The 72089-nt window shown below is 39.3% G+C and overlaps 3 protein-coding genes across 3 annotated transcripts; all 3 read right to left on the minus strand.

Annotated features, from left to right (window-relative positions):
* Positions 1 to 16880: 16880 nt before the first annotated feature.
* Positions 16881 to 25756, minus strand: tunar (TCL1 upstream neural differentiation-associated RNA). The gene is made up of 2 exons (XM_082143974.1): positions 24875 to 25756; positions 16881 to 18138 (listed from the first exon to the last, which is right to left on the minus strand). Exons 1-2 carry the CDS (start codon positions 24908 to 24910, stop codon positions 17953 to 17955), a joined length of 222 nt encoding a protein of 73 aa, XP_082000100.1. The 5' UTR covers positions 24911 to 25756; the 3' UTR covers positions 16881 to 17952.
* Positions 25757 to 55542: 29786 nt separating this feature from the next.
* LOC309479560 (POM121 and ZP3 fusion protein-like) lies at positions 55543 to 56145 on the minus strand. Its single transcript, XM_082143689.1, has 4 exons — positions 56043 to 56145; positions 55880 to 55962; positions 55707 to 55798; positions 55543 to 55634 (listed from the first exon to the last, which is right to left on the minus strand). The coding sequence occupies exons 1-4, from the start codon at positions 56115 to 56117 to the stop codon at positions 55564 to 55566; spliced, it is 321 nt and encodes a 106-aa protein (XP_081999815.1). The 5' UTR covers positions 56118 to 56145; the 3' UTR covers positions 55543 to 55563.
* Positions 56146 to 61911: 5766 nt separating this feature from the next.
* Positions 61912 to 64285, minus strand: LOC309478968 (zona pellucida sperm-binding protein 3-like; the record flags this gene model as incomplete). Its single annotated transcript, XM_082142814.1, has 8 exons — positions 63671 to 64285; positions 63088 to 63206; positions 62909 to 63012; positions 62650 to 62827; positions 62391 to 62508; positions 62228 to 62310; positions 62055 to 62146; positions 61912 to 61982 (listed from the first exon to the last, which is right to left on the minus strand). Exons 1-8 carry the CDS (start codon positions 64208 to 64210, stop codon positions 61912 to 61914), a joined length of 1305 nt encoding a protein of 434 aa, XP_081998940.1. The 5' UTR covers positions 64211 to 64285.
* Positions 64286 to 72089: the final 7804 nt, after the last annotated feature.

Genomic DNA, 72089 nt, shown 5'->3' on the forward strand with positions numbered 1-72089 from the left:
TCCTGCAGATGTCGGCGCTTTCTCCGTCCATGCAATAAATGCACATCCATGAATGAGCGCGGATTTTCTAGCGCATTTACTTGAACTTCATAGGCAATATATCTATGGTTTAACCCATTTGAGAGGCGGCCAAAATCAGAATTTAAAACGGACTGAATAAGCTCTCTACGAACTTGAGCGATGCCGCGCTGACGCACCATAGACTATAAAAAGAGAGTGACTGACATGTAACGTTAAGCACATAAATCACTGTCACACACACACTCTCAGAGTAATATTAAGTTACTGCATAATACATTTTCAACTAGCAGAATAGTACAGAATCATAGCAAGGCTCCTCAGCTCCACTCACGCCCCGCCTCTTTGCCTATTTTCTGTTATCCGGGAGTGACGCAAGGCCAAAATGGCGACGGCCGGCTCCGCCTACTTTAGGCTTCAAAAATGCTCTTCAGAAACCTACGGGTGACGTCACAGACACTACGTCCATATTTTTTTACAGTCTATGAATGAAACGCAAAGTCTCCGTGGAGATGGCAGATATAATGGCAGATTAACATCGACAAACAGAAAAGACATGATATCACACATTAGGATAGCGTATTTAGGTATTTACTTACCAACATGACACACGTGAACTGATGCCAAATATCGCGATGTGTTCGGAACGAGACTTCTTCAGCGCGATTTCCTACTGATAAAATATAATTTTAGAAAATCAATAAACAGCAAAGCAAACCAGCTTCCCTGGCAATAAGACCGAAATAATAACATTAAAAAAATACATAAAAATACAAAAGATCTCGTGAATAAATGTTGATTAAACAGCTTCTCTGCTGCAGCCGACAGCCAGGCAGAAAGAATCGTGCTGTTATTATCACGAAAGACGCTTCCCATTGAAAATACATTAGTTTAAAAAACGTGCTGGTATTACGAAAATAACGAAATAAACGTGTCCGTGGCACAAATCAATAGATTAAATTACGTGACCATATCACGAACTGCCGTGAGATCACGTGCGTTGTTAAACTCACCGCTGAATGATCACGTGCGTTGTTAAACTCACCGCTGAACGCGCTAAACCTTTGCGGGGACTTTGATATCAGATTGCGAGGGGTTTTAAACATCAAAAACCAGTTGGAGGGCCAGATAAAAATTATCTGTGTGCTGCCATTTGACTCGCCCTGGCATAGATAATATTTTGTAGCCCAATGAGAAAAAAGGGAGTAAATAATTAAAACAAAATGAACAGCATTAGCTGCTACGTGTGAAAAGAAACCTGCTTTGGATGTATTATGTTCAGGACAAACGTAATAGCACTGCAATAGATTGGCTATATTAGGTTAAGGGCCAACGTAATAGCACTGCTTATATTAGGTTAAGGACCAACGTAATAGCACTGCTTATATGTTGGCATGTAACGTATTTGCGATTTGCAAAATAGTTTCCTCAGAACGTATTTCATGTGATACAGGGTTGGTTTTTTTGGATTTGTGTGTAGAGTTCTGAGAATATGAGGCATGCTTTCAGAAAATGTGTGTAAAAAATCGAGAAAAACTGTAAGATGTGTGTGACCATCATATGACAGTAAAAGAGCACACACAAACCTTATTCTAATATGGAATTGTATTGGAATGGTAAAGAGTGTTGGTCGTGACAGGAGGGCCTCCACTCAAGGAGACAATATGATGAACACGTCTAAGAATGTTCCACATATGGTTGAAAATACCATCATTGGCCTAGAAAGATAACATTCTGGGAGTCAAGACTATAAAGGAGAAAGGATGCCCTCCCTTCACTGACACACTCTGTGTCGCTCTGTGTGACTGTACGACTGCTGGCCTTTTCTTGCAAGAAAATACACCTCATCAAAGACTATTGGAAATGTTTGTCTCTTATTCAGTGATAGAATTTTGTTAGCCACCACACCTCCCTGAAGGTTCTCGAGGCGACGGTAAAGCGACTCAAATTTGGCCTTACTCGTAGCCCAGCCTCCCTCATAGTCATACCATTGATAAAGACATGGGCAACTAGAGTGGCTTGAATTTCATCTGAGACTGCTTGTCTTCTTGCCCTTACATTCCTCCTCCTCCTTCTTATCCCTCCTCGATCTCTTCCTTCATGTCTTTCTGGATCCATTGTTCCAAAACTCAATAAACTGATTTGGGCCCTTTTATCTATCTATTGAAGGATCCGATTGATGTGTGTTAAATTTTGACTCTGGGTAACTGTGTGCTAACTGAGCTGAAGCTGTGCTGACTTGAGTGAACAATATTGAATGCTAGTGCTTTCTATATGACAACATGGTCTAGGCAATGAGAAACGAAGGGATTTGTGTGTAGAGTTTTGCAGTGACAGTTCAACAAATCTGACTCATGAGTCAAAACAGGGAATAGTGTTTATAGTTTAGGGAAATGGGTGTGATTTTTGATAAATGGCATTATGGTTTTGAAATTTTAGTTCAAAAGCCTGGTTATAGTGTTTAAGCAATCGAGAAAAACTGTATTGTATTTTGGAGTTTAGTTTACAATGTGTGATTTTGAGCATGAAATTAACTGTTTTGCCAACTGTGTGTTGTAGGAGTGTTGGTGTGTTAAGAGTTTAGGAAATTTGTTAAAAGTATTGAAAAAATTGTCATAGCGATTGTAAAAAACGGTATTACAGAGAAATTATGATTCTGCACAGTTGAACTGAAACTGCTGTCCTGATATCATGCACAATGTTTCGCTGTTCACATGCAAAAATGTTGTAACTTTCATTTAATCATTATTACTGTAAATAATGAAATATTTCCTCACATCTCAAGGTCAATGACACTTGACTAATGTTGATTCTCAATCATATAACAGTGATTTAATTGTTGACTCTTAATTAACAAGTTCTCATCATAATTCACAGGATTTTAAAGCACACTTTGAAAAATTACACCATAAAGAATTATAGGGTGTAGAATTCTGCGTTGCAATCTCTGTTTTGTTCACTAGATGTCATGAGTTCTTTATTTATCAGTAAAGGTGAATCACAAGAGCATGGAAATGAATTTAATTAAATAATTAAATGAAATATGAATTATTGTCATTCCCCTAATCATGGCAAATGCATGTTATATAGACCAATGAAAATAATAATAAAGCATTTCATTAATTAATAACTTATTGTACATTGATTGGCATTACTAAATTTGCTTACAAATTCATTCATTAATTAGTCTATAAATAAAGAAATTAACTTTTTTGATATTTTAATCTGCATTAAAAAGTGTATGTATGTATGTATGTGTGTGTGTATGTATATATATATATATATATATATATATATATATATATATATATATATATATATATAAGATATTTTTTATGAAAAAAATGAATTTTTTTAATGAAATAAAAATAAAATATGGAAAAAAATATATATAGTTGCAGTAAATGTGGGTTGCAAAGAGTGTAAAGTAGATATGCAAAAATATCAGTAATTTTAATGGAGTAAAGAATTATTATTTTATGCAGTGAAGAACAATATTGCTTTAGCAGTAAAGAAGTATAAATTACCCTTTACTGTCTCTATATCAATATCTTAAATGACATTGCATTGTCAGTAAGCCACAGCTGCCAGTTTTTATACTTAAAAAAACATTTCTACAGTGTGTAAACTGATGGAATGATTGTCTTTTCCTGCTCAAATGCATGAAACATGTTCATTTAGTTTGAGTTACAGTTTGTGAGCCTCAGTCTCGCTGATGTCTGGAAAGATGAAATATGATGAACAGCAAACAAACAGGTGGAGTGTGTTCTCCGTCAGTGTATAGCGCTCCAGCAGAGGGCAGTGTGTCACACACACACACACACACACACACACACACACACACACACACACACACACACACACACACACACACACGCACACTGACCAGACACACACCTCAGCATCTTCTGAAGACGCTCAGATCAAGTAAGACGTTCTCATCCTTAAACCGGACTCACTGTACAAACACAATCTGTTGATGAACACGTGTGCCATTCTAACGTCTCGTCTCGTTACAGCCAGAGCCAGTGTCACGATTATTCATTGCTTCATATCGCTAAATAATGCTGATTTTCCAGGTTGCATGCAGTTTCTGCACACGCATATATATCCTTTAGGATATATATATATATATATATATATGCATGTTTGGTTGTTGAAGATTACAGGGAAAATAAATCACCATTTCACTAAATTTCACTCTACTTCATCAGCAGTGATGTGTGTGTGAGCGTGTCAATTATATAATATAATGAACTTATTAAAATGAATCTCTTGGTGATTTTTGTGGCACAGTCTGTTGAGGTTTGTCTTGCATGACACAAATTGGTTTTTGACAATTAAATGCAACATTAAATCAAAATATTATTATGGTGGTATAAATAGCAAAATATTATTATGGTAATATACTGTATACCACAGCACTGAATGAGAACATGATAATCCAATGTATTGCAAAGATTACATTGGAATTACCATAGTATAATGACCAAAGACTATTAATACCATGGTATTGTTGATACTTTGTTTTGTCTGTGAAAGCACAAAAAGCCTTTAGATAAGTTTGATGATCTTTTCCCTGCTATTAACGTACAGAAGTGTCATATTAGATTTTTTTTCAATATTAATTTGATACCACAGACATATGTATTTAGTATTAGACAACAGCTCCTGCAAACAAACACATTAAATAAGTGGAACATTTAAATGGAGAAGATCTGATCAGATTATATATATATATATTAAGTTTTTAACTATATTGTAGTTAGTAACTTTGTAACTATATTACTCATCTTTTATATAAAGTTGTATATATGAGTATGTCTAACGTTATCCACATACAGTACACTCAACATAAAGCAAAATATACTTTTCTGTAAATGTGCTCTGAAACAATGTGTATTATGAAAAGCGCTTTATAAAAATATTTGAATAAAGAAATTTGAATTTGCCGAAAGTGACAGAACCCTCAAAAAAAAAAAAAGAAAAAAAAAAAAAAGAATCAAGCTCAAGTTCCTGTGCGTGAGTAAATATTGCCATAATTAATCACTGTCCACACGTCAGGCACAACACGAGCTCCTGTGAGATGATGCTTCAGGAGCGAGTCAAGGTCAGTGTGCGATCAGACCTGTCACATGTGTGATCACTAAAAGCTTTCAGCATCTGCTCTGCAAACCTCTTTCGTTTGCTTTGTGTGTTCAACATCTGTGCATCTTCTTTAAAGTTGATTAACACGCGTGTAAGACGTTACACATCACTGCAATCACAAATGACTCTACTAGAAAACCCTTTAATAAACAGTGTCTGTTTACACTAAGTGCCAATCGTCCGCCTCGCTGGCAGAGGCTATTTACACTGACTCCGCCCACTGACGTCTGATTGGGCCAGATAAAATATCAAAAAACTTGGGTAACACTTTTTAATAACTGCACGCTATTAATCATTAGTTAAGCATTAGTAAACAGTTAATTCATCATTTATAAAGCATTAATAGACATTAATAAGCAGTTTATAAATACAGCTATAAATGCTTTATTCTTGATTTATAAGCATATCTATAATGTGTTTAATAATTGTATTTTATACTTTATTAAAGGTATAGTGGAGGATTTTCCCGAATTTTAGAAAAGAACCGCCCTCTCCACTTTTTGAAAAAATGCACATGAGCAACACTCTCCCTGCTCCCGAGAGGGAACGCCTATTAAACGCTAGCATCGCTAATCATAGCTTACATTAACTTTTACTAGCAGTGATTTTAAATGGATTTCTCCAAATAGCATGCCAAACTTTACCTGTCGAGTAGAAACTTCGCGACTGAGGCATCAGTGGGAAGCCCAACCTGTGCTTTTAGCGCACGCCAGCGTGTGAAATATTCTCCCAAAAACACTCTGGTCTTGTTTCTTTCTTCAGAGGCCTTTCTCTTCTTGTCATACAATTCGTAGACCCTTTTTCTCTTGCGACCCTCAGACATTTTGAAAAAACCCGGTGAGAACGGCAAGCTTCAATGAATGGCTGCAGCTCGTCTTCTCTTCAACGAGCCCAAGAGGGCCCACGTCACTCCTCTGTTCATCTCTCTGCACTGGCTACCTCTCGCTGCTCGCATCAAGTTCAAGGCATTGACGCTTGCTTACAGATCTATCACAGGCTCAGCTCCCTCCTACTTTCACTCAATCCTACGAGTCTACATCCCTACCAGACACCTACGATCGGTCAACGAGCGACGTCTCGTGGTTCCATCACAGAAAGCCACAAAATCACTTTCCAGAACATTCTCATTCACAGTTCCATGCTGGTGGAACGCTCTCCCCACCCTCATCCGGAATGCAGAATCCCTGACAACATTCAAAAGACAGCTGAAAACCCATCTCTTCCGTGAGCACTTAACCTTGTAAAAAAAAAAAAAAAATTATTACAAAAAAAAAAAAATCCTTCCCCTTCCCTTTAAAACCTCACTTGTCGGGTTTATGCTACTCTGAATAATGCCTGAACTTTGTTTTTTGAGCACTACTTGCGTTGTTTTTGCCTCTTCATGATGACTCGCTTAATTTAGTCCTAATCTGTAAGTCGCTTTGGATAAAAGTGTCTGCTAAATGACTAAAACACTCAAGGCTTTTTATACTAACCGTGTTCTGGGCTCTTACTATGGGCTGTCGTTATAATACAGCTCATTCCCTTATAAGGTCAAACTTTGGACTTATCCTAGTCCTTTATTAACATAAGCTTGCAGAAGCACATATTCAAAATATCTATTTTCTTTTCACACCTAGTTTATGCAGCACACACACACAAAAGCTGTAGTTTGACTATCGCAGCCCTTTGACCTTTCTCTAGTTTCACACATTTTCTATGTCTGAGGCAAACGATGTTCACAGTTCCCTTTAAAAATACATGTGGTCCTAACAACCTAAACACACTGAGTCCACACACACACACACACACACACACACACACACACACACACACACACACACACACACACACACACACACACACACACACACACACACACACACACACACACACACACACACACACACACACACACACACACACAACACCTTAAGTTCAGGGGTCAAGCTCAAATTATGCTTTATGTAATTTGAGCTTGTCCTGGAAAATTCAACACATCCTCATTTGAGCAGTTTATTTCATTTTCAACCATAAAACTGTTTACAATGTGTATTATCTTCATATTTAATCGTTCAACTTGTCTGATAATTTGTATTAACTGGCGTGCACGATGAATCAGTCCATTCCTAGGGAAGATCTTTCTCTCCTTCTAATAGATTCCTCTTCTGGGTGTTCAACTATAAGATCGTCCATAAACATCTCAACCTTGTCCATTACATTAACATTTCTTATTTCTGGGTCATTTCCATCAGTTACATTCAAAGCATGCAGATTGGCTTTAAAGCGTAACTCTCACCAAAATGCAACCTAGGGTCTTTTTGTGAATCTACCCGAGGCAAACTTTTGTTTAAAAGCAAAATTAGGATGGAAACGTCACTTTTAAGATTGACCGTATTTTCATTTTCGGTCAAATTGCCTTGTGAATGGGAGTGCTTGGGGCTTGACTATGATAGCATCAAAAATCACTATTTTTAAAACACTAAGAAGGCTCGACACAACATGAAACTTTGCTGGAAGTCTCACCAGAGGCTCTACACATGAACTCCAGCATTGAGAACATTGTTTGTGGACACAGGGTTTACTAAAAAGAAAGATTTTGAACAACTCACTGTCTCTGTGTCCGCCGGCGTTTTGACAGACAAAAATAGTCGATCTCCGAATGCAACGTAACATGAGTAGAGTAAAGATGGAAAGCTCCTAAAGCTTAGTTCCATATAAATTCACGGATAATTTGTTGTTTTGTCGTTAGTGAAAATCAATATTGACCTTGTATTTGAAAAAGGATCCTCATATAAGAAACAATACTAAAATTCAGAGTCAGTTCATTCACATTCGGAGATCGACTATTTTTGTCTGTCAAAATGCCGGCGGACGCAGAGACAGTGAGTTGTTCAAAATCTTTCTTTTTAGTAAACTCTGTGTCCACAAACAATGTTCTCAATGCTGGAGTTCATGTGTAGAGCCTCTGGTGAGACTTCCAGCACAGTTTCATGTTGTGTTGAGCCTTTTTAGTGTTTTAAAAATAGTGATTTTTGATGCTATCATAGTCAAGCCCCAAGCACTCCCATTCACAAGGCAATCTGACCGAAAACGAAAATACGGTCAATCTTAAAAGTGGCGTTTCCATCCTAATTATGCTTTTAAATGAAAGTTTGCCTCGGGTAGATTCACAAAAAGAGCCTTGGTTGCATTTTGGCGAGAGTTACGCTTTAATATATAACATTTCTGGGGATTTATCCGAAGAATTTTTTTTTTTTTTTCAATATGTTTTAATAATTAATAATTATTCTACAAGCGTACACCGGTGGCCTCATTACATCAGTATTCCTGCGCCACTGCATCGGTGTTGCTGTGATTTCCATGTGTTATATATTTCAGCAAAACTAACTGTGTATTATTTATGTAATGACTTTTGTGTGTCCCCGTTATTCACACCATTCCCGTCAAAGAAAGTCTTCTCATACGTGAGATACGTTGATGTGTGCGTTGGCAGGGACTATTTTTCTAATGGAAGGTTGGCAATTAATGATTTAAAGTAACATATTTATCCAGATATTTTGCCTATTGTGTGATAACCCTTTATTACAAGCAATATGCCCCATGAAGCCGTGGCTTACAGTGAGTTTAGTCCAACTAAAGGGGTTTAGCTGTTCAAAATTCACTGTAAACCACGACTTCTTGGGGCTTGTTGCTTTAATATCTGTCAATGGGTCAGAAAAATAAACTTAAAGTGTTAGTTCACCCAAAAATGTAAATTCTGTCAGTGATTACTCTCCCTCATGTTGTTCCAACCCTGTAAGACCTTCGTTCATCTTCAGAACACAAATTAAGATATTTTTGAGTAAATCTGAGAGCTGTCTCACTCCTCCATAGGCTCTATGTAATTTAATTTGCCGGCCCAGAAAAGTTAGTAAAGACATCGTTAAAATAGTCCAAGTGACTACAGTGGCTCAACCTTAAGTTTATCAAGCGATGAGAATACTTTTTGTGTGCAAAAATAATGACTTTATTTTCTTATGTGTTTCTCTGAGTGAGTTCACGGAGTGTAACAGCGCAGCGCTTCTGGGTTGTACGTCAGAACGGAGGCTGACTATTGGCCAGCATCATACGCATCACACACATGACCAGCGTCGACCAATAGTGAGCCTCCGTTCTGACGTTCAACCCAGAAGTCTTTACTAACTTTCTGGGCCGGCAAGTTTCAATTAGAAGCCTATGAAGGAGTGAGACAGCTCTCAGATTTACTCAAAAATATGTTCTGAAGATGAACGAAGGTCTTACGGGGTTGGAAAAACATGAGGGAGAGTAATTATTGACAGAATTTTCAGTTTTGGGTGAACTAGCCCTTTAATTCACAGGGAAAACAAGTTTAGTTTTCTGACTCCACTGGCAGATATTTGTTCTTGTTTTAAGCATAAACTTCAGAAAACAAGACAAGTAAATCGATCTTGATTTGAGAATGTTTAGATGTTTGTACTGGAGAACAAGACAGAAATGGCCCATCAGTGTTTGCAGTGTGAGGGCTGATGTAACGGTGACCCGTGTTGTTTGTTTTCTCGACTTGTCCTGCAATAGGAGCCGATCAATGTCAGGGGTCGGAATGACAGGGATAAACACGAGGGAAAGAGGTGACAGAAACACACAGAGAGCAGACGGAAAACATGATGGGAAGAGGGTCAGCGCTTCTATTTTGGGGATCATAGAAAATACAATGAATGTACTTGGGATGTGTGATGTTTTCAGCTGTTAGTTCCAATATTTACTGTATATTTGCAGTAAGCAGCCGGTCATTTGTGTCACTTAGTCTCACAGTAAATCTTTCACAAACACATGCAGACACATCCGCATTTTTTTCTTAATAATTTAGTTTTTATGGCTTATTGTGAGAAATATTCCACAAGTGTATTGCCACAAACACTGCATTCTAGATGTTTTCATGGTGAATTCATGGCTAATGTTTATTTATTTATTTAACACATTTGGTGCATGAGTATGAGTACTTTTCAACACAGATTTTATAATTATGTATATATGAATATACACTACTGTTTATGGTCGGAAAGATTATTTACCGTTTTTGAAAGAGTCTCTTTTGCTTCGCTGCATTTATTTGATCAAAAATACAGTAAAAACAGTTAAATATTATTACAATTCAAAACATCTGTTTTCTATGTGAATATATTAATAAATGTAATTTATTCCTGTGATGCAAAGCTGAATTTTCAGCATCATTACTCCAGTCTTCAGTGTCACATGATCCTTCAGAAATCATTCTGATATGAGGATTTGATGCTCAAGAAACATTTATGATTATTATCGTTGTTGAAAATAGTTGTGATGCTTCATATATTTGATGCTTCATATTCATGTGCAACCAAACCCCTACAGATGATCCAGAATGCTGCAGCTCGTCTTGTCTTCAACGAGCCCAAGAGGGCCCACGTCACTCCTCTGTTCATCTCTCTGCACTGGCTACCTCTCGCTGCTCGCATCAAGTTCAAGGCACTGACGCTTGCTTACAGAACTATCACAGGCTCAGCTCCCTCCTACTTTCACTCACTCCTACGAGTCTACATCCCTACCAGACACCTACGATCGGTCAACGAGCGACGTCTCGTGGTTCCATCACAGAAAGCCACAAAATCACTTTCCAGAACATTCTCATTCACAGTTCCATGCTGGTGGAACACTCTCCCCACCCTCATCCGGAATGCAGAATCCCTGACAACATTCAAAAGACAGCTGAAAACCCATCTCTTCCGTGAGCACTTAACCTTATAGAAAAAAAATAAAAAAAATAAAAATAAATAAATCCTTTCCCTTTGAAACATCACTTATCAGGCTTATGCTACTCTGAATAATACCTGAACTTCGTATTTTGAGCACTTCCTGCGTTGTTGTTGCTTTTGACTCTTTATGATGACTCGCTGAATTTTGTCCTAATTTGTAAGTCGCTTTGGACAAAGGCGTCTGCTAAATGACTAAATGTAAATGTAAATGTAAAATATATTTGTGGAAACAGTGACACATTTTATTTTTCCGGATTCTTTGATGTTCAAAGTTCAAAAGAACAGCATTTATTTGGAATAGAATCTTTTGCAACATTATTAACTGTCACTTTCCATTCCATCCTTGCTTTCAAAATCGTACTGTCCCCAAACTTTTGAACAGTAGTGTGTATATATTGCATAATTGCAGGACTGACTGTTGCTAGGCAACACTACACCCCATGCATCCCATAATTAAATAGATTTTTTTTTAGGAGTTAAGTTGGTTACTCTACTTTCAATTACTTTCAATCTAACTTTCAGTTTTCTTCCAAAAACCTCAAAATACAACACTCCTTATTATTCATATTTCCCTGATCCTCTTTCGTCTTTTTTTCCCTGAGGTTTATGTTGGATTTGGGATTGGTCATGGGTATCAGCGTCTCTCTGGTTTAGATCAGGATTTTTTTTTTTTTCAATGCTTGAATAAGTTTTGAGAGGGACAGGGAAGATGAAATGTGTGCAAAGCCCATGAAATTTATGTAAGACATGCGGCTCACCGCGAAACCATTTCACTCCCTTAACTCGGCCAGAGCGATTCAATGGACAACCTGTAATGTCCTTCTGATGAAAACCAGAAGCTTCATCATCTCACAGGTGTGACACGACCGGCCCTGAGCCAGACATGAAGAGATGAGATGTTTTTCAATATAGTACAAAAGATTCCCAGTACAACTCCAAGAGATGAGCCCAGAATATCTCTGAGATACAGAAGCACGAGTTTCGTTTTCTTAATCACCTCGTGTTTATGTTTGTGCTGCCGGTTATCGTGTTTACCGAAAATGAACAAAGACTGCGTTCAAATACCTGGATGACCTGAAGTCAATTACGTTTCGCAAATGAGACTGGCACCAGTGAGAGTTACACAGAATACAGGATCAGCTCACTAACGTCTGGAACCTGAGACTTTGGATTATGTGTCTTTTTAGATCTCGGTCTCGAATGTTGTCATATGAATGAGGTTATTATTGTGTTTTATCACACCGCTTCTCATGTGTTTGGAAAGGAGTCTGTATATTTGAGAAGCGGCAAGATCGGCAGTAAAACTTTGGCACTTCAATTAATATACACACTTTGGGCCAGATTTACTTACAGATGTCAGGATTTACTAAAGACACACAGTGAAAAATTAGCGCTGGAAATGCATGGACAGGGTTATTTTTGTGGCTGATCTTATTGCATATGCATTTGTAGGAGTTTCCCTTTCCGGAGGAGAGTTTTTAAATTAAACATGCAAGGTGATTTACTAAGGTTTCCACGATTTAACCATTATTGAACACCCAAAAAAGCATGTCTGAAAACAGACGCTAATTTGCGTTCTCACACTAATTTGACCCGTTTAGTAAATCTGGCCCTTAATCTTAATACTTAGCTTTGAAGGTTTCCAATCCTATGGTTCCAGATTTTGACTAAAATCATCGCAAATGCAACTAAAAATGTGAGTTGTGCTAATTCATACAGGCATCATCATCACCATCTTGTTTTGTTTGAAAGTGACGATTCCTGCACACATGACAATGATGAATGTCCGATTCCCAATGAACCAGTTTTCTTTATTGAGTCAGTCAGAATGATTCATGAAACTCACTTGTGCTTTTGCGGTTTCAGTCAGTGAATCGTTCATAGCCACTGAGTTCACAACTGATTCCCTCGCCGAACCGCGAGTCATTTATCGGTTATGTCTGATTCAGTTTCCAGTGTTGTCTGATTCAGTGTAGTCCGGTGAACCGGTTCTTTTTAGTGAATCAAAAACATAAAGTGTGGCCAATGGAGTCCAATTCCCGAACGAATCACTCTAATGAGTCGCATCTTTTTAAAAGTGCCCCTTATATGCTTTTTCGAATATTACCTTTCATGTAGTGTGTAATAATAGCTGTTTGTGAATGTAAAAGGTCTACAAAGGTTTAAAGTTGAAAGTGCATGACAAATTTAGGTTTTATTTTCCTAAAAGAAAGAATCGATTCTGAACTGCTGAAACGAGTCGTCAGAAACACCAGTCTCACTTCCTGTTGCAAACCTATGTAACAATGTAACACATTTGCATAATGCCAGCCTCTGGTCTTCATTGGCTGAACAGCATCTCTTTGTCCCGCCCTCAAACACTGTAGTTGTATCTGAGACTGGAAGAGTTTGGTTCGTGTTGTTCATGTCGAGAAGACGCTGCAAATTCACTTTGATTCACTTCCACAGGATAAGGACTCAGGCTCAAATTGATACAGTAGAACCGACCAATCAGAGCAGAGCACCTCTCAGAAAGGCGGAGTTTGGAGAGACTGAATCTTCGAACAAACCATTTTCAGACTCTTTGAGAAATGAGTTGATGTGCAATGTATATCATGAGAAAATTAAAGTTTTTTTTTTCTTTTATTTTTTTACCTTAAACCTATTGTAGGAGACTCCAAAACAACCTTTAAAATAGCATAATAGGGCGACTTTAATGAACAGTTAAAAATGACTCGATCAGGGCTGTGTTTCCCAAAAGCATTGCAAACCTAAATAGATGAGAATCCATTGGCACCAACTGAAGAAAGTGAAGCATTTGCAGTTATAGCCTTGTATATCTATATTGTATTTCTATCCTAACTTTATAAAAAAATAAATAAAAAAATCTTTGTTGTAGGCCTACGTGTTTGACATATGAAAGTCTTACACAAACAGTATTTAATGCAGTTGTTTATTCCCAGTAATAATCAGTTGTTTATTGAGAAACGGGGGACGTTTGAAGGTTTTGTGTTTGTTTGGCATCTGGACGCTCTTTATCCAGGTAAAACAAAGCCTGAGAAAAAGGCTCCTGGGCTCATTTGAATTTCTGCAGCTGTGAATCTTCAAACGACTTTGTTTATTCGCTCGACTGCATCATTTCACACACTGAGAGACGATTAGCTGTTTTTAGATCTCTCGCCTCTGAAAATGTCTATTCCTGCCCGCCTTAAATCCAGAAAACCCTCTAATGAATTACAAAATAATTTGGAGATACTATACATATCGTAAATCACACAAAGAAGTGTTCAAGGATCATTGGGTTTCTACAGATTTGTTGTGGTCTGTTCTTCATACTAGATTTTAGTTTGGACAGTCAAATAACTTTAATGACTTCATTGTGTTGTATTAAAGGGTAACCCTCGCCAAAATGCAACCTAGGGTCTTTTTGTGAATCTACTCGAGGCAAACTTTCGTTTAAAAGCATAATTAGGATGGAAACGCCACTTTTAAGTTTGACCGTATTTTCGTTTTCGGTCAAAATGCCTTGTGAATGGGAGTGCTTGGGGCACGACTATGATAGCATCAAAATGGCTATGTTTAAAACACTAAGAAGGCTCGACACAACATGAAACTTTGCTGGAAGTCTCACCAGGGGCTCTACACATGAACTCCAGCATTGAGAACAGTGTTTGTGGACACAGAGTTTACTAAAAAGAAAGATTTTGAACAACTCACTGTGTTTCCGTCCGATTTTGACAGTCAAAAATAGTCGATCTCCGTAACATGAGGAGAGTAAAGATGGAAAGCTCCTAAAGCTTAGTTCCATATAAATTCACGGATAATTTGTTGTTTTGTCGTTAGTGAAAATCAATATTGACCTTGTATTTGAAAAAGGATCCTCCTATAAGAAGCAATACTAAAATTCAGAGTCAGTTCATTCACATTCGGAGATCGACTATTTTTGTCTGTCAAAATGCCGGCGGACACAGAGACAGTGAGTTGTTCAAAATCTTTCTTTTTAGTAAACTCTGTGTCCACAAACAATGTTCTCAATGCTGGAGTTCATGTGTAGAGCCTCTGGTGAGACTTCCAGCAAAGTTTCATGTTGTGTCGAGCCTTCTTAGTGTTTTTAAAATAGCTATTTTTGATGCTATCATAGTCAAGCCCCAAGTTCTCCCATTCACAAGGCAATCTGACCGAAAACGAAAATACGGTCAAACTTAAAAGTGGCGTTTCCATCCTAATTATGCTTTTAAACAAAAGTTTGCCTCGAGTAGATTCACAAAAAGACCCTAGGTTGCATTTTGGCGAGAGTTATCCTTTAACATTAAAAATCGAGTCCTTGAGCTCAAACTGGGCAGCAAGGCTAAACTCTGTAAAAATCTGTAAACGACTTATTGCTAGGCGACCGTGCATAACGTCCATCCCATAAATTACACAAAATGCATTAAGCTAGAGCTGATCCAGAACAGGCGTAATCCTGAAGAAAAAAAGAGGAAAGTGTCCTGATGGAGTTTCACTTTTTCTAATTCAAAATGAAGAAATGAGAAAAGAACATTTTTCAACAATTTTATCAATCTTTACTAAATCAGAAGTAGCAATATCACATGTTCAAATACATAAAAGAGTTTTAGACAAGATCGCCCCTGTACTGTAATGCCGATCCATTTTATCTCCATAGATATTAATAGATATATACGTGAAAGTAAATTCAACTGAAAGCCACTGTTAACATAGTTGGAGTAGAAGAAGAGTGTGTCGATGAAATGTGCAGATGATGGAAAAAGACATGAAAGAGTGTATCTGATGATCAGACCTGCAACTACATTCTGTGTTATAAACTTCACCTTGATTTGTCAAAACAGAAGCTGAAAGGAAAGATAGGAGAACACTGTTACTGTAAAGGCATGTTCACACCAAGAACAAGAACTATAAAGATAAATATAACGATAACTATATTAGCGTCCACACCAGCGGACGATATCGTCTAATATTGAGAACCATTTTTAGAACTATCGTTATAGTTATAGTTATCGTTATAGTTATCGTCTATGGTGTGAACCGGCTTTTAGACTTTACAATTCTTCATAATAATAATATCTCTTATAAAGTAAGATTAGCTATTAAACAGAGGCTAGATGATATCTTGCAGAACTACAGGCACTTTATGCACTGACATCTAGATTTCATATAGTTTCTGTCGTATTATCAGAAACATACTTCACTGACATAATATACATTCATTCATTCTGCAAATATCCTTGTGCTTTTATTAACGTTAGTACAGTCTCATGTTGGTATTAAGATAAGATGAAGAAACTATAAATCACAATATCACATCAGATAAATGAAATGATTTACCTTCTAGAATAATACAATTTAAATGTTTTGCGGAAATGAATGTGACAATGTGTCGATCATTATTAAGGCAACACTGTCTGTACGTACAGTATAATGAACAAATTATATCCAACAGTCTCTGTTTGAGTTTACAGTAGTGGCCAAAAGGGATGTCCGGCTTTGGAAAATCGTCAACTTTATTCAAATGTTAATAAAAATATGTTAAAGATTTTGCAATCATATTGTGCTTGGAGTCTTTTGTTTAATTTGTGATATTAACTCAATGAAACATGCCAAATTGAGTGGACATGATTTCTGGCCAGGCTGTCATACAAATAAGTTATGAACAAATGCAAAAACAAGAGAAAACCAACGAAATATTAATAACTGATTTAGTCAATGTATGTATTTTTCCTGTGAGCTTTTTGTTTTTCTATGCATTTTTATTTTTATTTTTTGCATAGTTGTAGTTTTCCTTTTTTTGCCAAATAATTACCTTAACCAAGATTAGCGTTTTGTTCTTCCCTCATAAAAAATAAATAAAATAATATATATATATATATATATATATATATATATATATATATATATATATATATATATATATATATACATATATATTTTAGGGCTGTGCAACGATTATTCGCATCCAAAATAAAAATGTGTGTATTAGTACATAAAAATTTGTACATAATACATGTGTGTGTACTGTATATTTTGTATATATAAATACACACACATGCATGTATATATTTAAGACAAACTTTTATTTTGGATGTGATTAATCACAATTAATCGTTGCCCAGCCCTAAAATATTTTCCTCACATTTTGATGGTTTAATCGAAGTTCTTGGATCATTTAGAACAAATCTCCCCTCCGGACATCACTTTTCCCCACTATACTGTACTCGAGATTTCTCTCATTCAGAACAATGGGAAATAGTCATATATTTAAAAGTTGCACATACATAAGAAACACCTTCACGGAAAGTCACGTTTCAATATAACACCCCACACGTCTTAAAACTGCTTTGACCCGCACGAAACAATACTGAACAAGAAAGAAGATCTGCAAAGAAGCATTGCACAAAAATCAATTAATAATAATGCAATTAAATGCACCCCAAAAATGGTTCAAACTAGCCTGAAACCGTCTTACAGCCAAACTACAAAATGTCATTATAAATGATTATGTATTTCTCAAGGGTGTATTAAAATGCCTTTCAAGGCAGCACTGATGACAGAATTTCAATACTCTGGTCTAATAATAAGCTATTTATTGTAAACAGCAACATTTTAAATAAAGTAAGAGTAAACCTGAATAAGAAATCTCACTGTATGTTTACTGTTAAAAACACCTAATCTGAATGAGAACGTCCAGCGGATTGAGCCATGCATCGAAACGGTCCTGTTTCTCTGGCAGGAAATATCCGGAAATATGGAAATGACGTGCATATTTACAGGTTATGAGGTTCCGGATGGTTTCGTCTGTGTTTGAAGGGAATCTGTCCTCCATATTTCCCTCCGGACTTGCGAGTGAACTCTGTACGAGAGCACATTTGCAGGGTTCCCTGGTGGAACGGCCTGTTTTTCCCGTGCCAGAATCCCACCGCCAATCATCGTGAAGCTCAGAATCCCAGAATCCCGAGGGAAAGTGACTGTGTGTGTGAGTGTGTGTGTGTGTGTGTGTGTGTGTGTGTGTGTGTTCTGGATCTTATAGTGTTGTGTAGATGTACACAAAGATGATGACAACTAGGTTGAGGATAGTCCCGATGATTCCCAGCATGGCCAGAATGGATTCTTCCTTGCTTTCCTTGTCTTGAATTCCCTTTTCCTCATCACTTAGAGCAGTGTTTACCATTTTCCTTGGAGAAGTCTGCAGTTTTCCTCTCACACCAATCTGGGAAAAAACACACACATGACCATCAGTCGATATTTAGACGGTGAAAATCTTCATCAAGACTTGTTATGTTAGTAACGGAATAAAACATGATTTGGAAACATCAACACACTCTCATAAAACGGTAAACTACTGAAGAAAATAGGTCGTCGAATTTGTAAATAAAACAAAGATTATAACAAATACAGTTTAAAAGAAAAAATCTCATGCCACATTTAAGTGTCACACTTTGTAATTATTTGTGAAATTGTGAAATGTTTTCTGTGTAGTAACCAAACAAAACAACTGCATATACTGTGATTGTACTATAGTATAATGATGGTATCGGTAATGCCATTGTACTTTTATATATAACATGGTGCTAAATGATTACCATATTTATATACTATATTTATATGATGCTTTAATGTATTTAAAAAAATACTAAGGTATGCGTTCAGGAAATCATGGTAGGACTGTGGTACCATCTTCACAAAAACACAAAAAAAGTAGGGTAAAAAAAAAAAGATTGTATTTTTTTGGATATGGAACAACATTATATGTTCACTTATATATAAGGTGTAAATATAAATTCTTCAAATATATTATTAATTTGATTTTTTTTTTATAAAAAATATATTTTTATGTATTAATATTTGTATGTATTAATATTTTTATTTTAAAATTATTTCAGTATTATAATTGGTAATAATTATAATATTTAAATACTTTTATAATAAAACATATTTTTATATTATTTTATTTTATAATAATATTTGTAATTTTCCAAAAATTTGGTCACTGCAGCGTTTCTCTGCACTGGTTTTCCTAAAGCTTTTACAAGAGTAATGATTTATTAAAGGCATGGAAGAGATTTTTCATCAAAAATATATTCATTACTATCATTCCCTGAATAAAACATAATCAACTGCTGCAAAACGTGCTTGAACTCAGGAAAAAGATGTTTGCACATGTATTTAGCGCCGCTGGCCCTATTTAGCATTTATGCTTTCTAATGGATAAATGTTACAAATATTACAAGTGAACTAGTTTCGTACTTTAATCTGCTGGAGTTGTGTGGAGTCTGGAGGCAAAAAATGTATAAAAGCAGCTCAAAAAACTGTGTTTCTTTAACTATGCGCACACTTGTGGTCCTTCATTTGTCTAATAATGCAGCGGACAATACATGCATAAATAAATATTGACATGGTTTTGGATTGTTTCACTCTTTGTTTATATGAGCATTTTTAAAATGCATTATATAGTTTATTTATCCCTTAGGAAATAAGTTTTGCACAGGTGCCACACATCACATAAACACAAGCACATTATATATTTGAACTAAATGAATGTATGAATGACTGAATTAATGAAAATGCTGTCATGGAGGATGCAATGCATTCCCATGTATGAAGGCATCAAGGCTCGTCCGAATCTAAAGTTAGCTTCGGTTCCCGTCTCCTGAGATCCCTTCATCTGATGGACCTTTGAAGGCAGCATAGATGCATCCTTCCCTGCCTTTGATTTCCCACAATCCTGTGCTTTCCATTCTGTGACAGTCGAGCTCAAAATAAATAAAGATGGCGTCTGAAATTAGCGGTTGGTGGTCAGTTTGTGTGTAAATGTACATTTTTGAAATTGTTTTCTTCTTTTGATGTCATTTCTAGCGAGAAATTAATATTGTAGTAATGAAATATTTGCTTAGTTAACACCAAAGCTCGCTCTGTTTTGCAGTAGATTAGACCGTTACGCTGCCGACACAGTCATGCCTGATAAGACAGCGAGAGATCAAGACACTGACTAAGTTTTCTACTTGACTTTGCTGAATAAATATCGTTCTGTTAATTCAGCCTAGAGGTCACGCCCTGACGTCTCGATCTTCTGCTGGTCACACGTCTTCACGTGATGTGATTCACAGGTCAGAGTTCACCAAACTTGATCTTAGGAACGCAGAGAATGAGCTTGTGTTTCCGGTCTGATGCATTTACTGTACATGCGTTTCAATGGAAGTCAATGGAACGAAAGTGCAGTGTGACCGCCCCTTTACCCATTTAGACATTTACCACCAATTACATTAGTTTTAGTTGCTTATTTAGAGGATCCATTCATTAGATTTGTTTTGTAGCATTTTACATAGTTTGCCCAAAAATTCTGCAAAGATTTAGATTTATCGGCAAATATATCGGTTATCGGCTTTCAAATATAAATATTTATCGGTTATCGGTATCGAACCAAATGTTCATATTGGTGCATCTATATTTCCAATGTAACCTTCATATAACAAATATTAAGAAAAAACAATTATTAGCAACGTTTAAATCTGTTATTTGTAATAAAAAGCAAAAGTTGAAGCGTCTTGTGTCTAATAAATCCTGCGGCAGCAGCTTTCCTGAAGTCGGATAGCAGATTGACAGGCTACACTGTGGGATGATGTGATTTCGGGATCCCTTGAGACTCATTCACGGTCCAGATTCATGATGAATGCAGTCGTTCATGTGGTTTGGCATTCAATCGCTCCACAGGCCTGGACAACAATGTGCCTGTCCTTTTGTCATGAATATTGGAAAGTGAAAGACACAATAGATGCCTTAGTCAAAGCATCCTGAAGGAATTGCAGTTTATTCCCGGAAAGATCTTTCATAGGATTTCTAGAATCCTATAGAGTGTTGTGTCGGGATGACGTACATTTGTAGGCCTTCCCAGCAGTTAACGTCACACTGGTTCCCTCGACGAAAACCCATAGCTTGTGTGATATGTGATCAACAAATGTGTGTGATGCTTACACGTTTTGTCCACCAAGATCATTTTCCCAAATGAAGCCTAAATACAATCGCCAGAAGTCAAAAGCTAAAGGTAGACTATAGTTTTTATCTGAAAAAGCAGTTTGATTTAGAGTAGTTTGTAAGAGTGTGATTATAAGCATAACGAGGCTGTAAAGCGGACTGAGTTCAGCGTAATGACGTTTATCTCCTCGACTGTCTCATTTAGACGCTTTTTCAAGACATGTAACAGCTTAAATAAATCACGTGGGGTAATACTGATGTGTTTTATGTCGTAGAATAAAACATGAAAGTGTCGTTGAGTTTGTGTTCACCACAGACCTTATTTCAGCCATTTAACCTAAATCCCATTCAGACCCATTCATTGACTTCGGGATGTTGTGCTAATGTAAGTGTTAAAACACAACTTTCAGATTTTTTTGTTGTTGAAATAAATTGATACTTTTTATTCAGCAAGGATGCATTGAATTGATCAAAAGTGACAGTAAAGGCATTTATAATGTTACAAATAAATAAATGCTGCTCTTTTGAACTTTGTATTCATCAAAGAATCCTGAAAAAAAAATGTATCAGGGTTTCCATAAAAAATATGAATCAGCACAACTGTTTTCAAAATGTTTTTTGATCATCAAATCCTCATATTAGAATGATTTGTGAAGGATCATGTGACACTGAAGACTGGAGTAATGATGCTGAAAATGCAGCTTTGATCACAGGAATAAATTACACTTTACTATATATTCACATAGACAACAGTTATTTTAAATCGCAATAATATTTTACTTTTTTTACTGTATTTTTGATCAAATAAATGCAGCCTTGGTGAGCAGAAGAGACTTCTTTATAAAACATTTAATAATCTTACCGACACCAAACTTTGGAATTGTGGTGTATATTACACAAACACACATATATACATTTTCTAAACTATACACAAACAATTATAGGCAAACAAATATAGGCCAATTTACACTTTCATATACGGTCTAGTTTTGAGTTTTGAGCATAAAATGCACTCGTTATCATCAGCAAATGAATCTTTTTCTTTCAGTGCATGAGTGTTTGTCTGTGCATCTGGTCATAGTGTCATAAACCGGGCTTTCCTCAAACCCACCCCTCTGACTGTACACTAGATGTGCTCTCATGCGTCGCGCCGATAGAAGACGTTTCGGGAAGGTTTGGAGCGTCAGGTGTGCCGAAATAAGAGTCTGGAAACAGCTTCACGAGAGACAGCAGCTGCGAACATACTGGAGATCGTCCAGAACCACTTCACCAACCGGCCAGCTGGGACGACAGCACCACGAGCCGGCCAAGCCATGTGACATTAGTCCAGGAACATTGGTCATCTGGATCTCTGGAAATATCCCTTTGCCCAGCACAATCTGAGTATGACTGCAAACGCTCTTTGTTGTAGGGTTGCACATGCAAACGGTGGCGACAGATGTTGCAAAAGACACACACACAAAAAAAATGTGATGATGCTTTTTTCAGAAAATCAAAAGAGTGTTTAAAGCTACACTTCATGTGTTGTAAACCCCGAATGACTCTGCCAGTGAAACCAGTGCAATGCTCAAACGTTACCGTGAGTCGTTTCGCAACACAGAGCCAATCATAAAAGGCCTTAGCGCTCGCTGATTTAAATATTCATGAGCTCTGGACATCACACAAACTTCCACAAAGTGTTCAGCTTCAGCATCTGAGAGACATGCTCCTGTGTTAGTGTTGTAGTGTTTCAGAGGTCACTTCAGTGCAGTTTTCTTTCCGCAATTCTCATTCTAAAGAGCATTTCTATACGATATTGATGATCAATTATTTTTATTTTTTTTAGCATGTTTTCTTAGTCTAAAGTGAAATTTAAAACTAGACTAGTACAAATGACATCAGAGCAAATGCTCTTTAAATGGATAGTTCAACCAAAACTCATGTAAATTATGAATTATGTAATCATTTACTCACCATCGCTTTCATTGCATGGATAAAAATAAATAAATAAACAGTCATTTTTCAAAATATTATCTTTTGTGTTTAACAGAAGAGAGAATGTCTTACGGGTTTGTATTGATGGAAAGTAAATGATTTTCACTTTTGTGTGAACCCTCCCTTTAATATCACTTTTGCTATTAATATTAATATCTTCTACACTCGCGTTTTACAGCATTTGATGCCACAACTGCATGAAGTTTCATAGACAAAGTTTTGCTGGAATCTCTTTGCTTGTTATTGTCCAGACAGTGTTATTAACTGCATAAATATGCATAATTTAGGTACTGTGAAGTGAGTTTGTAGATTAAATGAACCTGCGTTTCTCCCACTCCTTGGCATTGGTAAATATTATATTTCCTGGCACGAACCAACATAACCAGACTTGATGCAACCAAGTTGCAAGAGCAGCCTGACAGAAGACAAATTGAAAGATTTTGCTGCCTGACTGCATTTGCATGATAAAAATATGTCGACACTCTTATAATGAACAGGCTTTCTGGGCCTTTTAATGCAATGATGACAACATCCAGATCTGAATCTCAATGAACAACCCATGAGATGAACTGAGACTGGATGTTATTAGTCAGAATCCCTGCATCCATGTTCAATAAATAGTGTAAAGCCTTTCCAGTGCAGGAGGTTTTGAGCCCAACACATATGAGTGTCCACATATTAAGTGCACGGATGATGACCCGTCAGAAGAAATGTCAGCTAAGCAGAATACATGAACCTCTCTGGATAAATGGACGGCCAAACCTTTTCCCACTCGAGTTATTTCAGGCATATGAAATGTTTGAAGACATTAACCTGCTCTGACAGTGTTGCTGTAGGCATTGATTTAAAATGGAGTACAAATAAACAGCCTCCAATACAAACACACACACACACACACACACACACACACACACACACACACACACACACACACACACACACACACTCCTGCGCAAATCCATGTCAGATGAAAACACTCCTCAAGCTTTGTCTGATATCTGCCGTGAGGCGTCTTATACGGTAGATTTGATTTCTATAAGCACCAGGACTTTCTCATAACACACATTTGCCAATCTCAAACTTATACTTTAGAATAAATAGGGTTACACTTTATTTTATGGTGTCAGGATTACAGTGTAATTATGCATTTAAGCACTGAGTAATAATAATTAACTATAGGGTTAGGATGAGGTTTTGGTTGAGGGTTAGTTGCATGCAATTATGCATAATTTATAGTTATAACTACAGAAACTGCGTATAACGTGTAGCAATGCCACTGTCAAATAAAGTGTTACCTAAATAAGAATATTTCAAACAAAACACTTTCAGTGTATCATAATCAGTGCAAAAAAATGCTTCACCTACTTCAACTTAAAAACTTAAGTTGAAGTTGCTGCCTTAAATTTTGAAGTATAATCAAATTGGCATTTCAACATTTCTTTTCCAGTTCATTTAAATTAATATTATAAGTTGAATTTCGAATAAATGAAGTTGAAATTGGTCAAATTATTTTGATGAGTTAAAGTAATGATAAAACAGATGTTAAAATGAATAACCCTGCACTGATTGCTATTTTTATTGAAACGTCAGTCGTAAATTAAACAAAAGTTCATCAGAAGCTCCAGTAACTTTATTCTCATGTGAAGGAATGGAGACACTTTATTTTAAGGTGACGTAGTAACACGTTAATACTTAACTATAGTATTAATAACAGTGAATTATTCATAATTGCAAGTAAAACTGTGACTCTATAGTGAGTGCCTGTAGTTACCCAGTACTTATTTGAGGAAGTAAAATGTAACTACGTCACTTTAAAATGAAGTGAATTAACTTCACATGAAGTGAAATAAACCCATCACTTTAGCAATATTAATATTTTCTACACTCTTAATGCCACAGCTGTAATGCATGACTTTTCAAAGACAAAGTTTTGCTGGTAATTCTCTCACTCGTTTCTCCTCTTGTACCCGGGGCGGATGATCCTCTGGGAATGAGCTTACCTTGCACAGCATCAGGAGGAGCATGGCATCGGACATGCTGAGCGGGATGCTCTTTCCCAGGCATACACGCGTCCCTGGAAGCTCGGAGAGAAGTCCAATCCCCTCATCCTCTATCTCGGAGGGAGATCCCGAATCACGGAGAGTGGCTGAGCTTCCCACGGCGCTCCAGTGTTTTCCTGCCCAGTTTCATCTCACTTCTTCCCGAGTTGAGCTTGTGTGAAACACTCTCTCTCCTCGTTCCGTCCGTGAGCCAAAGGTGAACCGATGAGAGAGAGAGAGAGAGAGAGAGAGAGAGAGAGAGAGAGAGAGAGAGAGAGAGAGAGAGAGAGAGAGAGAGGGCGGTTTAATCACGTGCTAAGTTTTTTATCTCCGTCTTTTTTAATTAGCCAAACTCGAAGAGCTCTTTTCTATCCCGTCTTGGACCCAAGGACAAATTCTCAGCGAAATGTTCGTGGGGGGGAGACAAGAGTGTTTTCTGTTTCGTCAGTAAGTTAGTTGCGCAGCTCACAAAAAAAGTCACTTTCAAACCGAGCAGCAATCCACGTGACCAACCATGAAATCTTTTGAAATTCCTAATCTTGGATTCCCAAAATTCGCGGAACAACGGTAGATGTGCGCGCACCTTTAAACTTCAGCTTTGTTCAGGCGTTCGGAGAGGTGCGTCTCCTTGGATGAAACATCATAAGAACTAGGACATGAAGTGCCTTAGAGTGCAATAGCAGGAAAAGTGAGATTCCAGTTTTTGAGACTCGACGCCTCGAGCGCCCGGCTGTGCGAGTGTGTTAGAGAGACGAGTGCGTGTGTGTGTGTGTGTGTGTGTGTGTGTGTTGGAGTCGCACCAACACTGATGCTCCAGAGACAGGCTTCCCCTGATTCCCTCCAACTCGCATATCAATGCAGCGCAGGTTGCCTAGCAACCGTCTCAGGCCCGCCACACACCGCCTGACGACAGGAGCGTTTATGAGGAGGAGGATCTCCGTCACACACACTCAGCGACACACACGGGGGAGAGATGGAGACCTGACACATCAGACATACCCAGCGTCCTCTGCTCTGTGTGGAGAGCATGGACACACCACTAATGTTAACTAACACCTCAGAACTTTCTTTTAATACATAAAACTAGCATTTTTTTTTATTTTTTTTTTATTTGACATAAAAACAAGACCAGAGATAGAAGACGGCTAATGATAATTCTAAATTACAAGGACAGATAGACACAAACATACACACACGCACGCACGCACGCAAACACATTCTCTCTCTCTCTCTCTCTCTCTCTCTCTCTCTCTCTCTCTCTCTCTCTCTCTCTCTCTCTCTCTCTCTCTCTCTCTCCACACACACACACACACACACACACACACACACACACACACACACACACACACACACACACACACACACACACACACACACACACACACACACACACACACACACACACTCTTGAGTATGAATTAATGTTTAGAGCTGATGTTTACCCGTTCATCTCCACCTGCAATAAAACATGCAATTCTTACTATTACTGCTATTATCAAAGTTTTACAACCTCGCATCATAAAAATACTTTAGAGGCATTTACTGTAAGTGCAGAACATTTTTGATATATCCAATAGGTAAAGAAACTTGCATATTGTTTGCAAATACCCATTATCTATGTGCACCTGATTTCATTAGTCAAAGAGAATAGTCTAAATGACAAAAAAAACTGTAGAGCTGCTTAAACAGGCTTTATTTTGAATTGCTCAGCCAATCAGAGTCAGGCTTCTGCTCCATAACGTTAACACAAATTAGATAACGGCATCGTCCAGGCTTGCTGATCCCTGATGCAATCGGATTTATGCGTCCAGCATTAAATGGACAACAATTCATTATGTGGGTGGGATGTTAATGGAAAAGTTTAGCAAATTGGTTCAAGCTTGCTTTTATATTGTCCATGCAATGGCCTGGAATAGACAGCAATAAAAATGGAAATGCAAAAGAAACATTTGCCCAACTAAAATCACAAGCACGCATAATTTTATTGCTTACTCTCCGTCCTCTGCTGTCTGCGATTAACTTACTTTGAACGGCCAGTTTCACCGGTGCATTTATAACAATCAATCAATAGAAACGCACAAACCCAATCACACAGGACTGGCTTAGAAACGCACAAACCCAATCACACAGGACTGGTTTAGAAACGCACAAACCCAATCACACAGGACTGGTTTAGAAACGCACAAACCCAATCACACAGGACTGGTTTAGAAACGTACAAACCCAATCACACAGGACTGGTTTAGAAACGCACAAACCCAATCACACAGGACTGGTTTAGAAACGCACACAGGACTGGTTTAGAAACGCACAAACCCAATCACACAGGACTGGTTTAGAAACGCACAAACCCAATCACACAGGACTGGTTTAGAAACGCACAAACCCAATCACACAGGACTGGTTTAGAAACGCACACAGGACTGGTTTAGAAACGCACAAACCCAATCACACAGGACTGGTTTAGAAACGCACAAACCCAATCACACAGGACTGGTTTAGAAACGCACAAACCCAATCACACAGGACTGGTTTAGAAACGCACAAACCCAATCACACAGGACTGGTTTAGAAACGTACAAACCCAATCACACAGGACTGGTTTAGAAACGCACAAACCCAATCACACAGGACTGGTTTAGAAACGCACACAGGACTGGTTTAGAAACGCACAAACCCAATCACACAGGACTGGTTTAGAAACGCACAAACCCAATCACACAGGACTGGTTTAGAAACGCACAAACCCAATCACACAGGACTGGTTTAGAAACGCACACAGGACTGGTTTAGAAACGCACAAACCCAATCACACAGGACTGGTTTAGAAACGCACAAACCCAATCACACAGGACTGGTTTAGAAACGCAGGTCAGCCGAATTCCATGCATGCTTTTCAAAAAGTCCCGTGATTCTCCAGCGTTTTCCTCCGCAGCTCCGAGCCGAGGGACTCGCCTGCGTCGACACACACAGCACAAACACGTTTGCATGTGTTTGCAGAATAAAGACAACAGGATCTTGAAATGGCCCGGAGCGATGCGATTAGTGCTTTCAGTCCTGAGTGTTTCAAACCCAGGTGAAAAGGCCATCGCAGACATTCAGCATCAGCTCGGGAGAAGAGGAGGGGAACTCCAGGTCTTCCTCGGACAGCACAATTTCACTTGATCAAAGATAAAAACACTGACCATGCTGCAAAACCACTGCAAAACCAACTGGAAACACGGATACATTTGCCATTCTTACCCATAAAGTTGAATGTCAGTGTTTTCATGCTTTCATCAGTTGATAATTCACCCCACAAACACCAAACTGTGTCCTCAACTGCAGATTCACTCATATTTAATGTAGTCTGGATCTGCCTGTGCAGTTTTATTATGGTTTTAGCTTATGAAGAAGTGATCAAAATACCACAGGTTTTGATTGGCACATGACCTTTGACATCAACAACAAAAAATATAGAAGCATTTGGAAAAGAAATGGATGAATTTTACAATGTTAAAACTTTTAAACGATCAATATTTAGCTTTTATTTTATATTTTCAGTTTAATTTTGTTTTGTGCTTTTGTTATTTGTTACGCCCCATCTGGGGGAAAGGGCGCAACATGAAAGACTCAGAAAAATGCAGTAAATTTGAACAATGATAACTTTATTGCCTTAATTTATCAAATAAGTTACATTTTTTATAACTTATTTTGTTTTATTTAATGTTTATTTTATTTCAAGTAACAGTTTTTTTTACAGTTTTAGTTGACTATCATATTACTGATATTAGATAAAAACTTAAATTAAATAAATACTAAAATTACCTAAAACTAAACTGAAATAAAAATAAAGCTAAATAGCAATATTTGCTGTAAACTAATAAAACTGTCAAACGCATTTAACTAAATTACTTATGACTCGTTTGAACCATCTAGGGGAAAGGGCGCAACATGAAAATTAAACTGAAAATGTAAAATAAAAGCTAAATATTGATCATTTAAAAGTTTCCATTGTAAAATTCATCCATTTATTTTCAAATGCTTCCATTTCTTTTCCAAATGCTTTTATATAACATAACTTTATTGCCTTAATTTGGGACTTTTGATTCAGGAGCTGACTGGGCCAAAATAACAAACAAAACTTCCTTATTTCTAAACCTCTTTCCTAAACCCTAACCCTAAAAACACAATATACAAACCTAACTCCCTATCCAAAGAACAGAGATCAAAACAGTTTACAATAAACACAAATGGCATACTCAGTATTTAATTGAATTAGTAACTGTTCTTTTTTATAGTTACTATATTTAGGTTTATATTTATTTTTATTTCAGTTTAATATTATTCGTTATTTTTCTTCCAGTTAGTTATTATGCTTCAACTTATTTCAAACTTATTTCAGTAACTTGAACATTTCTAATTTTGTGTCACTCTGGGGGAAAAAACTCAGTAACTTCACTTCTAAAAGTCAGTAAATCGGGGGTCAAAGTTCAATGTTAAACATCAAGGCTTAATTCATTTGGAGCAAATGATGCACATTCTCACAGGAGAAAAGACTGACAGACAAAAAGACAGAATGACAAACTTTTTTATCTAACAATCTTGTGATATTCCGATGAAATCTTTTTTTATTCGCGAGTCTGCAAATCTCTGAATCCAGATCACATTGTTTTGAGACTCAAGCCCAGTCAATTAAAGCAAGTTTGCAGTGTATTCAAGATATAGATTTATGAGCATTCATTAAGAATAAAATAAAATAGTCGTCCAGCTGAGCTACAGGAACATCTATTATTGAAGCCTAAACAAGAAGAGGCACGGAGAACAGACGTGAGATGGGGTTTGGATGAGTTTAGTTGTTTCTCCTGATGAATAATGTCTTTTCTTCATGGGTTCTGTTGTGTTGGCTGTTCCCTTCACAGACGTCTGTCACAGCGTCATTTATCCTCATTACAGCTGAACATGACATGGCCATATGTGTGTGTGTGTGTGTGTGTGTGTGTGTCGACCGCAGGATCTCAATAGAAGACGATGCATTAGCGTGAGAGCTTTCATGGGACGTTTGGCATCTGTGTTCACAGACTGAGGAGAACAAGTTTTCACATCAATTATAAAGTTGTAATACAATTCAAGTTTAGCTGTGTTAGTAGAATTGAGAAACTATTTAAGATTTTATTAATATTTTCTGTTTTCATTTTAAAGTTTTAAGATTTTTGATTTAAAAAATGTAAAGTTTTAGTGATTTTGTTGTGCATTTTGTCATTTTTAATAGTTTCTTTAATACATCTAAACTAAAATTGCTAAAGCTAAACTGAAATAAAAATAAAGCTAAATAGCTATATTTACCGTAAACTAATAAAACTGTCAAAACAAAATGACTAAAACTTAAACTAGAATAAAAATGTTAACTGAAAATATAAAAATAAATGCTATTTTTTTTATATTAATACATATAAAATAGTATGCAAATAATACTAAAATAGCACAGATAGCTTTTTAAAAAGAGATAGATTTCAGTCACTCCTCAGTTTGCAAGCAATAATAATTAAATCAAATATCAATACAATAAAATAGAGGATTGAAAAGCAAATGTGCAGCTTGAATTTATAAGCATAATGTGAAGTTTATAGTATTCGTTCTGTCCACAATCAGGACCGATGATATTTCACTGTGGGCGAAGCTACTCAGCAAAACTAGGAAAGAAATGCAGATTTACATGGAATTTGCTGTAAATTTTAATCCATTTGTTGCAATGAATCTCTCTAGGTGGCATTTGCTCAATGTATAAAGATGCATATGTAGGCTATAGTTACATCCCTTTAGGAAGACACTTTCTGTCACAATTTTTAGCCGGTATCACACTAGTCTCTTCCCAACATGTGTTATGATTAGATACTTTCAAAAATAACTTTAAAAGTTTGTGTTGTAGTTTGCTAGGCATTGCAAGTTCAATACGGCAAACTTATTTACAGTGGTAATTGACAGAATGCCAGAAAAGTTAAAATATTAATGTAATATATCTCCTGTTTTCCTCACATTTCTACATATCGCAAGTGTCTGAACTCCAGTGGGATATTCCGCATCAGTTGTGTGTGTGTGTGTGTTGGTGGTTATACACTTAATAGCCCTCAGGAACGTCTCTGTTCTGTATCTGCGAGCGTTTCTTGCTTCAGAACGAGAGCTATTCGATAAAAAGAAGCAAAACATCAAAACAACAGCTAACAGTCATAAATGGAAAAACATTTGAGAAATGAGGCCAGGTTCTCTTGCATAAGCAGTAAGTTAAAGAGATAGTTCACCCAAAAATCGACATTCAGTTCTAAAACTGAGACTATCTTTCTTCAGATTTACACTGCCTGCTCTTTTCCATGCAATTACAGTGAATGTGAAGCGCCGCTTTGACACGAGGGCGAGTAAATAATATCAGAATTGTCATGTTTGTGTGGACTATTCCTTTAAATGTGTTCTCCGAGTCTGTGCGCAGCAGGTCTTCATCTGGAGAACGCTTTAAAGTTTGAGATGCATGAACACTAGATTCTCCACAGATCGTCTCTCATCCTGAAACATCAAACGGCTGTCAGACTCAGAGCATGAAAGTGTGTTTGCCGGGAAGCTTTCATTCTCCTGAAAACAATCCAGACATGGAGAAATCTGACACATATCATACATTAAACACACTCACAATAGGAGTCTTATACAATAGAAAGACAGATGCATTTACTATTGTGCTACTGCTATTATATCCTGCTCTCAAACTCACAAATATTGCTGTTTAAATGTACTCTATATTAAATATCGAAACACTTTACAATAAAGTTTAATTTGTTATTTACATTTAGCAGACACTTTTGGCCAAAGCGACTTACAAATTAGGACGAAATTAAGCAAGTCATCTTGAAGAGGCAAAAACAACACAAGAAGTGAAAAAATAATAAGTAAAATACAAAGTTCAGGCATTGCATTAGCATTAGCCCGATAAGGGAGGATTAAAGGAAAAGGAAAGAATGTTATATATATATATATATATATATATATATATATATATATATATGGTTAAGTGCTCATGGAAGAGATGACTTTTCAGTTGACTTTTGAATGTTGTTATTAATCTTTGATCTTGCAAATATCAAAATAAACTACATATTTAAAACCAAAAGTTCTATCTGTTAAAATTAGTGAGCTAACATCTGTCACGGTACTGCGTGTGCTCAATTCAATAGAGTTCACAAAGACGAAGATAAGACAAACAATTGCTATTTAAAGCAACACTAAGGAACTTTTCCTCTTCGGTCGCCCTACAGGTTGGAAGCGGAATTGTCCATTACTGCTGTCGTAAATAATTTCGCCGCCCGCAGCCTACTGTCGCACGCACGCTAAGTGTTTATCTAGCACCGGCTTTGGAATGAACGATGTCCACAGACGAGGTAGAGTATGTTGCATGATTTCATGAAAGCATAATGTATTGCGACATCAGAAACGAAGAAAAACAAAATAATGACTATTGTAACGCTTGACGTAAAGCAAGTCAAATTTGTAGTTTTCTTATGTCTCATTCGAACTACAGAAACACGACCCGGTTCGGCAAACTTGCATTGTGCGGTAATAGTAGATATAGGGTCGCAAAGTGAATCCAGAAGTGCCGTTCACCCTGTTACGACTTGATGAACCACTGATACGATTTTGGAAACATTATTTTAAGGTGAAAAATGTTACTTAGTGTTGCTTTAATCCAGAAAGACGAAGAGTGAGTGCACACACGGTAACATATACAATCACCGACAGTCGACTGAACAGGGGTGTGTTTCCCAAAAGCATCGTTAGTCAACTATGTTCGCAAGTTCCGTCGTCATAAGCATAGTTCAACGAGTCTGTGTTTCCCGAAACCATCGTACTAATGAGCATTCGCAAACAGCATCGCAGAGTTGTGTGTTTGGAACGACAGCTCTCGACCTGTGGTTAGAAGCAGAGTTTCTAGTTTGCATGACATGTGGACTCAATAAATCCTTATCTTGAGCAAAATAAGCAAGCTGACATTTAGTACAACCTGTGTCTTTTATTTAGAAGACATACAGTCATTTACGTCTTTGAGTTTGTCAAGAGATTTAAAGCACCGTGTTTGAAGAGTGTGCATGTGCGAACGTGCTCTAGTGCGTAAGAACGAGCCTATGACTGAATCTGGAAATAAAGCAAAATAACTGAGAAAAATGTGAAATAGTCCTCAGAGGATATGTCGTTAATTTATAGCAAAACATCTAGCGTTAATTCGATCTCAAACAGATTCATTAGAAGAAGTTATTACTCCACCACGTGCGCGATGTCATAAACCAGCGTGGTTGAACAACCAATCTGCGAGAGTACGGTTTCGGGAAACAGTCGTGACTATCTAGTTGATTTCTTCAACGATGCATCGTAACATAGTTGGCTCGAGGTCATGGTGCAAAGGACCCTAGGTTGATTTTACTCCGAACCATCTCTTTAAGATAAGTGTTTTATTCTTTTCATGCACTAAAATCAGGGTGTATTTTCATGAGACATCTTTAATAAGGAACATGCTTTCAGTAACATAGAGATCAATACTCATTTCTCAATACATTCACTATAAGCTCATATGAAAAAAGTGCATGCCACCTTAAAGAAATAAAGAAACATTGGCATGTTTGCATATACATCTGTCAAAACCAAAATGGCGTAGAAAGGATCTGTCAGCTTGTAGTTGAATGATCTGGAGTGAGCAGATATTACCATAAAACATGAATCTGTCTTACTGCAGGATTAGTGCAACACAAACCCAGATATACATCTGAAGATTCTGGGTATTATTTCTCCATATGAGAAATCCCAGGCCTGCCGACTGGACCGCTGTAAATTGGGGATGATTCTGAGGGTTTAACAATAGCACTTATCCAGGCGAGATAAGGCCGGTCTCTCTCAAGCTCAGAGATTAGAGGATGTGAGTTTGGCAGCGGTTCAATCCGTTCCCCTGATCTCCGGTACGTCGATCCCTCAGTAGGAGGAGTATCGACTCTCACAGCAGAGAACGACTGGAGGAAACCTGGAGATGTTGGAGACCAAGGTTCAAACATTTTGAAGTGTAAAGCACTTTAGTCCAGAGTCCTTTTCTATTTTATTTTTTTGTGCAAAATGTTTTTGTGATAGCTTACTTATATAACCCACAATTACTTTACAGAGTGTCTATTTACACAAAGTGCAAATAGTCCGCCTTGTGTGGGCAGAGGCTATTTACACTAACTCCGCCCACTGACGTCTGATTGGTCCAGACAAAATTACGAAAACACTGGACTGTAAACAGTAGCAATATAGAAGTAATGAGTTTGCCCCGAGTTTGAATCCGGCTTTTGCTGAACCCAATCTACTCACTTTTCCCATCAACGTGTGTTTGATAATAGTGTTTATTGGTTATGGGTTGGCTTAATAAGGGCTTTATTGTCCCAATAAGGCAGCATCCATTAAATGATTTTAATAAATATGATCATTTACACTCTATGTTATTATTGCATACAGTTGCAAATAAATAATAAATATAGGTAGCATCTAACTACTATTTACAATGGCAAAGAAAATAGGCTTACTGCTATTTTTACATAGTGTAAATAGCTGCAGCCATTAATTAATAATTAACATTCCTTTGTGTGTGTGTGTGTGTGTGTGTGTGTGTGTGTGTGTGTGTGTGTGTGTGTGTGTGTGTGTGTGTGTGTGTGTGTGTGATACATGGGTATTAAGTATTTTATATAGAATGTTCTACTTTGTAATGCCATTTGGACGTCTTATTTCCCTTCACATTTTCTTCTATTGAAAATGCTTATTTGCTTAACAGATATTGTTTTCATTTCATCAGGCTCATAATGATTTATATAATCTTTTAAATAAATAAAATATAATACACTCTAAAAAATGCTGGGTTGTTTCAACCCATGTTTGGGTCAAATATGGACAAATCTAATTGTTGGGTTTGTCCATATTTGACCCAAACTTGGGTTGAAACAACCCAGCATTTTTAGAGTGTAAATATACTGTATAATAATATATAAATTAAATATATAAAAAATGATAGAAAGCTTGAATGCCCAACTTAGATATAGAAGCTTCCCACGTGTGCCTGAAGACGACATTACATCAGGTTAAAGCACACTGATCTACATATGAGAACGTGTAAATATATAAACAAAACAGAGAGATATTTATCTTGGCACAAATACAATCAGGATCACTAGAGTGACAGCATCAGTTTGGAACTAATTTATAACTCATAGTCATAGTCTTTGTACCAAAACAGTAAATCATCACAGCAAAGGCACAGACATTTAGATGAGCAGTGGCTGAAATCTTCAGTTTCTATGTTCTGCTCGCTTACTGCACAAGTGAAAAGAGAGAGATAAAATAAATGTGGACAGCAGCTCATACTTGCTGTTGGACGCATGTTTGACTTCATATTGAGAGCTCTGACTTTTGATCCCAGATTGTGGCGATGTTAAAGCTGAGCACAGTTTGTGACATAGAAACCTCTTCTGAAACTCTATGAGACACATTACTGTTCCAGCAAAATCTCCATTGGCTCTATCTCACAGCTGGAGGAGAAATGATTAAGACATTAAAGAGATCTCATTTGTGATTTGTTCCTTCCTGCAGGACACTTTAAATCTCAAATGAAACCAAAACGATTGTTTTGGAGCATAGTGACCCACTTCTTTGTCATTTCGGCCTGCCGCGTCACACAAGGGCTCATCCAGAAGTTTTTATCAAGCATAATTCACTGCATATCGAGTGAAAGAAATGCAGAAATCTACTAGCCCGACGATTTCTTTGTGTTTCTCCAGGGAAATCGCTTTTCTGAATCCTTTTGCTGAGCACATTAAATGTAAATCTTTACGCTCTGTACGTCATCTTCTGAAGTGTTTAAGAGCAATGAATGAGACGTGTAATTACTGTACGTCCTGGAGAATATGCTCTGATTACTTCACTGTCCTCCACTTTGTCAGCACTGCCCATTTAATCACAGGTCTGACAGAATGGACGTCCCAGCACTAAAGTTTCACCCTTTTTGCTCGCATAAGTATCCGTCTGGAATTATAACGGGATGAATTCTGTCCGTGCTGCGAGAGAAATGGCCATTCAGCCGTGGCTCAATAAAGAATGCCAGTGTAAAACGTGTCAGTTTTTGAGATGATAAACATGTTTAATTCCGGCGTGCTTGACAAGATGCGGAGAATATGCATGAGTGAGTATGCATTATTAAAGGTGCTGTGCTGCTGGTTTCTCTGTGTTAATCTAGCAGTGCTGACTGCGCGTGTAGCAGAAGTAAAGCGCTGGGATTCGGGTCTTATATCAGAATCGCGTGCAGCGCTTGCATATTTCATGGCCATAAGCGAAGTTGAGACCTCTGCTTTGATGCACTGGCCTGCAGCGTGAATGACCAGCACAACGAGAGTCTCCTCCTTCTCAGATGTTTGTGTCTATTTTTATTTTTATTAAGGATTTTTGGAAGAAACATCTGCAATAATTTCTGCAGCAATTGAGCAGTGAAAGTTTTCTGTGGGACGGATCAAAGTATTTTAGTATGGTCATTTTACCTGTTTCTTCTAGGCGGTAATTGTGATTCATGAGATTTGGTGCACTGTATAAAAGCAACTACATATTTTTTTGTCAGGAGTTAGCGTGTAGATCCAAAGTATAAATGAAGAAACGATATTTAATAAACACAGAGATCAAGACTACACACAATTCACATAACATCAACACAAGAAAATGAACGAAAATGAACAGAGAACTTAGGGCGTAAAGGGTTAGTTCACTCATTCTGTCATCATTTACTCACCCTCAAATCGTTCTAAACCCTGTAAAACTTTCGTTCATCTTCAGAACATAAATAAAGATATTTTTAATGAAATCTGAGAGATTTCTGTCCTTTCATTGACAGTTACACAACTGACACTTTGACGCTTCAAAAAGTTAATAAAGAAATCGTAAAACTAAAACATATTAATTGAGCAGTTTATTCAAAACTTTTCTGAAGAGACTCGATCGCTTTATATGATGAACAGATAATTATTATTTAAAAATGTATCAGTGAATATAAACCGAAGCTTAACCGAATAAGGTAAACAAACCTCATTGGTTCTTGCTGAAGCTCAAACGTGCTGCGTAACACGAGAATGAACCTCATTGGTTCTTGTTGAAGCTCAAACGTGCTGCGTAACACAAGAATGAACCTCATTGGTTCTTGCTGAAGCTCAAACGTGCTGCGTAACACGAGAATGAAAATGTGCTGCGTAACACGAGAATGAACCTCATTGGTTCTTGCTGAAGCTCAAACGTGCTGCGTAACACGAGAATGAACCTCATTGGTTCTTGCTGAAGCTCAAACGTGCTGCGTAAGACAAGAATGAACCTCATTGGTTCTTGCTGAAGCTCAAACGTGCTGCGTAACACGAGAATGAACCTCATTGGTTCTTGTTGAAGCTCAAACGTGCTGCGTAACACAAGAATGAACCTCATTGGTTCTTGCTGAAGCTCAAACGTGATGCGTAACACGAGAATGAACCTCACTGGTTCTTGCTGAAGCTCAAACGTGCTGCGTAACGCGAGAATGAACCTCATTGGTTCTTGCTGAAGCTCAAACGTGCTGCGTAACACGAGAATGAAAACGTGCTGCGTAACACGAGAATGAACCTCATTGGTTCTTGCTGAAGCTCAAACGTGCTGCGTAACACGAGAATGAACCTCATTGGTTCTTGCTGAAGCTCAAATGTGCTGCGTAACACAAGAATGAACCTCATTGGTTCTTGCTGAAGCTCAAACGTGCTGCGTAACACGAGAATGAACCTCATTGGTTCTTGTTGAAGCTCAAACGTGCTGCGTAACACAAGAATGAACCTCATTGGTTCTTGCTGAAGCTCAAACGTGATGCGTAACACGAGAATGAACCTCACTGGTTCTTGCTGAAGCTCAAACGTGCTGCGTAACGCGAGAATGAACCTCATTGGTTCTTGCTGAAGCTCAAACGTGCTGCGTAACACAAAATGAACCCCATTGGTTCTTGCTGAAGCTCAAACGTGCTGCGTAATGCGAGAATGAACCTCATTGGTTCTTGCTGAAGCTCAAACGTGCTGCGTAATGCGAGAATGAACCTCATTGGTTCTTGTTGAAGCTCAAACGTGCTGCGTAACACAAGAATGAACCTCATTGGTTCTTGCTGAAGCTCAAACGTGCTGCGTAACACAAGAATGAAAACGTGCTGCGTAACGCGAGAATGAACCCCATTGGTTCTTGCAGAAGCTCAAACGTGCTGCGTAACACAAGAATGAAAGCGTGCTGCGTAACACAAGAATGAAAACGTGCTGCGTTACGCGAGTATGAACCTCATTGGTTCTTGCAGAAGCTCAAACGTGCTGTGTAACACGAGAATGAACCTCATTGGTTCTTGCTGAAGCTCAAACGTGCTGCGTAACACAAGAATGAAAACGTGCTGCGTAACACGAGAATGAACCTCATTGGTTCTTGCTGAAGCTCAAACGTGCTGCGTAACACGAGAATGAACCCCATTGGTTCTTGCTGAAGCTCAAACGTGCTGCGTAATGCGAGAATGAACCTCATTGGTTCTTGTTGAAGCTCAAACGTGCTGCGTAACACGAGAATGAACCTCATTGGTTCTTGCTGAAGCTCAAACGTGCTGCGTAACGCGAGAATGAACCTCATTGGTTCTTGCTGAAGCTCAAACGTGCTGCGTAACGCGAGAATGAAAACGTGCTGCGTAACGCGAGAATGAAAACGTGCTGCGTAAAACAAGAATGAAAACGTGCTGCGTAACACGAGAATGAAAACGTGCTGCGTAACACGAGAATGAACCTCATTGGTTCTTGCTGAAGCTCAAACGTGTTGCGTAACGCGAGAATGAACCCCATTGGTTCTTGCTGAAGCTCAAACGTGATGTGTAACACGATAATGAACCTCATTGGTTCTTGCTGAAGCTCAAACGTGCTGTGTAACACGAGAATGAACCCCATTGGTTCTTGCTGAAGCTCAAACGTGCTGCGTAACGCGAGAATGAACCTCATTGGTTCTTGCTGAAGCTCAAACGTGCTGCGTAACGCGAGAATGAACCTCATTTGTTCTTGTGGAAGCTCAAACATGCTGCGTAACACGAGAATGAACCTCATTGGTTCTTGCTGAAGCTCAAACGTGCTGTGTAACGCGAGAATGAACCTCATTGGTTCTTGCTGAAGCTCAAACGTGCTGCGTAACGCGAGAATTAACCTCATTGGTTCTTGCTGAAGCTCAAACGTGCTGCGTAACGCGAGAATGAACCTCATTGGTTCTTGCTGAAGCTCAAACGTGCTGCGTAACACGAGAATGAACCTCATTGGTTCTTGCTGAAGCTCAAATGTGCTGCGTAACACGGGAATGAACCTCATTGGTTCTTGCTGAAGCTCAAACGTGCTGCGTAACGCGAGAATGAACCTCATTGGTTCTTGCTGAAGCTCAAACGTGCTGCGTAACGCGAGAATGAACCTCATTGGTTCTTGCTGAAGCTCAAACGTGCTGCGTAACACGAGAATGAACCTCATTGGTTCTTGCTGAAGCTCAAATGTGCTGCGTAACACGGGAATGAACCTCATTGGTTCTTGCTGAAGCTCAAACGTGCTGCGTAACACAAGAATGAAAACGTGCTGCGTAACGCGAGAATGAACCTCATTGGTTCTTGCTGAAGCTCAAACGTGCTGCGTAACGCGAGAATGAACCTCATTGGTTCTTACTGAAGCTCAAACGTGCTGCGTAACGCCAGAATTAACCTCATTGGTTCTTGCTGAAGCTCAAATGTGCTGCGTAACGCGAGAATGAACCTCATCGGTTCTTACTGAAGCTCAAACGTGCTGCGTAATGCGAGAATTGACCTCATTGGTTCTTGCTGAAGCTCAAACGTGCTGTGTAACACGAGAATGAACCCCATTGGTTCTTGCTGAAGCTCAAACGTGCTGCGTAACACAAGAATGAAAACGTGCTGCGTAACGCGAGAATGAACCTCATTGGTTCTTGCTGAAGCTCAAACGTGCTGCGTAACGTGAGAATTAACCTCATTGGTTCTTACTGAAGCTCAAACGTGCTGCGTAACGCCAGAATGAACCTCATTGGTTCTTGCTGAAGCTCAAACGTGCTGCGTAACGCGAGAATGAACCTCATCGGTTCTTACTGAAGCTCAAACGTGCTGCGTAACACAAGAATGAAAACGTGCTGCGTAACGCGAGAATGAACCTCATTGGTTCTTGCTGAAGCTCAAACGTGCTGCGTAACGCGAGAATTAACCTCATTGGTTCTTACTGAAGCTCAAACGTGCTGCGTAACGCCAGAATTAACCTCATTGGTTCTCGCTGAAGCTCAAACGTGCTGCGTAACGCGAGAATGAACCTCATCGGTTCTTACTGAAGCTCAAACGTGCTGCGTAATGCGAGAATTGACCTCATTGGTTCTTGCTGAAGCTCAAACGTGCTGTGTAACACGAGAATGAACCCCATTGGTTCTTGCTGAAGCTCAAACGTGCTGCGTAACACAAGAATGAAAACGTGCTGCGTAACGCGAGAATGAACCTCATTGGTTCTTGCTGAAGCTCAAACGTGCTGCGTAACGCGAGAATTAACCTCATTGGTTCTTACTGAAGCTCAAACGTGCTGCGTAACGCGAGAATTAACCTCATTGGTTCTTACTGAAGCTCAAACGTGCTGCGTAACGCCAGAATGAACCTCATTGGTTCTTGCTGAAGCTCAAACGTGCTGCGTAACGCGAGAATGAACCTCATCGGTTCTTACTGAAGCTCAAACGTGCTGCGTAATGCGAGAATTGACCTCATTGGTTCTTGCTGAAGCTCAAACGTGCTGCGTAACACGAGAATGAACCTCATCGGTTCTTGCACGTCAAGCGAACATAATTGAGCTTCCGTTTACCATATCTGATTTGAGTTGATGAAAGTTTATATGTGAATAAAAGTCTAAATACAATATGTTCATCATATAAAGTGATCGATTCTCTTCAGAAAATTTGGACTAAACCGCTCAATTAATATGGATTAGTTTTACGATCTCGTCGAACTTTTTGAAGCGTCAAAGTGTCAGTTGTGTAGTTGTCAATGGAGGGACAGAAATCTCTCAGATTTCATCAAAAAGACAACATTTTCCTTTTTGAGTGATCTATCCATTTAAATACATAGAGGATGATGATCAACATAACTAGGAACAGGTGTGGACTGATTTGAAACCCTGACAACTAATGAAAGAACTCAGAACTAAACTATGACTAAACTATGAAAACTATGACTAATGCTGCATTTACACTGCAGGTCTTGATGCCCCATTCCGATTTGTTGACATCTTCTTTTAAACGTGACCCATATCCGATATGTGCATTTACACTATACACTTGGCGAAACAACTCAAGGAGAATACAAGCTTTTGTTTTCGGCACCATCTTTAAAGGTCAGCAGAACAGTGGGTTAAGCCTTCGTCTTCCATTGCGCCATTGAAAAGATCGTGGTTGGTGGTCACTGTCACGTTATTCGCCAATGTGGCTTTTTAAATTAAATATGACTCGCATTGATGGGAATATCCAATCTGTCCGCTTACATGGCAGATGCAAATGCATGTATCCGATTAATGTTATAACTTTTTTCCTGCTTACATGCTCATGGGTCATATCCTGTGCCACTTGGGAGTACAAAATTGGAATTGGGTTACTTGTAATGGGAACCATGTAATGTAAATGTGGTCTAAAAAAACTAAACAAGACACTGAAACTGAACATAACTGTGACAATTTTCCTGTTTACAGGACCATTTGAGTCTGTGATTTACTTGACACTACATAAAAACCCATGTTAGACCAACAGAATCTCACGTGTTGTCATAACTAGTCAAACACATTTATCTGAACAAAGAACAATCCCATTAAACCCCTTATGTGCCCAAGAACGACCAAACCAGAGTCATATCAATATATTTTTGACCCCTTTAATAGAGAATATGATTCTATTCTCCAGACGTGCACTAGAGAAACTATAAAAAGCAGATGATATTTTGATTGCAGACAGTAGAGGTGAAACAGCTTACGGCTTTTGCACTTCCTCAGTGTGTGTATGTGTGTGTTCAGTGTTCTAATGACGTCCTGTGACAGCAGATGCTAATGAGATGGAGTTCTGAATTTCTCACACTAACTGCATTTCAGGTGAGCGCTCGCTACTTAAACTAGCTTTATTTAAGCTTTATTGAGCCCTTATCCATTATTTATTAAGAGCCAGAAATTAAAGCCTGCATCAGCAATAACCTTTATTAATATTCAACGCAGAATCCGGAAGAATTTAGTATGCTTTTTTTAATGCCGCATTATTTGGCCACTATAAATCATTCATGACATCTGGTGACTCTTTTCAAATGAACATGTTCTGCATTAGACTATAAATATGAGTCATAAATAACTATTTAATAGTTAGATGACAGGAAGTTGTATGCGGTGAAATGACATGCAAAACCAATCGAATGACGAATAATCTCTGTAATGGCTAAACAATGTCTATTTCATCTGGGATGTTCATGAAAAATCGCAACCAGGGTGAGGAATCTGAATCATCTTCATTTACCATGTTTGATTAGAAGCTTCTCGAAAAGTTGAAAGTGTCTCATGGTGAGTTGAAATTCTGTGCACGTCGCTCCTCTTTTCCATAATAGCGAGCCTTTGAGACTATTGAAGCTCGCTGCTCTATCTGCAAAACTGGTTTCATCAGCACATTTTAAAGAATTCATTAAGGTCCTTGGGTCACACTCACTGTCATATCCCTCCTTTTTATAATTTTCTGGAATCCCATTAAAATGTTTATCTAGTTTCATCCTCAGCCTATCTGTGGTTAATGGATATTTGCAGTTACAGTCCTGAAATTGACATGCTTAGTATTATTATTGTCCATCTTTGTCACAGTTTTGCATGTGTTCGGAACAAAAACAAAATGTGAATCGACATGCTTTCATACTTGAGTCGTGCAAACTGCTCTCATAACTTAATGGCCGAATAAAAACTGCGTCATTGCAATATTTGCAATTCACAGGCTTTCCAAAGGCATCTGAAGTCTCTCCTAATTGAAGTGTGACAGACACCTGTCTGAGTTACTTTAGACGTCCCTTATCGAAGGTCTGTCTAATGAAGAGGTGGCTATTAGCGCTTCTCCACTGAGAATCCATGAAATTGGTGTGGAATCGGAGCCAAACAAACGGCAGACGGGCGCATCAGTCAATAACTCTAAGCCAATTAAAATCACTCTTCATTTGGGCTGTGATCTCTATTGATCTGCCTTTCAATTCTTATCCATCAGACCTCTGGATTCCCCCAGAAGCGTCTGCGATTCCATCTTAAACCGTTCACAGGTGCACACGCAGTTCAGACGCTGTGTTTATGTCCCAAGGTTGTTTTGGGCTTAGGAAACAGAAGAGCAGTGTTGTCTAAGAGTCATTCTAGTTCATTGGCCTTTATTGCTCCAATTTGCCTTAACATTATTTTGCTAAGTCATGCAATCTATCTATCTATCTACCTATCTACCTATCTATCTATCTATCTATCTATCCGTCCGTCCGTCCGTCCGTCTATCAAAAGAGGATATTTTATGCCCCTTTACAAAGTCTTGATGTTGTTTTTGAACAGGTTTTCCTGCTTGAATGTTGATTCTTTTCCTCATATTCTCCATTGTTGCGGCTCCTCTCTTCCCAGTCTGTCAGTAACGCTCTGTTTAGTTCCTGTCTCTATGAAGCCCCTCCTTCTGAAAAGCACACTGTGCTCTGATTGGTTGGCTGGATCAGTGTGTTGTGATTGGTCGAGCGCTTCGAGTGTGTTTGGGAAATGTCCCGCCCCTTACCATAACCGCCAGTTTAACACACTACTAACTAACTCAACCAGGCCCTGCCCCTTTATTCTGCGTATGAATTATTTAAATGAGGAATATTGTGACGTGTTCGTTCCCGGAAGAAACTCAAGACTACAATGGAGGCGTTTCAGGAGTTCAGAAACACTGACACTGATATAGCGAAGAACTCAGAGCTCAAACAGCAACATTACACACTAAAGAAAGATGAACATGGAAAATAGCTTTTTAGTTTATTTCTCTGATAAACTAATTTGTTGCTGTGTTTGATGTCAAATGTATAATCTGAATACAGTAAATGCTGCTTGTGTTGTGTCTGTCCTGTAATGCAACGATGTGTGAAAGGAAGCTTGTATAGCTGAAGGCGTTTATGTTCTCGTGCTTGTTAACATGTTTCAGCCTATGGTTTAACATTCAGCACTGGCATCTCAGATTTATCATATGTATGGAAAGATTATCAGTGGGTGAATTATGAGGGAAATTATTCAGACGTTGTGTTTAGAGGGTTTGTGAAAGCATGCCAGCGTCACGATTTACAGCACTGCAGCCCTTCCTCGCTTTTTGCTTACAGTTTTTAATACTCCACACCTAAACGTTAATAATCATTTTTTTTTGCCAACGCCAAGGTCTCAGACTGTCAGTATCTTTCCCTTCAGGCGCAAAAGCAAGTTTCTGCTTCAGCAAGTTGGATAATAATCTGACCTCATCTGGTTTGGTTAGCCGAGAGTTCACAGCTGCAGTGGCCAGGTAATGAATTCTGTGCCATTTTAAAATTCTACAGATATCACTTACGTGAACCTTGTGAACCGCCTCCATCTGTTCCCATTAAAGGTTGCTAAACCATCAGACCCTGTGAGGTTTCTTTCTGAAGTTATAGAATTAATTTTCATCATGTTGCGACCCGATCTCTTGTTCTATGCAAAGTAGAAAAACACGTCCAGATGTGAGAGGTTACCGAGTGGAATCATAGTCGTGTGCCGTGCAGAATCATTAGTGGTTGTGTGCGAAGACTAGCATCACAAGTGCTCTTACAATATGGGATTGGAGCAAACCCTTAAAGGGATACTTCAGGATTTAGCATTAAGCTTTGTATTAGTAGAAAACCTGTAGTATTTTCAAATTACCGTGCTTCCCTCCCTCATATCCCCCTGAAACGAGAGATTTATGTATTTTTTTGTCTGGAAAAAATCCTCCGGTGACGCAAAAATCGTAATTTTGCGTCATCGGAGGATTTTTTTGGCCAGAGGCTAAAGACTACAGCTATTAGTAGGAGCTCGTTCCGCATGTTTTCAACCCGCCCATAGAGGGTGGGATCTCACTCACAGAATGTACAAATAGTGTCAGCCATCTTTTTTTGGAAGCTAAGCTAACAGGCTCTTGCTCTGTGGAGTAGTAGGGATTACCATCCTCTTTTTCCCGGACATGTCCGGCCGTCAAGATCGTCCAAAATGTCCGGGATTCGGCTTTTGCTTTCTACAGTCGCCATTCATTGTTTACATGCACACCTTTTGTTTCAATCTAACTGAATTCATTCCGATTGGTGAATCTGAATGTAGTGTTTACATGAACTCTAAACAAGTGATCGGTTGATGTGCGTTATAGCATTGCTAAGAAAATTCCCGCTCCTCCGTGAGTGTGTCTCACAGGTGTCGCCCATCAGTTATCACGCCACCGGCCTCGCACCGTTCTCCCGCGCCCCTCAGCCTCGTCCTGCTCGCCACAGTAAACATGATGAATGGCGACTGTCGAACGCAAAAGCCGAATCCCAGACATTTTGGTCAATCTCGAAATCCTGGGCAGAGTCGTCAAGGAGACTCATGATAAAACGGTGTCTTTTAAGTTTCGAGTCAACTAGTAGCCTAGCCTAGTTGTTTAACTGCGTGCTTTTACCGGTAGGCGTGGCTTGGGAGTGGCCTCGTAGGGCAGCGAAGCAAGTGCATTCTGGGAGATGTTGTCTTTCATCCACATGAGCCAAAAATACATTTTCTGGCTTTTCTCAGTCTAGAAGGCACCAACTTCTAAAATAATTTCACATTTCTACTACATAAATGACCCATTTTAAATACACATTCATCTTTCCAGAGGTGAAGTATCCCTTTAAGTGCAGTAGTTACAGTAAAGTTACATTTGCTTTGGCGCCGGGAAACACCACTCATGTTGTCTTTAGTAAATGTAAAGCTATTATCTGAGGATGTCATTCTAAAGCAACTTGTAATTTCACATTGTTTTTTTGTGTGTTATTTATGTGAGCGGTATGTGAACGCAGCCTTTCTTACTGGACATGTTGGCAGTAATGGTTGATAAAAAGGTTTGCATGCATTATGTATCTTGAAAGAGAGCGCATTGATGAACAGTGCATGAAAAGGTCACAGCCACAAAGTGACAAACTAACCCAAAATGTGAACTAAGACTCACTGATGCAGGTCTTTTTTGTGCTCACACAAACAGGCTGTGTTCTCAATACCATTTGCACACTATTTGCAGTATGAATGCAAGTTTTCAGTATGTAATCAGTATATGTACTGCAATGCAATGCACTACACTTGTGAATTTTCGACATTAAGGTGTTTAGAAAGTTTCTCTCAAAATTGGATTCAAAATGCAACATATTTTTTACTCCTAAAATGATAACTGGATTAACTGTTTGCTGAATAAAACATGCAGTAGTAGTTTAAACGTAATGTTCAGGAAATGCATTAGGCATAAATTCTATAAAGTCTATATTAAAGGAAGATTTTATTTAAATTATATTAAAATTAATTGCAAAAGTTATTGAATCAAGCTGATGTTCAGTGTTTTGAATCAGATTTGAACCAGTGAATCTTGACTCAGTTCAAAAGCTCAGTATTTCATTCTGGACAAAAGTACCCTGTGGAATTCACAATCAATCCAATGCAATATCAGCCGTGATTTAAAACTTCCTTCACTCATTATCTGCCAAACAGACATTGTCTTATAACATTTATATATTTACATGTATGCATCTGGCAGACACTTTCATCCAAAGTGACTCACATTCATTAAAGGCATGGGCTCATGCATGTCATGGGAATCGAACCCATGCCCTCGGTGTTGCAAACATCACGCTCTGCTGTTTCAGCTGCAGGTATTTATGGAAAAAAATCCTTTATGAAAATAAAATGGGTTGAAATCTACAGGTTCACCATGGTATTTGGCACAAAATTCATCTTTATCCATTTCTTCTCGACCAGTGAGGCATACTGCATAAACTGAAGTCAATTACTGTAATACAGACAAATTCAGAATGACGCGCAGTTGCAAAACAGGTGAGAATTATCATAATTGTCTGACATTGTCCTTTTCCCAGCATTCTCGGTTTAGAAGCGAGCTGATAATAAGCGTGATTGAAAGAGGCGAGCGGAGGAATAATGTGCTTGTGGATGTCCGCTTCATTGTGTGAAACTGGCTAATGAATAAGAATGAAGCCGTAGCGGCGTTGTGGAGGAGAGACAGCGTGACACCGACGCTCCAGATTTGGCGACGCTGTTACTGGCGCGCCGCGGCACAGAAGACCTGGCAGAGCCCGTGTTCTCCTCACGACAGCCAGCACTGTTAGAGGGGTGATTAATTATGGTGCTGATGAAACGTGATGGCAGTGGAGATGTCAGTGAGATGACAGGAGGGACACATCACACAGCGACATCTGGAAGGATCCTCAGCCTCCACACCAGCGCTGTCTCTGCGAATCCCTTAATGTCACGGACAGCGTCTATTTCAGGAGTCAATGTGACACGTGTAAAGCTGCTTCATTTACACTACAATCATAATAATATTGGTCCTTTTCTCATTATGTGACCTAGAGAACATCACCTTCATATATAAAACAACAACTAATTATTTATGACCAACAGATATGCACATTAGAAACCTTTGTGTCAGCAGATCACATGCATAAATATGAATATGAAAAACATTTGATTTGGGGTCAGGTTTACTCATGATATAATTCAGCATGATTCATTGATTTCCACACAAATTTGAAGCAGCATAACTGTTTTCAACATTGATAATAATAATCATAAATGTTTCTTGAGCAGAAAATCATCATATTAGAATGATTTCTGAAGGATCATGTGACACTGAAGACTGGAGTAATGATGCTGAAAATTCAGCTTTAATCACAGGAATAAATTACATTGTACAGTATATTCACATAGAGAACAGCTAATAATTTTGTAATAATATTTCACAATATTACTGTTTTCACTGTATTTTTTTTTTTTTTTAACAAATAGGCCTAAATACAGCCTTTTAATGTTAAAAAACAAACAAACAAAAAAACGTACTAACCCAAAACTTTTGAATGGTAGTGTAAATCTAAGTTAAGTCTTTGTATGTTTCACCAAAATTGTTGTAGGACCTGTAGGACTTTCTTTCTTCTGTGAAATACAAAAGAAGATATTTTGTACAAATATTTTATGGCCATACAATGAAAGTTAATGGGGTCCAATGTAATTTGGTTCCCAATGATCTTCAAAACATCTTTTTTTGCTCCATGGAAGAATTAAAGTCATACAGGCTTGGAATGACATGAGGGTGAATAAATAATTGTAGTTTAGTTGTACATATGAGTAAATAAACTCCTTTTGGATCCTGACCTCAGTTTCCCAATGTCTGCAAAACTCTTAACCCAAACATGAGCGTCATGAAAACATCATCGAATATTTTCCTTGATGGAAAAACACAGGAAACACAGGAAATTTCCCAGATGAATTGCTCTGTAAAGTAAATGGGATGGATGTTGGAAATCCCAAAGGTGCAGAGAACAGTCCGGCGTGTGTTTGTGAATCTCACGTTTAAACCGTTCTTTGCTGCTCCGACTGGATCTATTTCTGGCTCGTGTGTCGAAGGCGAAGAGAAACGCCGAACCTGCATGTTTATTTACATCTTCAGCCTTGTATCTTCTCTTTTATTTATGCATTCGCTTGTGAAAAAGAAGTACACTTTAGCATACTTTTAAAACAAGTACTTATACAGAAATAATATACTTTAAAAGAATATACTTAAGTGTGTTAACAAACTGTTTAAGTCCATTTATAGGGTAATATTATATATTATGTAAATGGCCATACACAGATAGTGTGAAGCAAAAGAGTAGGCAAGCTTTGGGACATTAGTTCTTGGTCATCTTTAACGGACAGATCTGCCGCGTGCATCCTGTCACCGTAAACTGCTGTCAATCATCTGGTCACAGTTAAAATCCTCCATTCAATCTAATTTAAAGGGGTGATGAACTGAGAAATCAAATTTAATCATACTATAAGAATATCCTATAAGTTTCAGAACTGAAAACCTCCTTGCTGCGAACGACAGGTTTTTCAAAGTGGGGATATATGACCTCAAAGGGTATAACCCCGCCTCCGCAGAAGATCAATGCCTACTTCACCACCGCCTGTTTAGCCCCGCCCACTGATTCGCACATTAAATGAAACTCATTATAATATGCAAAACTGTTATCTAATCATAGCAGTGGGCGTTTACTTCCAAGTCTTCAATGCGGCACGCCCATAAAAACTGAACGTTTCAGGAGCAAGGCTCAAAACCAGGGTAGAAAATAGCCTATTACTTTTTCATTTTGATGTTTTTGAATGTAAAAACCAAGCGAGCGCCATAAGTTGACCTCAGACAACAATATAACATTTTTAGCCAGTTCATGACCCCTTTAATTTCCTACCGTTTCGGGGAGAAATGTTGTAGCACATTGATCTGCCAGACGTGGGTCTTTCATGCGGAGACTATCCTCATGTGTTTGCAATTTGAATATAATGATGCATTTAAAAGTTAATGGCTAATCATATCTTAAAAGTTCAAAATGCTGCTGCAGATGCAATATAATGTAGACTACATTGAATAAATACATTTTCGTCTTGTTAGATAATCAAGCGTTGCGTCAGTTCTGGCGGGTCACGTTAGTCAAGCTCTCATCAGTGACTCTCAGCTGATCCACGTCTACATAGGAATACGACGCCTATCACTGTATTCCAGGGGCGGATCTAGAAACATATTTATGGGGTGGCGAGAGGGGGGCAGGAATTTTTGAGGGGTGGCAAAATATGGCAGACGTATATATAGGCCTGTCACGATAGTCAATAAATCAATTAATCGCACGATAAAAAAAATGAGCTCGATAATTTTTCCGGCCATTTGAGATGTTCGAGATGCATCGGCTTCTCGCAGAACGATCAGCACATGAAATCAAATCACTGCGAAAGCGATCAAAAAGCACAAAGAGTCGTATGATATCCAAACACTTCCGCAGCTCTGATCGGTCCACGCTGCTCCGATGCATCTCGAACAAGGCATCAACAATAATAGACGTTGCGTTACTATGGATGCTCATGGGTTTGCGAAAATAAATCGGCATCCAAACACGGCGAATCCAACGCGTTCGTGCAGCTCGCCGTAACTTACATAGACGGATATTATAATCGAGCTGCTATTAGCTCGACTAGCTGCTATTTAAAAATGGCGGTCACAAGTTTCTCTTCAGTCTTGTTGGCCACGGTAACCCCGCCCCCAGCCTCTGACGCAAGCGGTTCTTTCTTGGCTCCGTTCTAGACCCTGCAATGATTTGGTGCTACTTAAGAACCAGTTTTACTGGTTCGGAGCTGGTGCTTTGGCGGTGGAAAAACAAAGAACCGATTTGAAACTAGGCTCTGGCTCCGAACCAGCACCAGCTCTGCCTTGGTGGAAAAGGGGTATGGATGACCACTCTCGGTTCCTTAGCGAATAGGAGGAGTGAACCCCCTTGTCAGTTGCATGGTCTTTATGGGGGGAGGCGGCGCCGCGGCGCTTGTCAGTCACATGGTCTTTGTATGGGAATGCGGGACTGCTTGCGGCGACTGCCGGGAGAGAGAGAAGACGCTAGTTGTGAGTTGGAGGAAAAAAAAAAGAAAAAGATGGAATTGGTTTCAAAGCCAAACGTGACAGCGAGCCCGATCTCATGAAAATGCGTATCTATACCACGAATGTTATTTCTCGTGCCATTTATACACCCAAAATTGTTTTTGCGTGCATATGATACACACTTTATGGCGTGTAATACGCACGCACTCCTCAGCCCTAATCCTAACCAAGTATTTTCAGTGCGTAGCATATACACGCAATAAAGTGCGTCTCCGTCTTCCCGACAGTACACAATCACTCGGGCGTTTAGTCGACAAAGTAACAGCAGGACAGTGCAAAATGGTGTGATATGGCCTCTTGAGGCTTTTTTTTATTTGTTTACAAAGGTCCTAACTGGCAGTTTTGCCTGTTATGGAATGTATCACTATTTATGTATGAGCCTAATGTTTAATATTTTTTTAAGTGCAATTTTGTTTACATCCATTTTATTTATTGTTTTTTGGTATTTATTCAAGTAAATTTTTTTGTTAACAGATACTGAGAGTCCATTGCTTTTATTGTTTTTGGTTGTTTTGTTCATTTTTTTGTGGATATTTAAAATGTTTTCCGTTTTCAATGTTTAATATTCTTTAGAAATAAAAGTTTATAGATCTTTGAAAATGTGTACCTGCATTATTATGCCATTATCATTATATTAGATGAAAATGGTCTCAGAACGACAATATTATCGTTTAACACAATAATTTCTTGGACAATTTATCGTCCAGCAAAATTTGTTATCGTGACAGGCCTACGTATATATACTGAATTTAATCACAGTTAAATTGGCCATAACTTTTAATTTGTTGCTGCCAATAGGAATGGGTATCATTCGGTATTACTACTCTTACCAATACTCCTTATCGATCCGGTACTTTAACGGTATTCTTATCGGTTCTTTTTGTTATATTAAAAAAAAGAAAAAAAGAAAAAATTTAGAACACAATTAATATTGTTTTATATTTTGAAATGTAAAATAAATATCTATAGCAAAAGAAAAAGCAATGCTTTAACAAAACAAATAAAACATACGTTATGCAGAAGGGTGCAGGCTTTTGTGTTTTATATTCAGAAGACATAGGACACCAAAAAAAAAGTACAAACACATGGTCAAACAAAAAAAAGTATACAATTAAACAAATTATATATCCAGTGCTTTAATTTCAGTAATGTCTACTGACGTTACTGTTCAGGAGTAATATGGGCTAAAAATACATCTAATAAAGTCAGATTTAAAATAACACTGCACAGTTTATCATAGATAGATTAAAGCTTATATCATTCAAGAGCTGCGACTGATTTTTTCTTTGCCTTTTGTTATTTGATTCACATTAATGGAGCAATCGTCAGCAGGATTATTAGACTGCTGCCTCTTTAAGACCAAATGCAGATCTAATCATTATTACGCATCATATTTTCTCCCAACAATTAACGCCCATACTTAATCCTATTGTATTTGTTTTTTCCCCAGTTGTAACCTAGTTTCATTGCTGTGATATCTGAGAGGAATTGGATTTAATAGGACTGCTTAGCTAATCAAATGATCGATCTCCTAACTGGCACTGTATTGTGTGTTGTAACGTAACGTCGGCGTAACGGCGACCATCAGTAACGTTAAACGTTATGGATACAAACAATATTTTATATTTTTTATTAAGCTGTTCTTGTCTTTACTAAAATAAAAATTAGGCTAATCAAAGGGAAGAGTGCTCTTACAAATCACTAGGGAGCGATTTGACTGCTGATTTTGGCTAACGTAATAGACTCGCTGTTTTTGCTGATGCTGAATCGTCTTTAGCATACAATACATTCATTACAAATGTAACTTTAAGTTAAACGTGTATTTAAACTACACCTGGGAAAACTCACTTCATCTTCAGAGGCTCTGGGGCAGCTCAGTCTCTCCAGTCGGGTTGCTAGACACTGCGTACTGCAGACAGATGCACTGTCCTGCCTTCCCAGGCTGCTCTCTGCTGCCACTGGTGAAATTTCATTTTCGCGGGAGTCGCTGCCGTGCTAGTGATGGGTGAAACCATTGTGAGGGGGAGGGGATTCTAAATTGGCGATTTCTGTTTGAGAGGAGTTTGTTGCGAGTCTCATTGGCCTTCAACGTGTAGGCTATGAACATAAAATATACTTAAAAAATATTATCTGATTTATAAATGGGATGGCAAGACTGTATCCCAGGAGTGGCAGCTGCCACCCTTTGCCACCCCGTAGATCCGCCACTGCTGTATTCATATATAAGCTCCTTCAGTATTATCAGCAGCTTTCGCGTTTCTCAGGAGCGAATTACCCTCCTCCCTCCCCCATCAGTTGTCGCTTCACTGTCATTCACAAATCCTCTCCTGCAGCCTCATGGGATAGTAAAGTGTCCAACATATGCACACTTCAGAATCTCGCAGGAAGTAGATCATCCGGGTCCTTTCACCTACTCTTTTATGAGTACTTTGAATTCACACATACTTGTCGCATACTATTTTTCACCAACTATATAGTAGAGAAGTATGCCATTTCAGATGTAGCCTCTGTCTTTATGAATGGGTCATTGACTCACCTTAGTTTAAAAATACAAAATCATTCAAGAACAAAACAGTTGCTGTGAAATGCAAATGTTCTGCTTTTTGAATTATTTTTGTTGGCAAAAAGAGCTGGCAATAATGCTGGTAATTGGAAAAGAGCACTCTTGCTAGTTTGATATTGCTTAACTTATGTTACACAATACATACACTCACCTAAAGGATTATTAGGAACACCATACTAATACTGTGTTTGACCCCCTTTCGCCTTCAGAACTGCCTTAATTCTACGTGGCATTGATTCAACAAGGTGCTGAAAGCATTCTTTAGAAATGTTGGCCCATATTGATAGGATAGCATCTTGCAGTTGATGGAGATTTGTGGGATGCACATCCAGGGCACGAAGCTCCCGTTCCACCACATCCCAAAGATGCTCTATTGGGTTGAGATCTGGTGACTGTGGGGGCCATTTTAGTACAGTGAACTCATTGTCATGTTCAAGAAACCAATTTGAAATGATTCGAGCTTTGTGACATGGTGCATTATCCTGCTGGAAGTAGCCATCAGAGGATGGGTACATGGTGATCATAAAGGGATGGACATGGTCAGAAACAATGCTCAGGTAGGCCGTGGCATTTAAACGATGCCCATTTGGCACTAAGGGGCCTAAAGTGTGCCAAGAAAACATCCCCCACACCATTACACCACCACCACCAGCCTGCACAGTGGTAACAAGGCATGATGGATCCATGTTCTCATTCTGTTTACACCAAATTCTGACTCTACCATCTGAATGTCTCAACAGAAATCGAGACTCATCAGACCAGGCAACATTTTTCCAGTCTTCAACTGTCCAATTTTGGTGAGCTCGTGCAAATTGTAGCCTCTCTTTCCTATTTGTAGTGGAGATGAGTGGTACCCGGTGGGGTCTTCTGCTGTTGTAGCCCATCCGCCTCAAGGTTGTGCGTGTTGTGGCTTCACAAATGCTTTGCTGCATACCTCGGTTGTAACGAGTGGTTATTTCAGTCAAAGTTGCTCTTCTATCAGCTTGAATCAGTCGGCCCATTCTCCTCTGACCTCTAGCATCAACAAGGCATTTTCGCCCACAGGACTGCCTCATACTGGATGTTTTTCCCTTTTCACACCATTCTTTGTAAACCCTAGAAATGGTTGTGCGTGAAAATCCCAGTAACTGAGCAGATTGTGAAATACTCAGACCGGCCCGTCTGGCACCAACAACCATACCACGCTCAAAATTGCTTAAATCACCTTTCTTTCCCATTCTGACATTCAGTTTGGAGTTCAGGAGATTGTCTTGACCAGGACCACACCCCTAAATGCATTGAAGCAACTGCCATGTGATTGGTTGATTAGATAATTGCATTAATGAGAAATTGAACAGGTGTTCCTAATAATCTTTTAGGTGAGGGTATTTTGAATTCTTAATTCTGGTGGCATTTCTGACCTTGCACAACGCTATTTTACACCAACGACAGACTAGCTCGCTTGTTAAGCATAATGGAGGGCTATTAGGTTATGGATTGAAATTAATACTCAGTCACTTTTAAGAGAGTTTCTCAGAAATCACTTACTGCACCTTTAAGTAGCCTACAGTTTTTTTTATAAAGTGTACTTCCAAGAACTGAAGTACACAAGTGTACATTTAGTACAATGAAGTGTTTCCACAAGGGCCTTTGGACAGCTAATAACAGTAAGACAAGAGTGGTGACATAAAAACACTATGCTTCATTAGGTCACTAGGTCTCAACAGGTTTTATGAGATTGTGATCAAACTTCAGTGGAAGTTGAAAAACGTGTCAATATGCAGAAACACTTTGAGAGCACAGGAATATGATAGGGACACCGACTCAATTACATCTGCAGTGCTTCATGAGACAAGGCGTTCCTTGCAGATACTTTTGGAAATATTTGCTTGCCAAATTCTTAAGAGCATTATGGGTAATATTTTCACCTGTAATTCTAGTAAATTTAAAAAAATAAGCTGATAGCTTCAAAAGCATATACACTAACCTTGGTCTTACACTAGTGGCCTTTAAAAAGGTTAATTTTAAAATTCCCTTGTAAGTCCCATATAGCCTGAAACCCTTTGGTTTTCTCCATAGGGAATTTTAATATGAACCTTTTAAAGTCCATATTTTAAGTATTAAACTTTTTGGTTGCATATAGCATGTAACCAAAGGATTCCAGGCTATATGGGACTTAAAAGTACAGTAGAACTATAGTTTCACATTGGCAGAATGAGGCACTTTCAAAGTGCAGTTAAATCAGACATGAAGCAAAATGACAAGTCAGATACAATTAAGGATTGGTCTGTCAGTTTTATTGAGAACCTCTCTTTTGCCCTTGAATCATTACAGGACCAAGTGAGGCCTTGCCTTCCCACTGAATGCCTAAAGAGAAGACAAAAGCAAAGTTAGAGCACTTGAATCAAAGGAACCTTAGAAAGAGCAAAAGCTACAAACCTCCATAGGGAGAAGCAGCAAATTCACTATCAGGACCACATGTTGAGTCACAGCAACCACAAACTTGGTCATTACCATCAGCAGCAATCCACCTGGAACAAACCAAAGATATGGAACAGTCAACATAAGAAAATGTAAACTTAACCCCCCTCCCAAAAAAACAAACAATGTACCCATTGGCAAAGGAACAGGATTTGCGCTGAGCATCACTGGGTGCAGAAGCAATAGTTGCCTTCAGAATACATGTTATGTAGATCTGCAAGGGATGACAGACAAGTCACAAAACCAAAGCAGACCAGAAGAGAAATCAAATTAACTGATATACATAGTACATACAGAAGGACTGTTGCCCTCATGGAACATAAACGCCTCCAGCTGGAACTGGATCTTGTCAACCTGAGACCGAGGCATGAAGCGGGAGCTGGAAGCTGTAGTTTTGGCATCCAAAAAGCACCTGATGACAAAACAAAATCACAAATAGTAACTTATGAACGTCAACTGTTGAGGATTAAGCAACTTAACCTTACTTATGACTGTGCTTAAAAAAAAAAAGAAAAAAAGAAAAAAGTCCTACTACATCAATGGCCATGACCTTACCCATAATTCTCAATGAAGGAATATCTCGGAAGGGAGTTCACATCAGGTACTTGAGTGGCCACACAGCGGTCCACAAACACACGCAGAGGCACATGATTGTACTGATACACAGATGCCTCGATGTTAATAACGTCACCCAGGAAATAGGAGTATGAAGGCCTCTGATAGGACCAATCATCTACACACAAAAACATTTTAGGCACAGCCACAATAGCAAGGGTAAAGGTTAAATTATTGAAAGAAAAAAAACAGTACCAACCCATCATGATCTTAAGGGAGAACAGCAAGACTTCTTGACCAGCCTGGGTTGAGGCATAAGGGACCCATGCTGGCCTCAAGGCATCACTGCTTACATTCTGAAGCCTGCGGTTCATGAAAGTACTCATTAAACAGTCTCCCAGTTGCACGAGAAACTGCATAAAGTCACAGATCACTTACCTTTGATAATGGCATTGAACACCAACAACTGCATCATCGGAACGGGTAACTGGAGCACCTGCAAACGCCTCAGGGGTGTAGGTAAGAGAGAAGGTGTAGACAAGCTCATCCTCATTCATCTGGAAAAAGATTGTGGTTACCAAGAGGGTCATCCCAAAGACATTACATACACCAAGATGATGGGAAAAAGTAGACTGCAATATGGTAGAATAATTCCTTGAGCAAATCACCAATTAGTAAACTCTTCAAATCACTACAGCTTCCCTCAGAAGCCCCAGTGTTGCCAGAGATCAATGTTTTGGACATGCACATTGACTGTCCAAGGGTAAAAAGCTTTAACACGAAGGCACAATACTTGTTCTAGTTTCTTAAGCTCCTTTCATACCATTTATCAGATAGTTTAGATCAGATGTTGGTTTGAAGGGTTATATAAAAAGCAAGTAGCTTGAAAATCAGGATTTACCCATTCAAACAGACAGAACTTGATCTTAGCTGCCCTGGCATTGTAAAACCAAGTGAACTGACTTTCCTTGAAAGGTCCTCTGCCACAACAAATAACCCATTAAGAATTATGAGTTCTTACCATCAGCAAGCTGTTGCAGTCCTGTAATTCATACTCAAAGATGAGCACTCTTGACTGAGGATCCTGACCAACAGCAGGACATCCACCTAAAGACAGACCAGTTGGCTGGATCAATTGACCATTGCTGAAAAAGTCCTGCTGGACCTCTACAAGAACCCGATTCTCGCCGCATTGAACCGCTACGCTGCTGGGAGTCACGGGGTGCCTCAACTGGAAGTCTACCGCCAACTCGCGCTGCACCTCGGGAACAATGGGATACCTCCAATCCAAAGGCTTCACTGGACCCTGCAACAGCTGCTTCTCCTGAAGGCCAAAAGGCTCCTGTGCAAGGCTTTTGAAGTCGGGACCCAGAGGACTCTGAAACTGAGGAGCCACTTGCAAAGGGTTCCAGAACCCTAGAGGAGAAAGGGCAGGACTTCTGGAAGCTGGTTCTGATTTTGGCCCCATGCTTCTTGGACTTTGACTATACCTCAAACTTCCCAAGACATCAGGCAGATCAAATGCAACAATCAGCACAAAGACAATTTTCAGGAACCCCATAATAACAACCTTTAACACAAACACCACAACACACACCAGTACTTGGCTTTGCCATTTTGTACAGCTTTGAATTAAGGTGGCTCCACCCCATTTACCTTAATTAATTACCATCGATTCTCCTCTGGACCTGTAGAGTTTTTGCACCACTCTGCACATTTTGTATGTCTCTCTTATCTGACACATTGAGGGGGGTATTTACATGACACCATTTTCAACCAAAACTGGGCCAACGGCCATGGTTTTTTGGCCCGTCGAATACCTGGGTCCAAAGCGGGACAACTCGGGCTTGAGGAGTGGTCATGAACAGTTTATCTGAGTTAGGAGACGGCAGCGCCAGATGACTTCAAACCTTCGGATGACTCAAAACTCACTTTAAGACAGCAGTGAGTGTTTGAATACAGTACCTTCTGTTTGTGAACTGATATGGATTCTTTTCACCATATTTAAGTCAGAAATATTTATATATAAGACTATGCACACTAACCATTACCATAGTAAACGTGGTAAACACAACCGCTTGAAGAAATCAGACAAATCATATAGGCTAGGCTATCACAATCGTGTATTTATTTTATTTGTCTCTTTATACCGGACTGTCTGATATCCAGATTTAGCTCTGCATATGTCATAAAATAAAGCAAGTCAGATTTTTCGGGAACTTCCTCTGTTTCTCTGACTGAAAATATAACTGTATTGGGACGTTCAGTGGAGAGAGTGCTAAAGCTCCTCAGGTTGTATTTTTGGTGGAAAATGTGTAGAAATTATTGCTCTTTTTAAATGTGAAAAAAACATACTGTCCTGTGACTACAAATAAACAGAAACAGATGCGACTGAATAAGTCCAATAAGACTGAAATGCGACCCAAACTGTCCTCTTTCATTTGTGAAATAACGGTAAATACCATTTTATTTCTGTGTGACTAATGTGCAGTCTTGACATAAATAATTGTATTATGGTCAATGTATCACTTATTGGTGTAAAACTATGGTAAAACATTGATGCTTGGGTTTTAAATCTTTAGGTAAACAACAAAAATGTCAACAAACTGCCACTTTTATCATTTTCGCTTTGCGATCTCGCTACTTTCCTTTGATTTAATTCTTAGGCCAGCTGGGGAGGCAGTGGCTCAGTGGTTCATGTAGGTTGTCTACAAACTGGAAGGTTGGTGGTTCAATCCTCGGTTGCACCTGACCAAGTGTTGAGGTGTCCATGAGCAAGACACCTAACCTGCTCCCGACGAGCTGGATGGCGCCTTACGTGGCTGACACCGCTGTCGGTGTATGAATGGGTGAATGTGAGGCAATATGTAAAGCGCTTTGGTGGCAATGGGTCTGTTGAAAGCACTATATAAATGCAGTCCATTTACTATTTACACACTGGCTGCGTGGCGTGAGCGTCTCAGCTGCGTGGGGTGTCCGTTTCTATTTCGGCTCCCATGTTAACAGGTTACCCCTAATTTCCACCAACTGCGGAACGGCAGCGGAGTCAATAGGTTTCCATTAAAGTCAATGTGTGTATAAACTTTCCTGTAGCTCAGTGGTAAGAGCATTGCGTTAACAACGCAAGGTTGTGGGTTCGATCCCAGGGGATTGCACATACCTATGTATAAATGTATAGGATAATGCAATGTAAGTCGCTTTGGATAAAAGCGTCTGCCAAATGCATGAATGTAAATGTGTATTTTCACTGACTGCGGAACGGCTGCGTTCCAACTCCGGCGATCCGCAGCCCTCCGGAGCAGATACGTAGAGCTTCTATTTTTGCCGGATGCCGGAGAGCTCCGCAGCAATTCAGCACTTATATCGCGCGATCATACGTGAATTCACGAGATCTCGTGGGTTCTCGTGACTTCAGCTGTCAGTCATGGCTGCAGCTGTTCCGCAACAAATCCGGACCTGGTGAGTATTGAAGGACGGCGGAGTACGATGCTGAATTGCTGCGGAGCTCTCCGGAATCCGGCAAAAATAGAAGCTCTGCGTATCTGCTCCGGAGGGCTGCGGATCGCCGGAGTCGGAACGCAGCCGTTCCACAGTTGGTGGAAATTAGGGGTAAGAGGTTGCACATTGCGTGACATGCCGTGCAGAAAACGCATGCATGCTAGAAATAGAACCGACGCCTATTTTTCACGCGACACGCAAGCATGTTGGAAGCGTTTCCAGGCAAAATAGAAAAGGAAGAGATGTTTATATGTCATTTTGACACAAATAGCCTACATATTAATAAATTACATTTTGATGCTTGAACTTATTGACATAAATGCAGATATAAATGTAATAAAAATAAAAATAATAATAATTATCGATTTTCAAACCTGTCAATATAGAACAAAATATTCTGTAGCCTATTTTGCCGTCAATACTGCCGACGTTGTCTTTGCTGCTATATATTTATGTTTAACATAAAGTATAGGCCTTCCACAACTCTCTCCCCATATGTCGAATATATCACCAATGAGGCTTATCATATGTCACCTAGCAGCAGCAGCGGCGCGTCAGACACGTTGCTGGTGTGCAGAGACATAGAAAACGCCAAGCTGCCGCCACGCAGCTGACACGCAACAGTGAACTTAGAGGGGGCTGAGAAATGTGTGAGAATTGGAGGTTGGTCCGGCCTCAGCGGGACTCAAAACACTCTCTCTTCCTACTTCCACCAGTGAGTGAGGCATTTTAGAGGCGGGTTCGCTTTCTGAACTTAGAAAGCTGGCCACGAGCTCGAAATGAACAGCATAATTTTTATTTGCTGTCAGAGCCCGGATTCAAACATGGGTCTCTGGCGCGAAAGCCTAGTGTTCTGCCACTGTGCAACAGGGGGAGAACACATAAGCTTTCAGTAAGCGTGAGTACGCTCTTTTATGAGTACTTTGAATTCACACATACTTGTCACATACTATTTTTCACCAACTATATTGTAGAGAAGTATGCCATTTCAGATGTAGCCTCTGTCTTTATGAATGGGTCATTGACTCACCTTAGTTTAAAAATACAAAATCATTCTAGAACGAAACAGTTGCTGTGAAATGCAAATGTTCTGCTTTTTGAATTATTTTTGTTGGCAAAAAGAGCTGGCAATAATGCTGGTAATTGGAAAAGAGCACTCTTGCTAGTGTGATATTGCTTAACTTATGTTACACAATACATATTTTGAATTCTTAATTCTGGTGGCATTTCTGACCTTGCACAACGCTATTTTACACCAACGACAGACTAGCTCGCTTGTTAAGCATAATGGAGGGCTATTAGGTTATGGATTGAAATTAATACTCAGTCACTTTTAAGAGAGTTTCTCAGAAATCACTTACTGCACCTTTAAGTAGCCTACAGTTTTTTTTATAAAGTGTACTTCCAAGAACTGAAGTACACAAGTGTACATTTAGTACAATGAAGTGTTTCCACAAGGGCCTTTGAACAGCTAATAACAGTAAGACAAGAGTGGTGACATAAAAACACTATGCTTCATTAGGTCACTAGGTCTCAACAGGTTTTATGAGATTGTGATCAAACTTCAGTGGAAGTTGAAACGTGTCACAATATGCAGAAACACTTTGAGAGCACAGGAATATGATAGGGACACCGACTCAATTACATCTGCAGTGCTTCATGAGACAAGGCGTTCCTTGCAGATACTTTTGGAAATATTTGCTTGCCAAATTCTTAAGAGCATTATGGGTAATATTGTCACCTGTAATTCTAGTAAATTTAAAAAAAATAAACTGATAGCTTCAAAAGTATATACACTAACCTTGGTCTTACACTAGTGGCCTTTAAAAAGGTTAATTTTAAAATTCCCTTGTAAGTCCCATATAGCCTGAAACCCTTTGGTTTTCTCCATAGGGAATTTTAATATGAACCTTTTAAAGTCCATATTTTAAGTATTAAACTTTTTGGTTGCATATAGCATGTAACCAAAGGATTCCAGGCTATATGGGACTTAAAAGTACAGTAGAACTATAGTTTCACATTGGCAGAATGAGGCACTTTCAAAGTGCAGTTAAATCAGACATGAAGCAAAATGACAAGTCAGATACAATTAAGGATTGGTCTGTCAGTTTTATTGAGAACCTCTCTTTTGCCCTTGAATCATTACAGGACCAAGGGAGGCCTTGCCTTCCCACTGAATGCCTAAAGAGAAGACAAAAGCAAAGTTAGAGCACTTGAATCAAAGGAACCTTAGAAAGAGCAAAAGCTACAAACCTCCATAGGGAGAAGCAGCAAATTCACTATCAGGACCACATGTTGAGTCACAGCAACCACAAACTTGGTCATTACCATCAGCAGCAATCCACCTGGAACAAACCAAAGATATGGAACAGTCAACATAAGAAAATGTCAACTTAACCCCCCTCCCAAAAAAACAAACAATGTACCCATTGGCAAAGGAACAGGATTTGCGCTGAGCATCACTGGGTGCAGAAGCAATAGTTGCCTTCAGAATACATGTTATGTAGATCTGCAAGGGATGACAGACAAGTCACAAAACCAAAGCAGACCAGAAGAGAAATCAAATTAACTGATATACATAGTACATACAGAAGGACTGTTGCCCTCATGGAACATAAACGCCTCCAGCTGGAACTGGATCTTGTCAACCTGAGACCGAGGCATGAAGCGGGAGCTGGAAGCTGTAGTTTTGGCATCCACAAAGCACCTGATGACAAAACAAAATCACAAATAGTAACTTATGAACGTCAACTGTTGAGGATTAAGCAACTAAACCTTACTTATGACTGTGCTAAAAAAAAAAGAAAAAAAGAAAAAAGTCCTTCTACATCAATGGCCATGACCTTACCCATAATTCTCAATGAAGGAATATCTCGGAAGGGAGTTCACATCAGGTACTTGAGTGGCCACACAGCGGTCCACAAACACACGCAGAGGCACATGATTGTACTGATACACAGATGCCTCGATGTTAATAACGTCACCCAGGAAATAGGAGTATGAAGGCCTCTGATAGGACCAATCATCTACACACAAAAACATTTTAGACACAGCCACAATAGCAAGGGTAAAGGTTAAATTATTGAAAGAAAAAAAACAGTACCAACCCATCATGATCTTAAGGGAGAACAGCAAGACTTCTTGACCAGCCTGGGTTGAGGCATAAGGGACCCATGCTGGCCTCAAGGCATCACTGCTTACATTCTGAAGCCTGCGGTTCATGAAAGTACTCATTAAACAGTCTCCCAGTTGCACGAGAAACTGCATAAAGTCACAGATCACTTACCTTTGATAATGGCATTGAACACCAACAACTGCATCATCGGAACGGGTAACTGGAGCACCTGCAAACGCCTCAGGGGTGTAGGTAAGAGAGAAGGTGTAGACAAGCTCATCCTCATTCATCTGGAAAAAGATTGTGGTTACCAAGAGGGTCATCCCAAAGACATTACATACACCAAGATGATGGGAAAAAGTAGACTGCAATATGGTAGAATAATTCCTTGAGCATATCACCAATTAGTAAACTCTTCAAATCACTACAGCTGCCCTCAGAAGCCCCAATGTTGCCAGAGATCAATGTTTTGGACATGCACATTGACTGTCCCAGGGTAAAAAGCTTTAACACGAAGGCACAATACTTGTTCTAGTTTCTTAAGCTCCTTTCATACCATTTATGAGATAGTTTAGATCAGATGTTGGTTTGAAGGGTTATATAAAAAGCAAGTAGCTTGAAAATCAGGATTTACCCATTCAAACAGACAGAACTTGATCTTAGCTGCCCTGGCATTGTAAAACCAAGTGAACTGACTTTCCTTGAAAGGTCCTCTGCCACAACAAATAACCCATTAAGAATTATGAGTTCTTACCATCAGCAAGCTGTTGCAGTCCTGTAATTCATACTCAAAAATGAGCACTCTTGACTGAGGATCCTGACCAACAACAGGACATCCACCTAAAGACAGACCATTTGGCTGGATCAATTGACCATTGCTGAAAAAGTCCTGCTGGACCTCTACAAGAACCCGATTCTCGCCGCATTGAACCGCTACGCTGCTGGGAGTCACGGGGTGCCTCAACTGGAAGTCTACCGCCAACTCGCGCTGCACCTCGGGAACAATGGGATACCTCCAATCCAAAGGCTTCACTGGACCCTGCAACAGCTGCTTCTCCTGAAGGCCAAAAGGCTCCTGTGCAAGGCTTTTGAAGTCGGGACCCAGAGGACTCTGAAACTGAGAAGCCACTTGCAAAGGGTTCCAGAACCCTAGAGGAGAAAGGACAGGACTTCTGGAAGCTGGATCTGATTTTGGCCCCATGCTTCTTGGACTTTGACTATACCTCAAACTTCCCAAGACATCAGGCAGATCAAATGCAACAATCAGCACAAAGACAATTTTCAGGAACCCCATAATAACAACCTTTAACACAAACACCACAACACACACCAGTACTTGGCTTTGCCATTTTGTACAGCTTTGAATTAAGGTGGCTCCACCCCATTTACCTTAATTAATTACCATCGATTCTCCTCTGGACCTGTAGAGTTTTTGCACCACTCTGCACATTTTGTATGTCTCTCTTATCTGACACATTGAGGGGGGTATTTACATGACACCATTTTCAACCAAAACTGGGCCAACGGCCATGGTTTTTTGGCCCGTCGAATACCTGGGTCCAAAGCGGGACAACTCGGGCTTGAGGAGTGGTCATGAACAGTTTATCTGAGTTAGGAGACAGCAGCGCCAGATGACTTCAAACCTTCGGATGACTCAAAACTCACTTTAAGACAGCAGTGAGTGTTTGAATACCTTCTGTTTGTGAACTGATATGGATTCTTTTCACCATATTTAAGTCAGAAATATTTATATATAAGACTATGCACACTAACCATTACCATAGTAAACGTGGTAAACACAACCGCTTGAAGAAATCAGACAAATCATATAGGCTAGGCTATCACAATCGTGTATTTATTTTATTTGTCTCTTTATACCGGACTGTCTGATATCCAGATTTAGCTCTGCATATGTCATAAAATAAAGCAAGTCTGGTTTTTCGGGAACTTCCTCTGTTTCTCTGACTGAAAATATAACTGTATTGGGACGTTCACTGGAGAGAGTGCTAAAGCTCCTCAGGTTGTATTTTTGGTGGAAAATGCGTAGAAATTATTGTTCTTTTTAAATGTGAAATATACATACTGTCCTGTGACTACAAATAAACAGAAACAGATGCGAAAATTTGTGAAATAACGGTAAATACCATTTTATTTCTGTGTGACTAATGTGCAGTCTTGACATAAATAATTGTATTATGGTCAATGTATCACTTATTGGTGTAAAACTATGGTAAAACATTGATGCTTGGGTTTTAAATCTTTAGGTAAACAACAAAAATGTCAACAAACTGCCACTTTTATCATTTTCGCTTTGCGATCTCGCTACTTTCCTTTGATTTAATTCTTAGGCCAGCTGGGGAGGCAGTGGTTCAGTGGTTCATGTAGGTTGTCTACAAACTGGAAGGTTGGTGGTTCAATCCTCGGTTGCACCTGACCAAGTGTTGAGGTGTCCATGAGCAAGACACCTAACCTGCTCCCGACGAGCTGGATGGTGCCTTGCGTGGCTGACACCGCTGTCGGTGAATGAATGGGTGAATGTGAGGCAATATGTAAAGCGCTTTGGTGGCCATGGGTCTGTTGAAAGCGCTATATAAATGCAGTCCATTTTCTATTTACACACTGGCTGCGTGGCGTGAGCGTCTCAGCTGCGTGGGGTGTCCGTTTTTATTTCGGCTCCCATGTTAACAGGTTACCCCTAATTTCCACCAACTGCGGAACGGCAGCGGAGTCAATAGGTTTCCATTAAAGTCAATGTGTGTATAAGCTTTCCTGTAGCTCAGTGGTAAGAGCATTGTGTTAACAGCGCAAGGTTGTGGGTTTGATCCCAGGGGATTGCACATACCTATGTTTAAATGTATAGGATAATGCAATGTAAGTCGCTTTGGATAAAAGCGTCTGCCAAATGCATAAATTTAAATGTGTATTTTCACTGACTGCGGAACGGCTGCGTTCCAACTCCGGCGATCCGGAGAAGATACGTAGAGCTTCTTTTTTTGCCGGATGCCGGAGAGCCCCGCAGCAATTCAACACTTATATCGCGCGATCATACGTGAATTCACGAGATCTCGTGGGTTCTCATGACTTCAGCTGTCAGTCATGGCTGCAGCTGTTCCGCAACAAATCCGGACCTGGTGAGTATTGAAGGACAGCGGAGTACGATGCTGAATTGCTGCGGAGCTCTCCGGAATCCGGCAAAAATAGAAGCTCTGCGTATCTGCTCCGGAGGGCTGCGGATCGCCTGAGTCGGAACGCAGCCGTTCCACAGTTGGTGGAAATTAGGGGTAAGAGGTTGCACACTGCGTGACACGCCGTGCAGAAAACGCATGCATGCTAGAAATAGAACCGACCCCTATTTTTCACGCGACACGCAAGCATGTTGGAAGCGTTTCCAGGCAAAATAGAAAAGGAAGAGATGTTTATATGTCATTTTGACACAAATAGCCTACATATTAATAAATTACATTTTGATGCTTGAACTTATTGACATAAATGCAGATATAAATGTAATAAAAAAAAAAAACCAAAAAAATTATAATTATCGATTTTCAAACCTGTCAATATAGAACAAAATATTCTGTAGCCTATTTTGCCGTCAATACTGCCGACGTTGTCTTTGCTGCTATATATTTATGTTTAACATAAAGTATAGGCCTTCCACAACTCTCTCCCCATATGTCGAATATATCACCAATGAGGCTTATCATATGTCACCTAGCAGCAGCAGCGGCGCGTCAGACACGTTTCTGGTGTGCAGAGACATAGAAAACGCCAAGCTGCCGCCACACAGCTGACACGCACCAGGGAACTTCGAGGGGGCTGAGAAATGTGTGAGAATTGGAGGTTGGTCCGGCCTCAGCGGGACTCAAAACACTCTCTCTTCCTACTTCCGCCAATGAGTGAGGCATTTTAGAGGTGGGTTAGCTTTCTGAAGTTAGAAAGCTGGCCGCGAGCTCGAAATGAACAGCATAATTTTTATTTGCTGGCCGCGAGCTCGAAATGAACAGCATAATTTTTATTTGCTGTCAGAGCCCGGATTCAAACATGGGTCTCTGGCGCAAAAGCCTAGTGTTCTGCCACTGTGCCACAGGGGGAGAACACATAAGCTTTCAGTAAGCGTGAGCATATAAAAGAGCGTCACGATTTGTGTCGGCGATCGTTTGCAGGCGTGCGTGTATTAAAACAGGCTCGTTTACTGCAATATTAGTATTTCCAGCCACCTGAACTTAGAGGGGGCTGAGAAATGTGTGAGAATTGGAGGTTGGTCCAGCCTCAGCGGGACTCAAAACACTCTCTCTTACTCCTTTCGCCGGTGAGTGAGGCATTTTAGAGGCGGGTTCGCTTTCTGAAGTAAGAAAGCTGGCCGCGAGCTCGGAGCGAACAGCATAATTTTTTTCTGCTGCCAAGGCCCGGATTCGAACTCGGGTCTCTGGTGTGAAAGCCTTGGGTTCTGCCACTTTGCCACAGGGGGAGAACACATAAGCTTTTGGTAAGCGCGAGCATAAAGAGCGTCACGTTTTGTGTCGGCGTTCGTTTTGCAGGCGCGCGTGTATTAAAACAGGCTCGTTCACTGCAATATTTGTATTTCCAGTAACCTGAACTTAGAGGGGACTGAGAAATGTGCGAGAATTGGAGGTTGGTCCGGCCTCAGCGGGACTCAGAACACTCTCTCTTTCTCCTTTCGCCGGTGAGTGAGGCACGCGGGGTGCTGAACATTGCTCGTCGTGACGGCGTTTGTTTGCAGGCGTGCATGTATTTATAACAGGCTCGTTTACTGCAATATTGATGTTACCAGAGTGACGCGCGCGAACGGGGCGCGGGGTAGCTTTCTTGTAACGTAAAGGAAGCTATCCCGTGGCCGCCCGCTTTCTGACATATCCCTTGTGAGCGGCGCCGTTTGTGCGGCTCGAACAGAGGGGAGCTTTCAGCGGCGGCGTCCTCGTCCAGCTCCTCTGCCTCATCCCCTGAAGTGGCGGCGGCGCGGGCGAGTGCCGGCGGCTGCGCGGCCGGGAGGGGGGGAGAGAGAAGCTCGAGGGAACGGATCCGGCGAGCTTCTCGTTGCCGCAACGGCCTCCAGTGGTCTCTGGGGGCGGCGCTTATTTCTGCGCGGCCCAGCAGGAACAGGCGGAGTGACAGCTTGCGTTGAAAGCTTCAAGTCGAGCCCGCAGGGTCGACATTGAGAGCTCTTCGCACTCGGGGAGTGCGGTGGCGGCGTGCTAGCGGCCCAGGCAGAGAGCGCAGATGACGTGGCGGTCTCTGTTGCTGAGCGGCATGAGCCGCAGGAAAGACGACGTATTTTTAGAAAAACGCCTCGTGCTCTTTTAGGAGAGAGAAAGTGTGTGACGCAAAGGCGAACACACACAGCAGAGAAAGGATATGTCGCCGGATGGCGTAGCAGGCACAGAGGCTGAAGGCGGTGAAGACGGCCAGCTTTCTCAGACGCTTCCTAGGCTTACTGGTCGCTTGTTTCAACGGCGGTGGCTCTCAAGATCCAGCGATGCGAAGAGCTTCGCTGAAGACATGAAAATCAGAATTCCAGCCTGTGAGCCCCTCTTTTTACACGCTAGCCACACCCATTCTGGCGGGCCAGGCGCGTGGAGGGCGCGACGTCACGCAGGGCTCACTGGTAGGCTGCTGCAGTTGCCGCAGGACAGCCAATGAGCACGCTCGTACAGCCTGCTATGGTCTGCTGTCTGCCGCACTGCGTTGACAATAAATACAAAATTAAGGATAATTTTTGGCTTCAGATCTCGAGAAAAGACAACTTTACCCGTAGCGTAAGCAACTTACGCAATACGAGAGAACCTCTCGTAAGAGAACGCCAAGCTGCCGCCACGCAGCTGACACGCAACAGAAACGCCACGCTCACGCCACGCAGCCAGTGTCTCGCCGGCCTCAGTTTTCTGATAAAAGTTCCATTTGTTGGTGAAATGATGGGTTTGTGTGGCGTGTTGTGGGCTCCACCTGGTCGTCTCCACTGGTTTCAAAACATGCCTCCATTATGTGGTCATTTTCTGCTGCAAATCTTGTTCCTGCAGCTACTTTCAGCAAGTTTCCTTGCTGAAGTTTCCCTTAGAAAGTTACATAATCATGAGATCCAATCAGAGAATCCAAGATAATGTCATCTAAAAAGCACCTGAGTGCAAAATGATAGACTAGAGATTCATGAATATTAAAAAGACAGGTCACAGAGAAGAAAAAAAAAGTTTCGTTTTGTATAACCCCTACAGCTTACGACGACTTATATTTATAATCCCTGAGTATATTTATGGCCGTGAGTTGAACTCTGTGTCAAACAGCAGGTGAGCATATGGACTGGTGTTGTGCTGTTTGAGTCATTAATTAAGATATAAGCATTTCTGTCAGACCGTGAGTGTCTGTTTTTATGCGTGCTGCTGCATTATTTCTGGTTTGCTGCTGTGGACAGTCTACTAAACCTATAGTGACACTGTGTGTTAATTTTAGCAGCTGTGTGTGTGTAGAGGATCTTTGCAGTGGAACCTGTGACATTGATTTGAGGTTTTTGGAGTTTGAGTGAAAAACCTGCAGGTGTTGCATCAGAAAACAGCAGACAGCTGCCCAGTATATGCAACTGATCTGAGATCAGACCAGCGCTTGCAGAAACTGCTTTGACTAGTCTTACAAGTTACTCATCCATTTATTTATTTTTTCTTTAAGACTGTTACTACCTTTTTTATGTCAGTTATAAAACGTAGATTGGTCTAATTTGATGCCGAAAAGTAAGACTGATTCTCCCTAACTAACTGCTGGTTGGTCATACTAGTTCTTAAGACACATTCTCCACATAATGTCAAGTCAAGTCACATTTATTTATATAGCGCTTTTTACAATACAGATTGTTTCAAATCAGCTTTACAGAGATAACAGGAAAGTAATGCAAAAAAGTTTGTTTCCAGAAGAAAATAGTGTCACAGTCCAGCTTAAAGGAGAAGTTCACTTTTGAAAAAACTTTTGCTGATAATTTACTCACCCCCATGTCATCCAAGATGTCCATGTCTTTCTTTCTTCAGTCGAAAAGAAATTAAGGTTTTTGATGAAAACATTCCAGGATTTTTCCACATATTATGGATTCCATTGGGACCCAAACGGTTCAAGGTCCAAATGACAGTTTCATTGCCGCTTCAAAGGGCTTTAAACGATACCAGACGATGAATAAGGGTCTTATCTAGCGAAACGATCGGTCATTTCAAAAATAAAATAAAAAGTTGACGTTTTATAAGCACAAATGTTCGCCTTGCTCTGTTCTGTGATGCGCGTTCGTGACGTCACGTAATACGCAATTACGTTGAAAAGGTCAAGTTTGATGTGTTTACAAATGTGCGGAAGGAGGACCATATAAACATTTTCAAATGTATTTGTGTCAGTTTATCGTTTAAAATGCCCATTTCGTGTGCGCATCCTGAGTGTTTTAATATTAAAAAGCCAAAAAGAACATTTTCTTCAATTTTTCAAGCGTGACCTTTTCAACGTAATTGCGTATTACGTGACGTCACGAACGCGCATCACAGAACAGAGCAAGGCGAACATTTGTGCTTATAAAACGTCAACTTTTTATTTTATTTTTGAAATGACCGATCGTTTCGCTAGATAAGACCCTTATTCATCGTCTGGTATCGTTTAAAGCCCTTTGAAGCGGCAATGAAACTGTCATTTGGACCTTGAACCGTTTGGGTCCCAATGGAATCCATAATATGTGAAAAAATCCTGGAATGTTTTCATCAAAACCCTTAATTTCTTTTCGACTGAAGAAAGAAAGACATGGACATCTTGGATGACATGGGGGTGAGTAAATTATCAGCAAAAGTTTTTTTAAAAGTGAACTTCTCCTTTAAGTAAGTTCAGTGATGGTTCATTTTTGTTTTAAAACAGTTATTAATTTAGTTAATATATAAAAAAAAAAAAATATATATAAAAAATAATAATAATAATAAAAAAAAAAAAAAAAAAAAAATATATATATATATATATATATATATATATATATATATAACCGCTCTGTAGTAACAGTGATGTCTCGTCCAGCTCAGTTCAGTTCTTGTATAATAGTATCAATGCAGGCAGATCAATATTATTGTTGAATATTAAATTAAATATTACATTTAATGTTGAATTTAATGTCTCTGTTTATGCAACTGTCTCTGGATGATGAACACCCTGCTTTACCTTATTGAGGGTTTCTTAGGTCATGTGCTTTCGATTGTTATGCAACTTGCTGGAATACTTGATTGTGATTGGTCAATGGCATTATTCAGTAGTTAGACAGGCTGTAAAAAAGTTGGTGTAGGATGAACTTTGAAATAATTTACACCCAGAATTTCAATAATAATAATAATAATAAAATAAAATAAAAAACGGTAAGAAATAATGATTAAATTTTTTAATATAAACTTCATTTAAATTTTCAAAAATCTTGAAGTGTAATGATGTTTAATGAGTCTAAACTGGGAAATAGAAATCAATCCAGTGATGTCTTACATGCATACTCTCTTTCTTCTCACATAAAAAATATAATTTACACTCAAATCAATATCTCAGTATTTATTTGGTAATGTATTTGGTTTGATTTGTCGTGAGGATTCTGGTTTATGTTATGATAATGTCTGATTTACATAACCCTGATCATCTGTGGGCTTTTATAGTTTGCTTAAGTAACACATTTTAAGAATAAGTCTATAAAAATATGGCACAATGTGCTGTAGGAATTTTCCATATTGATGTTTTATCTCTATTTTGAATGATGTTGGGTTGTGTTTTAAAGTTAAAGGAAATAGCCATAAACTTTATGAATAATGTCCTGGAAGAAACGTTTTACGTTTTTCCAAAAGTCCAAGGACTGAAGATGTTTTTGCATCTTTTGTATTTCTCTGTTTTCTGCTTGGCTGGAAGTTTCTGGGAGAAGTTAGTAATTTTGGCACAGTTTTCTAGGAGGTTCTCAATATTTCTTATTTAAATATTTAAATTCTATGAAAAAAATCAGATTTCCAAGTCAAGTCAGGTCAACTTTTATTTTAATAGTGCTTCATACAATACAGATTGTTTCAAAGCAGATTTACAGAGAAAAACAGGAAAATAATGATTCAGTTATGCAAACTCATGAGGCAATAGTAAACAATCATTATATTATTCACCTGAAATCAGTTCAGTTTACACCATCT

Source organism: Leuciscus leuciscus, assembly GCF_965113295.1.
Source record: "Leuciscus leuciscus genome assembly, chromosome: 17".
NCBI lineage: Eukaryota > Metazoa > Chordata > Actinopteri > Cypriniformes > Leuciscidae > Leuciscus > Leuciscus leuciscus.

What these genes read in the sequence shown, in the direction of transcription:
- tunar (XM_082143974.1), bottom strand. Translation starts at nt 24,910, where the DNA reads ATGTCCGATGCCATGCTCCTCCTGATGCTGTGCAAG. An exon ending in TCCTCCTGATGCTGTGCAAG is followed by an intron (nt 18,139 to 24,874) that starts GTAAGCTCATTC and finishes GTTTTTTCCCAG; the next exon opens with ATTGGTGTGAGAGGAAAACT.
- LOC309479560 (XM_082143689.1), bottom strand. Translation starts at nt 56,117, where the DNA reads ATGCCTCGGTCTCAGGTTGACAAGATCCAGTTCCAGCTGGAGGCGTTT. An exon ending in ATGAGGGCAACAGTCCTTCT is followed by an intron (nt 55,963 to 56,042) that starts GTATGTACTATG and finishes CATCCCTTGCAG; the next exon opens with ATCTACATAACATGTATTCT. An exon ending in TGCTGCTTCTCCCTATGGAG is followed by an intron (nt 55,635 to 55,706) that starts GTTTGTAGCTTT and finishes TCTTCTCTTTAG; the next exon opens with GCATTCAGTGGGAAGGCAAG.